General features: G+C 48.8%; 3 protein-coding genes and 1 long non-coding RNA gene across 13 annotated transcripts; 1 reads left to right on the top strand and 3 right to left on the bottom strand.

The window, feature by feature from the left end:
• Positions 1–6229: 6229 nt before the first annotated feature.
• LOC114003431 (zinc finger protein 211-like) lies at positions 6230–7305 on the bottom strand. Its single transcript, XM_027750399.2, has one exon. It carries the CDS (start codon positions 7171–7173, stop codon positions 6346–6348), a length of 828 nt encoding a protein of 275 aa, XP_027606200.2. The 5' UTR covers positions 7174–7305; the 3' UTR covers positions 6230–6345.
• A 542-nt stretch (positions 7306–7847) lies between these two features.
• Positions 7848–12489, bottom strand: LOC120324750. Its single transcript, XR_005566280.1, has 3 exons — positions 12371–12489; positions 9459–9608; positions 7848–7871 (listed from the first exon to the last, which is right to left on the bottom strand). It is a non-coding gene; the product is annotated as an uncharacterized LOC120324750 (long non-coding RNA).
• A 6843-nt stretch (positions 12490–19332) lies between these two features.
• On the bottom strand, positions 19333–22181 carry LOC114003423 (B-cell antigen receptor complex-associated protein alpha chain-like; the record flags this gene model as incomplete). Its single annotated transcript, XM_027750392.2, has 4 exons — positions 19333–19557; positions 19663–19731; positions 20593–20711; positions 21863–22181. Coding segments are annotated over 4 exons (699 nt in total), but the record flags the coding sequence as incomplete, so codon positions are not given.
• Positions 22182–24900: 2719 nt separating this feature from the next.
• On the top strand, positions 24901–63577 carry LOC114003432. Of its 10 annotated transcripts, none has more exons than XR_005566270.1 (9): positions 24901–25074; positions 26021–26210; positions 29222–29401; positions 49764–49927; positions 51057–51168; positions 59407–59717; positions 60742–60894; positions 61551–61670; positions 62846–63577. XR_005566270.1 is itself a non-coding variant. In XM_039388777.1 (7 exons), the coding sequence occupies exon 7, from the start codon at positions 56539–56541 to the stop codon at positions 57925–57927; it is 1389 nt and encodes a 462-aa protein (XP_039244711.1). In that variant the 5' UTR covers positions 24901–25074; positions 26021–26210; positions 29222–29241; positions 29330–29401; positions 49764–49927; positions 51057–51168; positions 55847–56538; the 3' UTR covers positions 57928–59071. The 10 variants fall into 10 exon arrangements, 4 of the variants coding, with proteins under 4 accessions (XP_039244711.1, XP_039244713.1, XP_039244712.1 ...); XR_005566269.1 differs by having other exon boundaries at positions 60742–60909; XR_005566271.1 differs by lacking the exon at positions 59407–59717 and having other exon boundaries at positions 60742–60909.
• Positions 63578–66175: the final 2598 nt, after the last annotated feature.

Here is a 66175-nt window from a genome sequence, read left to right as displayed (position 1 = left end):
CCCATGGGAAGGGGACAGAGGCATGAGGGGGGGAAGTACCCTGCCCTGCCTGGGATCCCTGCTCCTGTGGCACCATGGGGTAGCCAGGGAGCAGGCCAGAGGGGCTGGAGGGCCCTAGAGCTCTCCCAGCACTTACCTTTATATAGAGGGCAAGGTCTGCTTTTGGCATTTCCTTCTCTGCAGGCAGCCAGAAGACACTTGAGAAACACGCACAGAGGAGGCTTTTGGCTTTGCCCTCCAGCGCTGTGTCCACCAAGCTGCAGGGAGAGGGCAGGACACTGGTTGCACACGGGTGCTGGGAGCAGCCCCTCGACAACTCGTGCAGGTGTCATCCGACCTCTGGGCCGGGGGGGTCATGACAGATGGGCAGGTACCTCAATTTCTCCAGAGTCAGCATGGAAAGATGCCGAAGGTCTGTGCACAGGTGGTCCCTTGGCTCTTCTTCCAGCAGCACCTGCAGAGCACAACCAGGATGGCACCTGCTGGCAGCTGCCAGCACCCAGGGCCTCCAGTCCCTGACCCACCCCAGCGCTGTCCGCACAGGCTGCCTGTGCCAGGGGGCTTTGCTCCCCTTGCCACATTGCCTAGAGTGCCCTCACCTTGATGTTCTCTGCCAGCTGGTACATGTCACAGAACAGATCCAGGCCCTGGGTCAGGCCGTGGTTCAAGGCGCTTCGGCACAGCACGGAGATGCTCTGAAGAAATGTGGCCTTGTCTCTCTCCTCCTGCCAGCCAGGGGACAGAGACACAAACACGGATTGTGAGTGGGCGGACACAGCCAGCGGGACCGCAGCACTGGGGGTGCAGTGCCCTGCGGGAGAAGCAGCCCTGCCCTGCCAGCACCCCTCCAGCAACCGGGCAGCACAGCCCCTGCCAGCAGACAGCAGCACAGCCGCCCTCCAGCTGGCCCCAGTTACCTTGTTGGGGCTGGTGACAAAGGCCAGGATGGAATCAACAGCTTCCTGCTCCTCCTTGTAGATGGGCAACCAGCTGGCATCTAAGGGGGGAAAGAGCAGGGAGAGCTGCAGAGGGTCCAGCGAGAGGAGGGGGCAGAGGATATCTGGCCTCCACCCAGCTCTCTGCCCACTGCCTTGGCACGGCCTTCCCTTGCAGCTCCTGGCTGGAGGGTGCCCAGCAGAGGAGCTGCCATGCCTGGGAAAGCCCCAGTGCCCCGGGCTGAGGAAGGCAATGGCAGACAGGCAGGAAAGGCCCAGGCTCCCACAGCAGGGCTGCCTCCTGCCAGCCCAGCTGGCCCTCGCTGCCCACAGCCCAGAGCCCCTCTGCCCTGTCCTTCTGTGGGAGAGGCTGTGCTGGGGCCACGCTCCAGCCCTGAGCAGTCCCAGCTTTCAGGCAACATCATGGCTGACCCCCGGGACCCCCGTGGGTCGGGAAAAATACACAGCTCAGGGGGGGCAACCCCTACAATAAATAACACAAGTGGCCGTTGTTTTTCTGCTTTGCTCGATCCCGGAAGTCGCTGCTGCAGCGGGCTCGTGTCTAAAGCTGCTCTTTCCAAGTCTCACAGTCCTGGTGTTCGCCTACAAAAAATTGATGAATTTAAAAAAAAGAAAAGATGTGGCAATGCTGTTCATGAAGCCTTCAGCAGTCACCAAGAGTTCTGTTCTGCAGAGATTTCAACTACCTCCTAAATTCCACACTCGTGGCTTCAGGCCATGACTTGCCAGAGCAGTCCCAGAGCTGGCCACTGCCCAGAGATGCCCTGGGGCAGCTCCAGTGCCCAAGTGGGACAAGTGCCCCAGGCTGTGTGGGAGCCCTTTGGAGCAGGAGCTGGTGGGTAGGAAGGGCCCATCTGGGGAGGGTCAGGGAATTCCCCCCCTGCAGCCCTGCTGCCCAGGCTGAGGAGGGTCCTCTCCAGCCCAGCAGCACATCGTGTGCCCTTGGGGGCTGCACTGCCAGGGCTGTTCCCAGGAACTGACTGGCCAAGGTGAGGAGTGTCAGAGACTGAAATGGTTCATGACTGTCCTGGGTTAAAAAGGGTTTTCCCCTGGAGTTGGAAAGTGGTTGACCCCAGGAGGTTCTTGGTGTTGACCCAATCAGCAGCCCGACGGAGAGACAGAGCACCAGGTTCAGCAGAGACTTTATTTCTCCGAACCCTTTGAGACCCCTCTTGGATGGAGGGGGTGGATTTCCACTTGAAGGGAGTCCTGAAATGCAGCAGCAACTAGAGAGAGAGAGAGGCTGAGAAGCTCAGAGATGTCCTGGAGCTGGACCAGGACAGCCAGGAGGAATGTGGAGGGGGGAAGAGGCCTTCCTGCCCCCCTTCGCCATGCTGACAGTTTGAGACGGAGCAAAGGAGCTCTGCTAGAACACTTGGGGCAAAAACTGAACTGAAAGCCCTAAACGTTCTGACTCAGGAGGAACTTGAATCCCCTGAGGAAGGGACTGTCAGGGGTGCCCAGTACCCCGTGATATGACTGTGGAGAGGTGAGCCTTGTCCCTGCTTTTGCAGTCCACGGGAGAGAGACCTTGGGCTGGAGCCGAAGGGCCAAGGGGTGAGAGAAGACCCTGTGTTGTAATGGAGAGAGAGATTTTCCAGCTACAACAAATCCGGCTACGACTGCTGCCTTGAAGAGGAGAGACACTGCTGCTCTGAAAGTCGAAAGGATCTTTTCTTCTTCCCTTCTGAACTTTTATTGGAGGGAAAGGAGGGATTTGATCTAATGTAAATATATTGCTTTACCATAGGAGAGATAGTTAGAATTGTGTATATAATGTATTATAGTATTTATTTGTGTAAGTAATAAACTGTAATATAATTCCTTTCCCCCCATACTGAGTTGTGTTTTGTCTGAAAACCGTCTCACACTGAAACAAATTGGGGGGGGGCTTGGACTTGGAAATTGGATTTTTGAGGATCTCAAACTGCCACAATGATTTATGCATTCTGGGATTGCCAGGGGACTTCTGCAGGCTGGGAAGAGGCAGCTGGACCCATCCCCCCTGCCAGTGCTGCTGAAGGTGTCAAGCCCTGAAAAGGCGAGAAGAGACGTGTTTACCAGGCCCCTCACGGGAACTCTGCGCAGGCCCAGCAGACCTTGGAGGCTCAAGGCATGGCCCGGGACACCATCCATGGATATAATAACTCATAACTTCTTGGAGTCTGGGGGCTTCCCTCCCCCACCCCCAGTGGATCAAGGTCACCACTTCAACTGACAGACATTGGAGCTGCAACTCCCAAGTTCCATCTCTGGACCCCGTGGGTGGTGACTATAGACAGCTTTCCACTCTCAGCTTTGCTTTCCTTTACTCTCCCTTACCCTTATCCTGTCTTTCCCTTATGCATTTTCCCTAAAGGTTCTCTTTATGCCATATTGCTGTAGATGAGAGATACAGATGATAACACCCAAAATGGCAACATACCTGTTTACCTTTGAAACAAAATTGTTCTAAAATAAACCCTACATATATATGTTTTCAAACACCAATTATTCAGTATCGTTTCACTCTAATCCACCCCAAGGGATTTATTAATAAGAACCTGGTTACCCCCCCCTTTCTCAGGCGGGTGGTAACAGACCCCTTGTAGCAGGATGTTCTACCTGGAAAAGAATCTCATCAGAGAATGCAAGCAATGCAAGCTCTCTGTGGGGAGTTACTGCTGGTGCCAAGGGGTTGGTTTAGTGTTGAATTGTGCTAAAACCAGCCTGGTTCCCCAGCCTTGCAACACACATCCTGCTTTTGGAAGCAGAGTTTGACAGATCAGCTGCTTACTGGCCTGGGAATATGTGACTGGAGATCCATCACTGGATAAGCATAAAAGCCCAGGGCCAACTTTCCTAGAGCAGATTCTTCCACAGACTTTGTTGAAGTGTGTGGAGCTTCTGCTGTGAAGCAGGGACAGCTCTTGATGGTCACTGCCCAGGGGGGAAAAGAAAGAGAGAGATCTGCCTTGATTTATTTCTATCAGACACGGCCGGGCCCTCCCCGCTTCCTGCCGGGATCGGACACCGCCGGCGGCCCCGGCCCTGCCGGGCTCCATCAGCCTCAGCAATTGCTGCCAAGGAGGGGCCGGGGGCTTCCTCTTGGCCTTCGTCTCCCTGGCGCTGGGGCTCGGCTTCTACCTGCGCCAGAAGGTGAGGGGGGTCCCAGGGGGTCGTGTGTCCCCCCAGAGCGTCTGTGCCCCCCCGGGGACCCCCCACCCCGGTGTCACCCCCTTTTCTCTCCCCACAGAGCTCCTGAGCCGGCGGCGGCCGCAGCCCCTCCCCGGGAACTAGGGCCCAGCCTGGACCCCCCCTGTCCCTGTGAGGATTTTGGGGGGGTCGTGAGTCCCCCTCTCCCCTGCTTTTATTCTGACACCACCCGGCTGCTCCCAGTGATCCCAGTAAAGCTTCCCAGTTCTCCCCAGTCCTGGTTATTGGGGGGCAGTGGGGGAGGGGCTTGGAGGGTCTCCGTGCGGTGGAGCCGAGTTTGGGGGGGGCAGAACCAGCCCCGGGATGGATCAAGAATGGGGACCTCCCTGTGTCCCCCCTGTGTCAACCCGCTCTGGAGGGGCTTTGGGAGGGCACCTGCCCCTCAATAAACCACCCAGCTCACCCCAAAAGGTGCTGGGAACTTCCCCAAAACCTCCCCACAGCCCCTCAAGGAGCCCCAAACATACTCAGAGGTCACCCAGGACCCCACCCAACCCCTTCTCTGGGGGGACTTCTCTGGGCACTGGTGGTGCTGGGAGCCCTCCCAGCTGCGGGCGAGGAGCTCTCGGGTGAGCGGGGGGTGGGAAGGGGGTGGTCAGTGGGAAAAGGGGGGTCAGAGGGGACAGAAGGGGTGGTGGGACCCCAAACTGAGTGGGAGGGGAGTGGGACCCCCCAAAAGTGGAGGGGGAGGGGCACTGAGGTTTGGGGGATAATGGGAAATGGGTGGGAGAGGTCAGAAGAGTGGGAAAGGGGAGGGTGGGACCCCCAAACTGAGCATGAGGGGGCTGGGGAGTGGGGGGATGATGTGGAAGGGGTGGGAAGTGGGGCAAAAAGTGGGGGTTGGGACCCCAAAAGTGATCCTGGTTGGGCTGGGGATAGAGGGGACCACCGAAAAGTGGAAAGAACAGGAAGAAGGGTGGAAAAGGAAGGGTGGTCTGGTGAGTCCAGCAGTCACATGGGGGTCTTTTTGGAAACAGGGTTTTGGGAAAGGGAGTGGTTCCCCTGAGCTCCCAACTTACTGTGGGGTGCTGGGGGCTGCTGGATCCAATCTCAGCTTTGAATCTTGCCAACATTTTATATTTAGAGGAATTACAGAGGTGTGACTGAACCACTTTTGTCCCCCAGGTTTTAAGGATGGCAAATCAGATCTACTGATAGAAATGAATTTATTTAGGGTTATGATGCCGTGGAATGTTGATGCTAAAAAACAACTCAGGAGCAGTTGATCAGGGGTGAGATAAGGAAAGGGTTTAATTCTGCCAAGGCAATAGGTGTTACACGAGGCGCACCTCTGTGCCCGAGATGTTACATTTTATAATACCATCCGTCCAATCCCAAATGTATCCACCCTGTAGCCTTTGCTCTGATCCGCCCCGGGTCCACCCCCTGAGAATAGGGTCTGGGGGCCTTTCCTTCATCATCTTCACCATCTTCAGAGCGCAAAGGGTACATAGTCACCTAGTTCTTGACTCTGTTTTGTTATTCAGGCCCTGATATGGGTGCTCTCTAAACAGCATAGGCCTTGCCTTGACAAGAGACTAAACACTGCTACTGAATTCAGGGGTAGATTTGATATGGGGAGCATAGAATGGGGTAAGAGGGTTAAGGAATGTGTAAAATATTTGTACTACAGGGAAAGGGAGTGAGGGCTGCTGCTTTGAAAATCTACTTCTACTACTTATAAAACTTATAAGGCTTACAAAAATTAGAAAAATAAAAGCTAATAGGGGCTTAAGGCATCAGTTATAAGTGATCAGACAAAAGATCTTCATCAGAATTATTTACTGCACAACAGAAACACTAAAACTACCAAGAGTACAGGACAAGATAGGACAGTGCTCTACACTAAAGCAATTGTTGAAGCAATTCTACTCAAGCTGGCACAAAAGCAATAATTCTTAATTAGAGATGGATGGAACTCCCCCAGACCAATGCTGGTGGGGAGATCTCTGCTCTCAACCTCCAGCAGTGACCTTGGGGGGTCCCCAGCCAAGGCAGGAATCTCCACACAACCCCCAAGAAGGGTTCTGTTGGAAGAACCTGCCCCTGGGAAAGGGGACTGGCCCTTTGTGGTCGAAAGGGATGGACTGACAGTCACTGGACTCCAGGGGTTGCCTCACCATCAGGGGCTTCATTCGGGGTGGAAGCAGCGGCCAAAGCACTTCCCGCAGTCAGGGCACTAATAGGGCTTCCCTTACTGGTGGGTCTGTTGGTGTCTGGTCAAGCCAGACCTCTGGGTGTAGCTCTTCCCACACTCCCCACACTTGTAGGGCCTCTCACCGGTGTGGATGCGTCGGTGGGTGACAAGGTGGGAGTTCTGCCTGAAGCCCTTCCCGCAGTCGGTGCAGCGGAAGGGCCTCTCATCCGTGTGCGTCCGTTCATGCACGAGGAGATCTGAGCTGGTCTGAAACCTCTTCCCACACTCCCCACACTTGTAGGGCCGTTCCATGGTGTGGATGAGCTGGTGGATGCGGAGGTTGGAGCTATGGGTGAAGCTCTTCCCACACTCCCCACACTTGTAGGGCCTCTCTCCAGTGTGGATGTGCCGGTGGGTGACAAGAGTGGAGTTCTGCTTGAAGCCCTTCCCGCAGTCGGTGCAGCGGAAGGGCCTCTCATCAGTGTGTGTCCGCTCATGCAGGAGGAGATGTGAGCTGATTTTAAACCTTTTCCCACATTCTGAGCACTTGTAGGGCCGTTCCCCAGAGTGGATACGCTGGTGGGTGTACAGGGTGGAGCTCTGGCTGAAGCTCTTCCCACACTCCCCACACTTGTAGGGCCTCTCCCTGCTGTGGATGCGCTGGTGGGTGCGGAGGCCGGAGCTCTGGTTGAAGCTCTTCCCACATTCCCCACACGTGTAGGGCAGTTCCCCAGTGTGGATTCGCTGGTGGGTGCGAAGGGTGGAGCTGTGCCTGAAACTCTTCCCACATTCCCCACACGTGTAGGGACGTTCCTCAGTGTGGATGCGCTGGTGGGTGCGGAGGTGGGAGCTGTTCCCGAAGCTCTTCCCACAATCCCCACACATGTAGGGCCGTTCACCAGTGTGGATGCGCTGGTGGGTGTGGAGAGTGGACCTGTCACCGAAGCTCTTCCCACATTCCCCACACGTGTAGGGCCGTTCCCCAGTGTGGATGTGCTGGTGGCTGAGGAGGCTGGAGCTCTGTCTGAAGCTCTTCCCACATTCCAAGCACTTGAAGGGTTTCTCTCTGCTGGGAGGCTGCTCAGGGACCACCAAGTCAGAGCTCTTCCTCAAGCTCCGGCCACCTTCCCGGTACAGGCTGGCTCTTTCCTCCTCAGAGCACCCTGGGATGGCTTTGGAGCCCCTCCTGCGGGGGGATCTCCGGCCCTTTTCCTCCCCGCTGCCTTCCTGCGCCGGGGAGCCCTTCAAAACGGCCTCTCCCACCAGGGTCTCACGGGGGGATTTGTCCTCCGGGCTCTCCGTCCTCACCTCGGGGCCTGGGGCAGGAAGCAAGAAGGACAGGCAGGGGATTTGCCTCCGGCCCACAGGGAAGGCCAAGGACATCCCCCCAACTCCGGCCCCGGCAGGACGGCGGCGCCAGCGGGGTTGTCCTGCAGCCGGGGCCATGCTCGGCTGACAGAGCCAGCACAACACCCGCCCAAAGGGACACTGACTTCCTCCTCACCTGCCTGGGGGGACCAAGGCATCTTCCTCTTCCTCGCAGCCTCCTCCTCCATCCGCCCAAGCTTTGGGAAGGACAAATCCTGATGGGGGGGAAAACAAGGGCTGAGTGCGTTGGCTTGGGGGTTCCTCCTGCCCAAGTCCATCTCTAGAACTCATCAGGCATCCTGTGTCCATAAAAACCTCCAAAACACCAAGATTCAGCCCAGAAAAACCCAAGTCAAGGAGATTCAGGCAAAAAAACCCTCAGAAATAGCAAGATGAACCCCCCTCAAACTCCAAAAAGTTGAAGTTTAGCCAGAAAATTCTCCAAAATATGAAGATTCAGTCCAAAAACATGGTGTTTAATTGGGGGGATGAGAGGAGTGAGGTGATTTCATGAGCACTTGATTGAGTTGCTATATATTAACCAAAAGCTGTATTAATGTAGTGTCACTTAAAACTCGCCAGGGCTGTTCCTCGAGGTTTTCTGGCCCCCTGCCAGTCTGGGGCTGTTTCTCCAAACCACCAAACCAAGTGTGCCAAACGCCCTGGTTGGTCAGTGCCGGCTGGGGGAGCGGGCACTTGGTGAGGGGATGAGAAAACTGCACCCAGGGCTGGGCTGAAAGAGGCTTCAGCACCACTTCTGATGGCCCAGGGGCAGCATCTGGCTTCTCCCAAACAGAGAGATGGCAGGGAGTCAAGGGCACAGGATCCCTTGGGTGCCCAGGATGGATCATACAAACTGCCCTCAGGCTCAGGACGCAGCTGCCAGGACAGATTTCCCTGCAAAGTCTGCAGTGAGTCAAGCTCTGCAGAGGAGATTGTGCCCCATGCATGGGATTGCAGAGGGGTCCTCAGGTCCCCAGCAGGAATCAGCAACCAGGAATAGACACAAAAGGCCCCCCCAAAGAGTTCTGGGGGAGTGTTCTGTAGGAAGGGGACAGTGTCACCCCACCAGGCCAGGGCTGGCAAGTGGGAGGCTGCTCCAGGGCTCTGCAAGAGGCCTCGTGCTCTGCTCGGCCCCACAACTGCCTGGTACCAACACCCCCGGCTGCCCCCGGCCCTGGGCAGCTCTGCTGCCACAGGCTGTGCCCTCACTGTGGCCCTGCAATGGCCCTGCCTGTCCCTCACCCGTGGCCCTGCCCGTGGCCCTGTCCCTTGGCTCTCTCTCTGCCAGCTCAGTGTGGGGCACACGGGCCGGGGGTCCCTCCCAAGCCCCCCGGGCAGCCGGCGTTGGCTGGGGGGATGTGAGGGCTGGGCCTGCTCAGCACAGCCCCGGCCTCGTGCCCAGCGCCTCTTTCCTGACCCACACAAGAGCTTCCCGGCCCCCCAGGGCTCCCCTGCTGCTGCCTCTGCTCCTGGCCCTGCCTTTGCTGCTCCCTTGGCTGGGGCAGCGGCTGCAGGGGGGGATGGCAGCAGCTTCAGCTCCACGGCACTTCCTGGGGGGAGCTCAGCCCGGGGGGACGGGCAGGGACCTGATGGGGATGGACAGGGGCCCAGCAGGGACAGCCAGGGCCTGCAGGGGAAGGCACAGGGACAACCTGGCCCCCCACACTGACACCGCTGTCTCTGCTCCTCCTTGCAGGCTCCGTGGCCAGGCACAGTTTGTGTTCCTGGGTGCCCACCATCTCAGCACTTGGAGACGCTCAAATCAGCACCCGCAGCTCTGCAGCAAAGCCCCAGCTCACCTGGCACACAGGGGATGGACACAGCACCTGCTCGGGGATGGGCATTCACAGCTTCTCCTGGGCACTCACGGGGTTGTCCCTCCTCAGCAGTACCTCTGCCTTGCACTTATTCTCAGCATCACCTCAGGGCCTGGGCTCAAGGACAGGAACCTGCAGGGAGGGGACATCAGGTGCAAGCTGAGGGCTGCCTGCTTGCACTGGCCTCTGGGCTTCTTTCTCCTACAACCAGCCCAGAACTCAGCCTGCTTTTCTAACACCACACATTTACAGACTAACCTTGGAGATAGATATGGACAGACATCTCTATCACCCTGGGGATAGAGCCTCAAGCATGTGCTGCCATAGGAATGGCAATCACAGAATCACAGAATCAGCCACGTTGGAAAAGACCTCCGAGATCATCAAGTCCAACCCTTGATCCAACCCCGCTGTGCTTCCCAGACCATGGCACTGAGGCCACATCCACTCTCACCTTCAACACCTCCAGGGATGCTGACTCAACCCCCTCCCTGCCCAGCCCATTCCAAGGCCTGAGTGCTCTCTTGGGAAAAAATTGCTTCCCAATATCCAACCTAAACCTCCCCTGGCACAGCTCAAGACCCAGCCCTCTTGTCCTACTGCTGCTTCCTGGCAGAACAGCCCCAGCCCCACCTAGCCACAACCTCCTGGCAGGGACTTGCAGACAGTCAGGAGGTCTCCCCTGAGCCTCCTCTTCTCCAGCCTCAACACCCCCAGCTCCCTCAGCCTCTCCTCACACCACTTGGGCTCCACTCCCTTCCCCAGCCTCGCTGCTCTTCTCTGCACCTGCTCCAGCCCCTCCAGGGCCTTCCTCAACTCAGGGGCCCAGAGCTGGACACAGCACTCCAGGGGTGGCCTCACCAGCGCTCAGTCCAGCCCAACAATCACTTCCCTGCTCCTGCTGACACACTCTTCCTCACACAGGACACCAGCCATTGGCCCTCTTGGCCACCTGGCCACACTCTGCCTCCTCTTCAGCTTCCTGTCCATCCACACTCCCAGCTCCCTTTCTGCCTGCCTGCTCTCCAGACACTCTGGCCCCAGCCCTGACGGGGCTTCTTGTGCCCAAAGGGCAGGACCCGGCCCTTGGCCTGCTGGAACCTCATCCCCTTGCAATCAGCCCATGGATCCAGCTGGGCCAGGTCCCTCTGCAGAGCCCTCCTGCCTTCCAGCACATCAACACACCCCCCAGTTTGGTGTCACCTGCACATTTGCTGATGAAATGCCTGGTTCTGCAGGAGCTGCAGATGCTCAAGGGGCAGCAGGACCAACTCAGGGGCCTGGGGGGAGTCTGGGGGGCTTTGGGGTCCGGGAGAGTCCTGGGGGAGCTGGGGAGGGGCTTTGGGGACTGGGGGTACAGACCAGAACAGACCAGTACCTCCTCACTGCTCCCCAGATCTCTCCTGGAGCTGGGCCACGTTGTTGTGGGACACCTGAGCCCCCCCCAGTGCCCTCCCAGTACAGCCCACTGCCCCCAGTACAGCCCACTGTGTTCCTGTCCCACGGTGCCGGGTGATCCCTCTTTGTGGGGGGGTGGAAGGGCTTTGAGGGGGAGCTGCGGGAGATCTGGGGGGATCTGGAGGGGTGGGATGGGGATTTAGGGGGTTTAGGGGGGCTTTGGGTGCCTTTAGGGAAGTTAAAAGAGGTCTTGGGGGCATTGGGAGGTCAAAAGGATTTGTGGGGGGAGAGGATTAAATGGAAAAGGGGGGTTGGGGGATATTTGAGGGGGTTAAATGGGCCTGGGGCGGGAGAGGATGGGCAGCACCACCAGCAGGTGAGTCCTCAGACCCCCCTGGTGTCTCCAAGACCCTCTTGGTGTCTCCAGTTCCCTCCTTAACACCCCAAGACCCCCCCCCCGGTGTCTCCATTTTCTCCAGGGCCTCCCCATGGCCCCAATTTCCCCCTTGACGCCCCCAATTCCACTGTCCCCAAACTCCTCCCCACTGTCCCCAAACCAAACCCATCCCTGATGTCCCCAACCCTCCATCTCACTCCAGGAGCCCCCCCTGGACCTTCTGAGCACAAAAACGTCCCCTCTCCACCCCACACTCACAGAAAGGCCAAGGGCATCTGGGGACACGTTGGGGACAGCTGGGGGGCTTTGCAGGGCACTGGGTGATTACTGGGGGATACTGGGATACACTGCGGGGAACCAGGGGGCACTGGGAGGGACTGGGGGGTTACTGAGGCATTACCAGGACACATGGGGGGAGACTGGCAGATTACTGGGCCATACTCGGGGTTCCTGGGTGCTCACTGGAGGATCACTGGGCCATACTGGGGGGCAGTGGGAGGTCACTTGGACACACTGTTGGTCACTGAGGGGGTTACTGGGCCGTACTGACAGTCACTGGGCTATACTGGGGGCACTGGGATCCCCTTACCCGGATGTGGTACATCATCCCCCCGCACTTTGGGGGGCACCCCCAGGACCCCTCCCCTGAGGGCTGGGAGATCCCGTGAACCCCACTGTTGGGCTTTAGGGGACCCTCGGGACCCCTTCCCTGTGAGGTCTCTGTGCGCTGAGTGTTGGCGGTCTCTGGGGTTCGGGGGGGGGCATTAAGATCCCCTTTCCTTGGGGTCGGTTCGCCGGGCCGGCAAGGGCGCTGTGGTGGGAGAGGTAATGGCGGATCGCGCAGAGCCTCATGGGAGTTAAAGTTTCCTCATGACTACTCCGCCGGCGCGACTGCGCAGTGCAGCGAGGTCGTTAGTAAAGCCCCCCCCCCCTGCCCCCCCCGCGCTGGTTCCAGGCCTGCGCTCTGACCCTCGGGAACCCCCGAACCCCTTGGCTAAATCCTCCCGAGCCCTCCAGCCTTTCCACCCGCAGCCGCGCTCCCCGCAGCCCCCGAGGGGATCCCCAGAGGCCCGCTCTCCCGCAGGCCCCGCCAGCTCACACAGTGTAGCGCAGGCCTCGCCGCCGCCATCTTCTCCCGGAAGCCAACATGGCGCTCTGCGCGCGCAACGCCGTTACAAACCTCTGCCGCAGCCAATCAGCGCGCGGTCACGACCCCACACGCCAAGCGCCACGCCCCCGTATTGCGCGAGGCACCACGGGAGTTGTAGTCTTGGATGTCATTGCGGCCATTTGCATTTGACCGGAGTGAGGACAGGACGTTTTTGGTTTTTTGTTTTTCTGCTTACTTTTTTTTTCTCTGTTTTCTTTCTCTTTTTGTTGCTTTTTTCTTTCTTCTTTCTTTTTCCACTTTCTTCTTTTATCTTTCTCTTTCTTTTATCTTATTTTGTTTTTTCTTTTTTCTTCTTTTCTCATTTTTTCCTGTTTTTTCTTCCTTTTCTTCTCCTTTTTCTCCTTTTTCTCTTTTTCTTCCTTCTTCTCTTTTTATTTTTTTTTCATTTTTTTTCTTATCCTTTTTTTTTACATTGTTTTCTATCAGTTGTATTTTCAAGGAAGATTTAAACACATATCGAAACAATCTCCAGGTACATATCTTACCACAACAGATAATCTGGCATTGTTCCAGGTTCATGAGGATTCCCAAAATCACAAACACTGAGACACCAAGGGTGGAAGCAAAGCAACTTTATCCTGTCCCTTGCCATAGCGTTCAATCCACACTGAGCTCTGGATTTCTGGAAAACCGCTGGGCAGGAGCAGGAGATGGAGCTGGTGCTTGGCGGGAGGGGCAGGCAGGCCATGTACCTTCCGTTAGAGGCACTTCAATTATCCAGGAGATCCAACGGTTCCAGGGCCGTGTGTCCATTCTTCAGCCATCCAGCCCCGGCGTGGCCCCGGCACGGCCGCAGCCAAAAGCAGCCCCATTTCCCAAAAGCGTCGTGAGGAAGGACGGGGGTGGAAAACCCCCACCAGAGAAAAATGAGCACCATTAAAGGCAGGAGAGAGACCCCTCCCCCAGAGGGAGATTCCCACGAGTCAAGGTAGAAGACAGAGCCCTCAGCAGAGGCCCTAAAGCTCCATCAGTGGGGATATCAATAGGCTGAGCAGCAGAGCAGATACAAACAGCAGGGAATACATCCTCCTTCTCCCTGAAGATGTCCTCTGTGGGGGGAGATGGCAGGCCCATGGAACCCCTGGGCCCCCTGGAAGTAGAAGAGCTTGAGGTGTTAAAGGGAGTAAGACCATTCCCTTGAGAAAAGTAAGAGATAACTGCACATTCTCATGGAAACAGCCCTGAATGCTGGACAGTGCAAGGTCGAGCTGTTTAACAAACTGCATTCCTGGATGTTTTGTAGGAAAATGTTTGTAGTGTGTGTGTATGGGAAAGTGGGACTTGGCACTACATAAAAGACTGCCTGCTGCGCTGAGCAGGCAGACATCTCTTTGTCTCACTACCCTCATGTGTCTTGTGTGTCGATTCTTCCCCCTTCGGACCGAGGCCTTTCGACAGGTACCAAGCGACAGTCCTCCAACAAGTCTAAAAGATGCATTTTCAAGGTGTCCAAATTGAAATAGAATATTGCCATCATTGTCCCTTTGTCCCTACATCAGGCTCTGTTACTCTCCACGGCTGCATCAAAGGAAATGTTCATTGCTCATCCCTATTGCTCAGCCATAACCTTCTGTCCTGCTGCATTCAAGATCTGTTGTAAAATCTTCCAGTAAAGTCTGTGTTCTTGGGAAATTCCCTGCCCTGTTGTTCCTGCAGGGCTCCGCAGATTCCTGTGCTGGGGGCTCCGCTGTCCCGTTCCCACGGGATGAATGCCCGCACTTCCCACCTCTGTTGGTGGCGGGCACTGGGAGAGTGTCCCAGAGAGGAGGTCACACGTCGGGGCCACCAAAGATGGGCACTGAAGGAGAAAATGAGGCTGCACACACAGAGTTCCATTGCGGGACTTGTCTGCCCATCTTTCCGGCGTCCCCCTTTCATTGGGGTTCCTTTGGAAACAGCGCCTGGGGTTTGTCTTTTAATCCACTGGAATTCCCAGCACAGCCCCAAAGCAGTGCCCTGATCCCACACATTCCCCACTTGTGGGGGGTCCCACTCCCGTCCCACTCAGTTTGGGGTCCCACCACCCCTTCTGTCCCCTCTGACCCCCCCTTTCCCACCGACCGCCCCCTTCCCACCACCCGCTCACCCGAGAGCTCCTTGCCCGCAGCCAGGAGGGCTCCCAGCACCAGCAGTGCCCAGAGAAGTCCCCCAGAAAAGGGGTTGGGTGGGGTCCTGGGTGGACTCTGAGTGAGATTAGGGGGTGCTTGGGGTGCTGTGGGCATCCCAGTATGATCCCAGTATGATCCTAGTATGATTGCAGTTTCTCCCTGCATGGTCCCAGTTCCTCCCAGTTGCCTCCAGCATAGACCCTGTTAATCCAAGTATGATCCCAGTCCTCCCCCAGCATGGTCGCAGTCAATCCCAGTTACCCCACTGCACATCCAGTCACTCCCAGTTGCCCCCTTTATAGTCCAAGTTGCTCACAGTATGATCCCAGGATGACCCCAGCACAGGCCCACCTGTTCCCAGTATGATCCCAGTTGCCCCAGTGTGATTCCAGTTGCTCCCCTTCACCCCTACTATGACTCCAGTAGCTCCCAGTATGATCCCTGTCACTCTCAGTCTCTCCCAGTATGTCCCAGTTGACCTCAGCATGCTCCCAGTCACTCCCAGTATGCTCCCAGTCAGTCCCAGTATGATCCTAGTCACTCTTGGTCTCTCCCACTACATCCCACTTGCCCCCACTCACTCCCGATTGCTCCCAGTAGCTTCCAGCATGATCCCAGTTGCTCACAGCCACTCCCAGTCACCCCCAGTGGGGTCCTAGTCGCTCCCAGTATGATCCCAGTCACCTCCAGCGTGATCTCAGTTGCTCCCAGTATGTCCCAGTTCACAGAATCACAGAATTAATTAGGTTGGAAAAGACCTCTGAGATCATCAAGTCCAACCTATGACCCAACACCACCATGTCAACCAGATCGTGGCACCAAGGGCCACATCCAGTTGTTTCCTAAACACCTCCAAGGACAGTGACTCGACCCCCTCCCTGGGCAGTCCATTCCCACGTCTAATCACGCTTTCAGTGAAGAAATTCTTCCTCGTGTCCACCCTAAACCTCCCCTGGCACAGCTTAAGACTGTGTCCTGTTGTCCTGTCACTTGTTGCCTGGGAGAAGAGGCCGATCCCCACAGGCTACAACCTCCTTTAAGGTGGTTGTAGAGAGTGACAAGGTCTCCCCTGAGCCTCCTTTTCTGCAGCTTAAACCCCCCCAGCTCCCTCAGCCGCTCCTCACAGGACATGCTCTGCAGATCCTTCACCAGCTCTGTTGCCCTTCTCTGGACCTGCTGCAGCACCTCAATGTCCTTCCTAAACTGAGGGGTCCAGAACTGGACACAGAACTTGACGTGTGGCCTCCCCAGTGCTGAGTCCAGGGGGACAGTCACTGCTGTGAGAACGCTTCTGTTCCACGTTTTCACGGCGTTTGTGACAGATCAGACCAAGTGACCTTACGGGGATGGTTCTACCCCTGGCACAGGCGGTGCAAGCCCAGCAGTTGGTTACATGGGACGTGCTGAGGGAGAAAAGCAGCTGAAGGAAAAGGCCTCGGCCTTCATCACCCTCACTTAGGGGGGCCCGGGGGTCACCAGACCCCCCCCAAACACCCCCGGTCTCCCCCTGCCCCCCCCTGCACCAAAACCCCCCAAACCCCCTCCTAAATCTGACCAAAAGCCATAAAAGAGCTCTGGGGGGAGAGGAGGGGAGGGGGAAGGAGGGGGACAGGGGGAAAATTTTGGGGTGCAAAGGGGGGGAGGAGGCCAAAGTGTTGCATGATGGGAAAAAGGGGGGGTGCCTCAGGGGTGGGAGGGGGGTTTTTAGGGGGTGGTGGGTGGTCGCCCCTTCCCCCCCCCAGGCTGTGGTGGGTTCGTGTTGTAAAGGGGGGGCTGAGGGAGGATTGGGGGGGCATTTTGGAGTCTCTCACCCCCCGCTTGCCCCCCCCCGCGGGCCCCCCTCTCGTGTCGTGGTTGGTTCTGTGCCGTGGTGTCCGTGCAGTAAATTTGAGGTGTGTCCCCCTGCCTGCAATGGTGTGTGAGACCCTCCCGGACCCCCCGAAACTGAGACATCCCCAAAATGGGGAGTTGGGACCCGAAATGGGGGAGGGGACCCCCCAAAATGGGAGGGGAGACCCAGAAATAGGGGGGGAAGAAATGGGAGGGGAAATAAAGTGAAAGAGGGGGACCCCAAAATGGGGTGGAAATCCCTCAAAATGGGGGAGGGCTCCTGAAATGGGAGGGGGACCTCAATATGGGGGGGAGACCCCAAAATGCAGAGGGGAACCCCAAAATGAGGGGAGGACCCCAATATGGGGGGGGACTCCAAAAAGGTGGGAGACCCCAAAATGGGGTGGAAAGCCCCTAAAATGGGGAGGGACACCCAAAAAGGTGGGAGACCCCAAAATGAGGGACCCCAAAATGCGGCCAGAGACCCCAAAAATTGGGGGGAGACCCCAAAAATGGGGCCTGAGACCCCCAAAATGGGTGAGGGAGACCCCAAACTGGGGGTACAGGGGAGAAATGGGGGACAGGGACCCCCCTCAAAAAAAGGGGAGGGGTCATAAACTGGGGCTGTCACCCCAAAAAGGTGTGAGGGGAAGAGCCCAAAAAAGGGGGACCCTTAAATGGGGGACCCCAAAATAAAAGGGGAGGGGCCAGAGCCTGGCCAGGAGGGGACCCCAAAATAAGGGGAGGGACCCCCAAAATGGGGGGGAGGGGATGCCTTTTGCCCCATAGAGATCCCTCAGCCCCACAAGGATGGTTCTGGGCCCTATAGGGACCCCTCAGCCCCATAGGGACAGTCCTGGGCCCTATAGGGACTCCTTGGCCCTATAGGGACGGTCCTGGGCCCTATAGGGATCCATTGGCCTCGCAAAGACACTTCCAGGTGCTATAGGGACCCCTCAGCCCCATAGGGACAGTCCCGGGCCCTATAGGGACCCCTTGGCCCTATAGAGACCTCTTGGCCCCATAGGGACCTATAGGGCTTCTGGGCCCTGTAGGGATCCATTGTCCTTGCAGGGACAGTCCTGGGCCCCATAGGGACCCTTCAGCCCCATAGGGACAGTCCTGGGCCCTATAGGGACCCTTGGCCCCAGGCGTCCCCTGAAAATATTCCAGCGCTCCCCCCCCCCCCGGCAGTGCAGGCAGGGGGGCAGCACAGGTAGGGGGGGCAGTGCAGGCAGGAGGGGAAAAGGCTGGAACAAAGGGGGTTTTGGGTGCCCCCCCTGGACACCCATTAACCCCCCCAGATCCCCACTGACCCCCCAGGACCTCCATTTTCCCCTCAGGTTCTCCCCCAGGACCCCCTTGGCCCCCCAGGACCCGCCAATTCCCCCTCAGATCCCACCCCCCCATTGCCCCCGTGAGACACTCCCGGCACCCTGAGGAACCTCCAGTTCCCCCCCATTTCCTCCTCAGATTCCCCCCATTCCTCCTCAGTTCCCCCTCAAATCCCCCCATTTCCCCCCTCACGCGCCATCGGGGTTCCAATTTCCCACGCTCGGCGCTGATTGGCCGAGGGGCCGGTGAGACCGGCGCTGATTGGCTGAGGGAGAAAAGGCGGGAAAAGGAGCACGCAGGGCGGGGGGGGGGAAGGGGGAAGAGAGGCTGAGGGAGCGTGAGGGGAAAATGGGGGATAATGGGGGAAATTAGGTAAAATGGGGGACAATGGGGGAAATGGGGTAAAATGGGGGATAATGGGAAGGAAATGGGGGGAATGGGGATAATGGGAGGAAAATGGGGGGAAATGGGGGATAATAGCGGGGAAATGGGGGGAAATGGGACAGTGAGGGGGAAACAGAGGGATATGGGGGGAAATGGGAAAAAATGGAAGGAAAACGTGGGGAAATGGGAAGAAAGTGGGGGGAGAATGAGGGGAAATGGGAGGAATGGGGGAGAAAGGGCAAAAATGAGAGATAATGGGGAGAATGGGGTAAATGAGGGAAAATGGGGAATGGAGGAGAGGGAGGGGGAAATGGGAGAGAATGGGGGGAATTGTGGGAAATAGGGGTTAGTGGAGGATAATGGGGGGAAAATGGGAAAAAATGGGGGATAATGGGGTAGAAATGGAGGATAATGAGGGATAAGGAGGGGAAATGGGGTAAAATGAGGTGAAATAGGGGAGAAGGGGAGGGAAATGGGGGAGAGTGAGGGGAAAATGGGGAAAATAAGGGGAAATGGGGGGAAAATGTGAAGGAAATGCGGGAAAATAGGGGATAATGGGGAGCAAATTCAGGAAAATGAGGGGAAATAGAAGGAAAACGGGGGAAATAAGGGGTAATGAGGGAAAATGGGACATTATGGGGGATAGTGAGGGGAAAATGGGAGATAAGGAGGAAGAAATGTGAGATAACGGGGATAATGGGGTAAAATGGTGGATAATAGGGAAAAAATGTCAGATAATGAGGGAAAATGGGGAATAATAGGGGAGAAATGTGGGATAATGGGGAAATGGGGAACAATGGGGGGAAATATGGGATAATGGAGGGAAAAGGAGGGATAATGGTTGAAAAGGGGGGGAAATGGAGGGAAAGGGGTGTTTGAGAGGAAAAGGGGGGATAATGGAGGGAAAGTGAGGGAAAATGGGAGAGTGAGGGGAAAATAGAGGATAATGGTGGGAAATGGGGAATAATGGGAAAAAATTGGGGAAATGAAGGGAAAATGGGGGATAATGAGGGAAAATGGGGGATAATGAGGGAAAATGAGGGGAAAGGGGGGAAATAGGGGATGAAGAAGGAAAATGGGGGATAATAGGGGAAAAACAGGGGTCACTCCAAGACCCCACTTCCCCGATCAGACCCTGAGGCATCTCTGCTCTCACCTGCCTCCCCCTGCTGATTAATTAACCACTCGTTAATTACTAATGAGTAATTAACCCCCCAAAACCCACAGAACCCCTCCGGGAGCACAGCAGCTTTATTTTGGGGGGGATCAGCATGGCCTTGTGTCACCAGAGCAGAGCACTGGGGGGGGCCAAGCAGAGCCAGGGGGTCCCAAACCCCTTCCCAGGGGGTCCCACCCCCCTTTTTCGGGGGGTCCCTCAGGGCTTTTCCAGCTGGGAGTCACCGGGGAGGGTCCCCGGGAAATGTCCTCGTACATCGAACACTCGTCCAGGTTCAGCCCCTGAAAGCGGGGAAAGGGGAGGATTTCGATCGGTTTGGGGGGGTTTAGGGAGTGATAGACCCCCCCAGCACGATTTTGAGGTGAAGGGACCCCCCAGGACGTCACCTCGTAGAGGTTTTCCTCCTCGCATGTGGTTTTTTCGGGGTGCAGCAGCTGCTCGTTGGCCCAGCACTTCTGTGGGGGGGGGAACAGGGCATGGGGGGGGGTTGGGGTGGCTGGGGGGGTTGGGGGACCAGGGGGATTTAGGGGTGGCCGGAGGGGTTTTCAGGGCACCAGGGGGTTTTGGGGTGGCTAGAGGAGGGTTTTAGGGGCACTAGGGGGAATTTAGGGGTGGCCAAGGGGGGGAAAGGGAGCACAGGGGGGTTTTGGGGTGGCCAGGGGGGTTTTGGGGGCACCAGGGGGGTTTTGGGGTGGCGGGGGGGTTGGGGGCCAGGGGGGTTAGGGGTGCCGGGGGGGGGGGGGGTTGGGTATCTCTGGGGAGGACTGGGAGGATTTGGGGGTGGCAGGAAGAGATTGGGGGGAACTGGGGGGGATTTTGGGGGAACTGGGGGGGGCATGGGTGGGTTGAGGGGGTTTTGGGGCATCCAGGGGGGAATTGGGGGTACCAGGGGGGTTGGGGGTGTCGGGGGAAAGTGGGGTTACCCGGGGGGGAATTAAGGGGACCTGAGGGGCAACTGGTGTCCCCAGGGTCTCAATTAATGTCCCCAGTGTCCCAATTGGTGTCCCCAGTGTCCCATTTAGGGGTCCCAATGCCCCAGCTGGTGTCCCCAATGTCCCAGTTGGTGTCCCCAGCATCTCAGCTGGGGGTCCCAGTGTCCCAGTTGGTGTCCCCAGCATCCCAGTTGAGGGTCCCAGTGTCCCAGTTGGTGTCCCCAATGTCCCAATTGGTGTCCCCAGTGTCCTATTTAGGGGTCCCAAAGTCCCAGTTGGTGTCGCCAGTGTCCCAACTGGGGGTCCCAGTGTCCAATTGGGGGTCCCAGTGTCCCAGCTGGTGTCCCCCTGTCCCAGTTGTCCCAGTTTGTCCCAGTGTCCCACCCTGAGCAGCAGCAGCAGCCCCGGCCCAGCTGAGCAGAGCAGCAGCAGCACCCCCTGCGCCGTCAGGATCCGGTTCTTGGTGCTCTCCCTCAGCGCCAGGAACGGGGCGGGAACCGGCTCTGCGTGAATGGGGACTGGGTAACTGGGAGGGACTGGGGTATACTAGGAGGGACTGGGTTACACTGGAGGGCACTGGGTTATACAGGGAGGGACTGGGTTATACTGGGAGGGAGTGGAGGGCACTGGCGAGGACTGGATTATACTGGAAGGGACTGGGTTACACTGGGAGGGACTGGGTTATACTGGGAAGGACTGGAGGGCACTGGGTTATACTGGGAAGGAGTGGAGGGCACTGGTGGCGACTGGGTTACACTGGGAGGGACTGGGTTACACTGGGAGGGACTGGGTTATACTGGGAGGGCACTGGGTTATACTGGGAGGGAGTGGAGGGCACTGGTGGCGACTGGGTTACACTGGGAGGGACTGGGTTACACTGGGAGGGACTGGGTTACACTGGGAGGGACTGGGTTATACTGGGAGGGCACTGGGTTATACTGGAGGACACTGGGTTATACTGGGAGGGACTGGGTTATACTGGGAGGGAGTGGAGGGCACTGGCGAGGACTGGGAGGGAGTGGAGGGCACTGGTGGCGACTGGGTTATACTGGGAGGGACTGGAGTATACTGGGAGGGACTGGTATACACTGGGAGGGCACTGGGTTATGCTGGAGGACACTGGGTTATACTGGGAGGGACTGGGCTATACTGGGAGGGTACTGGGTTATACTGGCAGGGAGTGGAGGGCACTGGGTTATACTGGGAGGGACTGAGTTATACTGGGAGGGAGTGGAGGGCACTAGGTTATACTGGGAGGGCACTGGGTTATACTGGGAGGGAGTGGAGGGCACTGGGTTATACTGGGAGGGACTGGAGGGCACTGGGTTATGCTGGGAGGGCACTGGGAGGGACTCAAGAGGGATACTGGGAGTGACTGGGACAGACTGGAGTGGGACTGGGGGGCACTGGGAGGGGCTCAAAGGGGATACTGGGAGTAACTGGGATGGACCGAGGGCACTGCAGGGCACTGGGACAGACTGGGGGGGCTCGTGGTAGCACTGGGGTATACTGGGAGGGGACTGGGATGGACTGGGTTATACTGGGAGAGGCTCAAGGGGGACACTGGGAGGAACTGGGAAATACTGGGCCAGTCTGGAGGGCACCGGGGGTGTCACAGAAGACCCCCCGAGACCCCCCCGCGCCCCCCACTCACCGCGGACCCTGACGAAGGTGCCGCAGCTCTGGGCCGTCTCCCCCCCGGACTCCACGCGGCAGAAGAAGAGCCCGGAGTCGTTGTGGGACAGTTTGGGGAAGGTCAGGGTGGAGCTTCCCCCCCCTTTCCGCACCACCCGGTCCATCCGGCGGCCCCCCCGGGTGGCCACCACCTCCTGGGGCCAGGGGCAGCTCCGGGGGACCTCCCCGAGCCCGGGGGGACACGCCTGGAGCCAGGTCAGGGCGGTGTCGGGGGGGCCTCGGAAGTGGCACTCGAGGGTCAGGGGGGTCCCCACGCGCCCCTCGCGGGAGGGGGGCCCCCCTCACACCCGGAGCCACCCCCGGGGCGGGGCCGGGGAGCAGGAGGGGCTCGGGGGGCTCCCGGTGGTCACGATCACGGGGGTCGGCGTCTCGGAGGGCTCCGGGGGGGGAGGCGGGGAGGGGGTCGGGCACGGGGCGCAGCCTTCGGGGGGGGTCTGGGAGCACTGGGAGCCTGCGGGGACAGAGGGGGGTTATGGGGGGTCCCCCGGAGCTCCCCAACCCCCACGGAGGGCGACTGACCCCGGGGGGGTCACTGGGGGTCCCTGTCCCTGCTGGAGGGGGGTCTTTGGAAGTTCCCAGAACAGTGAGGGGTCATTGGGGGTCCCCCCGGGGTCTTTGGGGGTCCCCTAGACCCATCGGAAGGTCATTGGGGTCCCCCCAGCCCCTCTCAGTTCTCCCCCTTCCCCCTCCCAGTTTCGGTTCCCTGTCCCAGTTTGGGGACAGGAAATACTGGAGGGGGGGGAGAGAAAACCCGATGCTGAGACCCCCAAGACCCAAACCCTGAGACCCCCAGACCCAAACCCTGAGACCCCTGAGCCCCCCAGACTCAAACCCTGAGACCTCTCAGACCCCCAGACCCAAACCCCAAGCCCCCCTGATCCAAACAGAGACCCCAGACCCAAACTGAGACCCCCAGACCCGAACTCTGAGACCCCTGAGACCCCCACACCCAAAGCCTGAGACCCCCTGACCCAAACTGAGACCCCAGAGACCCCCCAGACCAAAACTGAGACCCCCAGACTCAAACTGATACCCCCAGACCCAAATCCTACCTGCGAGGAGCAGGATGAGGATGAGCAGGGGTCTCGTGACCCCCCAGTTTGGGGGAGCCCTCCGATTTTGGGGAGCCCCCTTCATCCCCCCACCGTCCCTGCCGAGGCCCCAAAAACAGGAGACGCGGCCCAGTGACCCCGGGAGGCCACGCCCACCCAAAATTTCCCCGGAGGAAGGGCTGGGGGCCACGCCCACCCATCCCCCGGGCCCCGCTGCCCCAAAATCCCTCCCGGCCTTCTGAGGGGGGGAATTTCAGGGGTCTCGGGGTCCTCCCAGGTCCTCCCCGCCCTTCTTCCCTCCTGCCCCAGGCCCCGAGCTGAGGACAGAGAGCCCGGAGGACAAATCCCCCCTTGACAAATCCCTCTCCCTGGTGGGAGAGGCCGTTTTGAAGGGCTCCCCGGCGCAGGAAGGCAGCGGGGAGGAAAAGGGTCGGAGATCCCCCCGCAGGAGGGGCTCCAAAGCCATCCCAGGGTGCTCTGAGGAGGAAAGACCCAGCCTGTGCCGGGAAGGCGGCCGGAGATTCAACAATTGCTTTAGTCTAGAGCACTGTCCTGTCTTATCCTGTACTACTGGTAGTTTTAGTGTGTATATTGTGCAGTAAATAATTCTGATGAAGGTCCTTTGTCTAATCGTTTGTCTCCCTAAATAACTAATTTCTAGTTAGATTTGATTTGCCATCATTAAAACCTGGAGGAAAAAAGTGGTTCAGTCACACCTCTGTAATTCCTCTAAACTGAAACTGTTGGCATAATACAAGGCCGAGATTGGATCCAGCAGCCCCCAGCACCCCACAGGAAGTTGGGAGCTCAGGGGGGCCACCCCCCTTTCCCAGCTTTCCTGTGCCCAAAGACCCTCATGGGACTGTCGAACCTGCCATACCACCCCCCCTTTTCCACCCTTCTCCCTGTTCCTCCCACTTTCCCATTGTCCCCTCAATCCCCAATTTCCCCCATGAACAGTTTTGGGGTCCTAACCTCCACTTTTTGCCCCCTCTCCTGTGGGCGCTGAAGGAGAAAATGAGGCTGCACACACAGAGTTCCATTACGGGACTTGTCCGCCCACCTTTATGTCATCCCCCTGGAGCTTTTATTTCTCTTTCTTATATCTAAATACACACATCTAAACATCCAAATATTCGCACAGGGTGTAGATATACCAAATATATATATATATATGTTACGATGCAGCTCTAATCTGTACAGGAACACACGTAGCTGTATTTGCTCAGAGTTTCACCCATGATGTTAAGGAATGGATTTGAGTGCTCGCTTTGTTAGCAATGGCTTTTTTTTTTTTTTTAGCTAAGTAGAAAAGGAGGCTTTAAATTTTTAAATAGTTAATTACACAATTATGTTTTTATATATCATATTATATGTACATAATCAAATTCCAGCCCGCCCGCCCCCTCCCCTTTTCCCCAAAAGCTACTCGCACGGTAATGAAAAGCTGAGTTACCCGGAGGCTCTGGCAGGCTGGGCTTGGCGTTATTATGGTTTGTTTTCCCCCGGCGCCGAGCAGTTCCAAAGGTCAGGGAAGCGGCGGCCGGGACAGCGCGCCGGGAGCCGAGCCCGGCTGCCGCCCCGGCCAAACTCCGCCACCGGCGGCGGCGGCGCCGCAAACGTCAATCCCCTACCTTTGCGGGCAATCCTTCCCCGGGAGCTGCCAAGGGACCCGCCGAGGTTGGGGCCGGGCGGGAAGGCGAGCAGGGAGGGACAGGGAGGGAGGGAGCGCGGGCAGCCCCCCCCAGCCCGTCCGGCGGCGCGGGCACGGCCCGGGCTCTGCCCCGGCGGCCGCCGCCGCCTCAGGCCGCTACCCCGCCCCCACCCTCTGCCCCCGGCGCCCGATTGGCCGCCGCCCCACCAATGGGCGGCCCCGCCGGGCCGGGGGATGCAAATGTCCCGCCCTGCTGCATATTCATAAGCTCGGGGCGGGGCTTTAAGCCCTCGATCGGCGCACGCGCGAACTGTCGGTCCCCGCCCGCGCCGAGTGCGCGGGGTCGGCCCCGGAACCTTTGCTGTTCCCCGCGGGGCGCACGGAGGTTTTTGTCGCCGGGCGCGCATGGGCTCGGCAGAACTCTGCCCGCCGGAGCCGCTCTCTCCGCACCGCGAGGAAGAGCAGGTACCGCTCCCCGCCCCCAGCCCAGCGCCGCACGCCGCCTGCCCCAAACCGTGCCGGGCGCCTCAGCCGTGGGAGGGAGCCCGCGCCGCGCTGGGGCCACGCCGGGAGCGGCCCCGGCGCGGTGTGACCGCCCTGCCCGGGGGGGTGGCGGGTGGCACTTGGCGGGGTCCCTCCGCTCCTGCTTTTCCCTGCGGACACTCTTGAAGGAGCCGCAGTTCTTGGCTGGCACCTCTCAGGTACCTGGCGGAGTGACCCAGGACAGCGGTGATTTACGCCCCACTGACCCCCAGGAGCTTAATTCACCTCTTTACAGGGGTGCTTAGTGACAGGAATGCACATCTGCTTGGGAGCCCCCTGCAAAGTGTCCACCCAAAAACATTCTGAACCGTCAAACACAGCTACTCACCAGACAGTGCTGTTTGAAACTTAGGACTTTTAAACAGTGATTTTGAATGGAATATGTATTTGTGTGTCTTTTTAATGTAAGCACGTTTTATTTCTTGGTTTCAAGTATAGATAATTTTTAAGTATGGATATGGATGTTCTTTAGCCCTAATTTCTTCATTTGGATCTTTTCCTGAAAAACAGATCCTTTGATCTGGTATAAACTACAAATAAACTGGGAAGAGTTTTTCTGAGATTTTTCTCAAATAGCAGGCTTAGGGAAAGAAGGCCCTCAGATACTTTGGGGGAGCTATGAAGAGCTGAGCGGGAAGGCTCAGTAAAAGAACAAAACCATCACAATGCAAAACTATGGAAAGATGAAGGAGCTTCGGGAAGCCCTTCACGTCTGCAAAGGGTTTAGTCTTTTTTAACAGCTTACAGGAAATGGTGGCTCTGAGCCTCCTCCCCTTCCAATTCAACTTTTGGTACAGTTGTTTGCAATGTCTGAAGTGTTGAAGGACATGGTGAACCAGCTCTAGGAGTTTGTTTTCTGCCTCTTTAGGTCGTTCCTGTGTTGTGCAGAGACCTTGCTTGTTGGAGTGCTGGTGTCTGTTCCTGGCAGCAATGACAAGGCCGAGTGCAGGAACAAGGAGGTGCTCTGGTACAAACCACTTGTCTGAAGTAAACAATGTCTTTTAGGACTGTCCTGGTATCTGAGGCACCTGCTGTTTAGATCTGCAGCAGATTTGCTGGTAAGGCTACAGTAGGACCCGTGAGCAGGATGGAGAGAAAAACACAATTGGGTACCCACTGAGGCAGGCTGGGCAGGACTGGCATGGAATGATGTGACAGGGTTATCACTGTGTCACTGTCTGTCAGGCTGAACCTCTGTGTCTGCATTTTCCAGCCCACTGAAAGCTGAGGTGAAGCAGTGAGAAGTGGCAAAGCTGCAAATTGCAAGTCAGCCCCAGCAAGACCTGCATTTTAAAAATGTCCTTCTAACATTTTCCTTGCCAGCAGCAGTAAGTGGTTTGGCCTGGAAGAGGGATAAAACCACCTTTTGTCTGTGTAAAATTTAGGTTAGGAAACTTGCAAGTACTCTTTGGCTTTTTTTTAGAAGCAATGAAAAATGTTGAGCTGCTGTGTTGTCTGTCTCATTGTAAATGTGCAAGTTCATTTTTGAGCTGAATCAAATGGTGATGTAATTACATACTTCTCCTAATTATATACTTCTTACTTATAATTGCCAAGAAATCAATCTGCTATAACTAGAATTTAATGTTACAACTAACTGTATAATTACTGTATAGTAATGTTGTTATCCAGGCAACTTGGAATAGTGTTATCGTTTTAATTTATGTTCTATTACTCAAAACGGTATTTTTAAAATATAGTATATTAGCCATTGGAAGAAAGATTAATAATGGAATAAAAATATCAGCAGAGGAAACACATGTTTTCCTTCCAGGTTCAGGTGGATGAAAATAAAAATATTAACATGTTAAAACTGTACTGTAGGTAGAAAAAGTTTAATTTTCTCATGAATTTGGAATCTAAATTGCTACTAGGCAACACACTTTTATGCTTAAAGTTTGAATCTATCCTGTGTGCCAATCTGTCAACACTAATTTTTAAACTTTCCCACTCATTGGAGGGGAAATGTTTAAAAAATGCATCTTTTTTCCACAGCCAGCTGAGTCCTTAAGTGTTTCATGTCACTAGAACCTTAAGACTGTATATGTCACATATACAGTTGGCCATTACTAATGACTTTATTGTTAATAAAATAATGGGTGCATATGGCAGTCACAGGTTGTTGTGTGATGGTCACAAGTACTCAGTCGCAGACACTGGAGAAACTGTGATGGATGACAGGAGAAATGTGCTTTGTTGGGTTGTATCTGCTCCCAAATCACACCCAGGGACAGTTCCACAAAGGTGCAGAAGGAGGGTTTGATGTACAAGGAATGTGGATGCATTTTTGTGGTGCTGGTTGAGCAGCCTGGGTCCATCAGAGTGATGTCAGACAAAATAACTTTGCTCCTGCAGGATTCTGTGTGTGGAATGTGTGAAACGTGGTTGTTCTTCTGGTAGGATAAGAAGTTTTACCTTCATTGCTGTATCTAAAACGGGGTCTGGGGCTTGTGTAAACTTCAGTGAAATCCAAAGTGAATCCATCAGGCTCCATGAAACCATCCCACCTTCACCCTGCTGGAGTCTGTCCGGGTGCTCTGGTGCTGTGGCACGGTGTCATCCAGGGAGAATTTGAGCAATAAGGGACTGGGCTACAAGGCAGGTTTCTAAAGAGTTTTACAAAACTGCTCCCCCTCAAAAAACCTCAGAAAATAAGTTTGTCATGTGTTACCAGAAGAATCACTGAAAACACCCTTTGTGCCACTCTGTGAACACCGAAATAATGGAATGGCATGGACTTGTACTGTGAGTAAATCAGAGATTGTTTGTAGGAATCCCCAAATTAGAAGCAAATCCAGATCACTCATCTGTGGTAAAATGTCCTGTGAGCAGGACTGAAATGTGCTGCACACACACGTGTTAGAGCACATCATGGGAATATGGGAGATTGGAAAACTGATTTCAGATTTAATAGCATTTGAGTTTTAACAGTTCATTTAAAACTTGAAATAAAAATATGTAAATCCAAGGAGTTTCCCTTAAAAAATTACTTAAAACGTTGATTTTCTAGGGTTTTTGTAATTCCATCTTATCTAGGTTTTGTAGAGGACTCAGATGTGAATATTCAATCTGCTGCTTGTGACAATGCCTGACTTCACTTACAGTATTTTTAATAGTTATATTTTGTTTAATGTCCTTCTCATACCTGTGATCTTAGACTTGTGTGATTCTGCTGTTGTTTGTAACAGAGAATTTCCTTTGACTTCACTGTGAGAGCTCTCCACAGAATGATGAACAGTAGTAATAATATTAATCATTTATAGAGGGCTTTATATGTTCAAAATACAAGATAGTCTTTAAATGAGCTCAGCTTTGCTCTCAGATATGTGAGTGAACTCTTCATTGGTTTGAAAAAAATTGTTACCTGACATACAATTTTTTTTATTTTCTAGTCGTAGTAGGTATTTTGGAAAGGGTTTGTTTATTTTTGTGGGGCAGAATATTGTCTTATTTCAAGTTTGAGATCTTAAAAGGTTTGCAAAGGACATGGTGGTTGCTGTGGTGTCCTCTGATGATTTCAACTGATCAACTGAATGCTTGAAATCCTTTTATCTGTGAGGGGACTGCAGGCCATGCTGGAAAGCAGGTGTTACTGCAGGTGACTTTTTCTGCTCTATGCAATGAGTTAGCTTATAAACTCCTAAGGTGAATATTTTTCTGGTGAATTCAGAAATTTTTACCAGTGTATCATAGGCATAAGAATTAACACTAACGTTTGGAATTTGCAGTTATCCCACAACTTTTCTAGAAGATCAGTAATTTCTGAGAGCTGGCTCCTGTTTGCAGTATAGAGCAGTCAGCTCTGCCACTGCAGGGTTGCTCCATGTGTTGGTTGGTTTATTTTCCGAGATTTACAAGTACCATAAACTGTTGCCAAAAGCAGGAGGAATGATGAATACCTTTTCTCCCCAAAAGCCAAAATTTCACGTGTGTATGTGTGTGTTATTGGTATAAATAGCAAGTCTTCTTTTGAGTAGGAATAAGACTTAGTTCCTAAAGACAGTGAATTGTAGCAGACACAAGGTCTAACATTTGTTCTTCTCCCCCCTCTCTTGTTTTTTCCTAACAGATAACACTCATTATTCTGTGGTAAATGATACTCAGATGTTCTGCAGCAGCAAGGAATTCAATATATGGGTACCCATTAAAGACCTGATTCCATTTTCTAACTCCACAGTGCAAGTGAATGGATCCAACAGCCAGGGCAGCTTGATAAGTGATGCTGTAACAATTGTCAGGCCTCCAGGAGGTGAGTAGGAAAAAGTACTTTTTCTGTTCATGTAACAGTTCCACAAACACTCTGTTGAACAAAATGTTATTTATTGTCTCAGCTGAAGTTCAGAAGAATATGTTTGCCTTAGTAGTTCTCACTACCAAAATTGTTCCTTTTGGCTTCTAATTTGTCACACTGTTAACTTTACGAACTAGAGAATAAAAACAGTTGTGTAGTTAACATATTGTGAAGGTGAGAGGTGTATTATGTACTTCATTTTTTTCCTGTGAATGGTGGTGTATGGTGTATTCTATCAGGGACAGCTGATCTAGTCCAAGAATATAGAGAGACTCAGCTGCATTTTGGAACCTGTTTTAGAATAGAAGTTGGAAGTGCTGACAAGGAGCACTTAGAGAACTATCGACTTAGAGAACTTTTTTAATAATAGTGATAGAAACCATTGGCAATATATTGAACCAGAACCCACCAAGTTCTTTAGTTGTAAGAAAGTCAGTTCCAATGTGCTGATTTACAGTGACTGAGGCTCTAAACCCCTCTGGCTGTTCTCTTCATAACAATTGGAAATAAGGGAATTGAGCAAATACACCCTAAACACTGTGAGTGTTTTGTTCTGTGGTTTTGTTTTGGTTGGTTGTTGGGTTTTTTTTTGTCAAGAAAGCTTTTACATTTCTAGCTGGTGTAGGTGTGTCCCTTTTGCATTCCCTTTTCATGCCCATCCTGGAGAATCAGCTTTGGTTGCATAAATGCCAATGGAAACAATTAATTTAAGCCAGTTTTGAATTCTAATATGAGAACCCAACAACTCTTGATCTTGAGAGATGTGTAGGTGTAGCTGTTAAGTAAGAATAGTGTAGAGTGACATCCATACCATTTTAAAGGAAAAGAAAAACAAAAACAAAGAAAAGAGCAATCTCATAAACCTCACAGCTCAAAATACAGTTAAACTTGAAACAGTTTGCTTGCAAACAGATGGATTAGGTTTGGGTCCAAACCAGCAGAAAGACTTCAGGAAAGTGAGTAAATCCAATACAGAGTTTGTGTGACAGATTACTGAGAAATAAGGAAAAGGTCCATTTCCAACACATTTTAGACTTTTCCAATTTTATTGTCAAGTTGCACCTAATATTAACAAATATACTTTGTTATATATATATATAATAAAACTGCATCTGAGTTTCACTGCTCCTTTAAGACTGAGCAGTAAGACAATGTTATTTCTAATTCCAGTGCCACATTTTAATTTTGCACAGCAAAATTTGGTAGTGAAAATGTTACCAAATGACAGAGTAAAGGATCTTTAAAGATAAGCAAGGCTGTGCACAGGTTTATGACAGCCATTCAGATGGACTTTCTTTCATCATTAGATTGTTGTTGATTACAATTAGAAAACTTACAACTTTGAAATTATCTTTTTTATGACCTTGTGGTAGTTTAAAAGCAATACCTCATTGGATAAATAGGTTTTAGTTCATGCTTCCTTTCAGTTAATGCTCTGAAAACGTGTTATCCTGATTTACACATAAAATCCTGCTGAAAAGCACGTGGCATTCACTGGGATATGTGTGTTTAAGTAGAATGAAATTAGCAGTGAGAGTTATTAAAGAAATCTTCCATACTCTTGTCCATGGACTGTGATCTGTAGTGAAAGGAACACTGAAGCCAAGAGGACTCCTTAGAGGAATGAATATTCAGCAAACACAGCAAACTGATGTTAGGTCAGAATTAATTAGGAAAAAAGATCAAACCTGGATATACGAGATTTTTCCCTGTGAGACAGATTTGGTTTTCCATTTTGCTTAGTATTGCATTGAGAGTCACATCATAAAACTTGTTTTGAAAGATTTCCTTTATGTCAAATTTCAGTCCCTTGGATACATCAGTTGTTATTCTCTCTTCTCTTTCTCCTCCTTCTTTTTCTCTCTCTCTTTTCTCTCTCTCTTTTCTCTCTCTCTTTTCTCTCTCTCTTTTCTCTCTCTCTCTCTCTCTCCTCTCTCATATCCTCTCCTTCTCCTTTTTCTCTTCTTTGCTTCTTTCCTTTTTTTCCACCAGGATTCTTTTCCAACTGGATTCTTTTTGTTCTATGTCTTCTGTTTCTTCTTCATTTTTCTTCTCTTAGATTCTGTTATGTCACTTCATGTGAATTTAAAAATGAAAAAAAAATTAAAAAAAAAAATAAAAAAAATTAAAAACTCATTGTAAAAAAAATAACATTTAAAAATATTCCAAATTCTCAAACATTTGCATGATATCTATCTAACTTCAGAATAATATAATCTCTGATTTTGATGGAGAGCAGGAAATGTTTTAAACAAAGTTCTTAAATGCAAAATTGCCACCATTTCTTTTCTAGAGGCAGTTTAAGGAGACAGCAGGATAGAGCAAAGAGGAGGAAAAAACTCTCCTACATCTCTCATCACTGACCCACCTAATTAACTAGTGTCAGTGGCAAGCTGTGCATTGTCCATTCCAGTTCCTTTTGTCCAGAAAGATGATTTCATGGGGATACAAGGGTAGGATTGCAAAAGTGCTTGTGTGGAAAATTGGGAGTTGTTCTGATGACACAGTAATTCTTCTCTAAGCTCTGCAGTATTGAACTGATTGTCATTTTCACTAGTGCTACTTCTTTTCTTCCCCTCTCCCAGGCTGTTCAGCACATCTTTCAGTGAGCTCACACTGTGCCTGTTCTTGGTTTTGGGTGGGTGTTCTGGATGGCAAGAGATGAGAGAAGTCTCCTTCCTGAACAGTTGTGTCTTCAGACTCTGGCAATGGGAGGCACAGAGGTGCCCTCTTTGCTGCTCCCTTTCCTAAACTGCAGCCAACTGGGGCTCAGCCTGACCCCACACATCATAAAGGGCCACCTCAAGGTTGCTTTAAATTGGGGCTTAATGTGAGTCCCTGCTCATCAAACTGTGGAGTTTTCCCAGCAGGCAGTGACACTCCAACTGTGTCCTTCTCTTCCGATTCCCTCCTTCCCTTTGCCTCCACCCCCTGTGCTTTTGGGGCTGGGCCCCCAGCTCCAGCTGGGCCCTTTCCATGCTGCAGACATGTGGCACCTGCATTGATCAGCTTTGGGGTTGCTTTCTGTCTTCTGGAGCTGCAGGAGACAGTTGGGACACCAAGATCCAAACAGCAGTTGGAGTTGCCTGGGAGAACATGGATGGTTTTGCCTGCTTAGGGAGAGCCAGGTGAGAAAGGGAAAACTGCACAACAGCTTGGAAGAGCTGACTGATCATCTGTGAACAGGGAATTCACCTCATTGTAGAGGTCTCACTCCAGGTCTTTCCAAAACCTCAGCCTTAGCATGAGATCCAGGCTGTGCTTAAGATCTCTTGGAAGAACTCTGTGGTAGAGGAGATTTCCTGCTGCAAAACTGCAGCTTACTTATACTTCTAAAAAAAAGAAGAATATATAAAATTGGGGAAAATGGGTCATGTGAAATCTAGCTGTAGATTATTATTTAAAATTACTACCTACAATCACATTAACCTATTTGAGACCAATTTCAATTTTACCCAAAAAAGGACACAATTTAGATGAAGTGTGCCATTTTTATAGAATCTCAAGGGTATTCATGCTTGGAGGTTTTTTTGTTTTGGTTTTTCTTTTCATTCTGTGTAAATCAACTGGACTTTTCAGTACTGTAATTGAAGTCAACATTATTTATGTGACAAGTTAGGTTCTTCTGTTGAAGGAATTATTTCCAATCCCAATTGGGATTGTTCAGTCTGGAGAAGAGAAGGCTTTGGGGTGACCTAATTGCGGCCTTCCAGTGCCTGAAGGGAACCAACAAGAAAGATGGAGAGAGACTCCATCTGGGAGTGGAGTGACAGGAGAAGGGGCAGTGGCTCACATGGTCATATGGTTTGAAGCTGGCTCCCTGTCAAGTCTCCAAACCTCACCACAAGAACTCCCCCCGCCTCCTGAACCAAGGGAAAAGAAAAAAACCCAAGAGAACCAAAACTAGAGAGAGAGACAGCTAAAGCAATATATATAAATATATTAACACTTATATTACAGTTATATACAATTGAAATATATGTACAATTTCAAAGGGAAAAGGGAAAGCGGAGGGGGAAAGAAAAAAGGAACAAAACCAAAATAGAATATATACAATCAATAACCCAAGATCTAGCAACTAAAAGAATTAGCAAAAGAATATCTTAATACTCTCCTTGGGACAACAGAAAGTCGCGCTGGAACAACTGCCGGCAACCTCCGCCTCCCAAGGTCAGCAAGGCCTTACCAGGCCTCACTCCCCAACATGACAGACTCAACAGCAGGGAAACCTGCACCTCCAAAGCCACCAGAAGGAAAGAGGGGCAAAGGCCTCTCCTCCTTTCTTCTTATACCCCGGCTTATGTAAAAATCATAGGGAATACCGGGTAAATCTGGGCACTTCCTTGGTTACAAACTGGTCACCAAGGAAGGCCCAGACTAAAATACCACAGTGCTGAACACAGCGTTGATAATCACAGAATCACAGAACAGGATGAGTTGGAAGGGACCCACAAGGATCATCCAGTCCAACCCTTAGCCCTGAACAGGACCATCCCCAAGGGTCACACCGTGAGCCTGAGAGGATCATGCAAACACTTCTTGAGCTCTGTCAGCCTTGGTGCTGTGCCCACTGCCCTGGGGAGCCTGTTCAGTGCCCAATCACCCTCTGGGGGAAGAATCTTTTTCTAAGATCCAACCTAACCCTGCCCTGACACAACTTCAGGCCATTCCCTCAGTCCTGTCCCTGGTCCCCCCAGAGCAGAGCTCAGGGCCTGCCCCTCCTCTGCCCCTCCCCAGGAAGTTGGAATTGCACTGAGGTCTCCCCTCAGTCTCCTCCAACTGAACACACCAAGTGCCCTCAGTGTCCTCACACAGCTTCCCCCCAAGGCCCTTCCCCATCTCCCTTGCCCTCCTTTGGACACTCTCTAATGGCTCAATCTCTCCCTTCCGTTGTGTCTCCCCAAACTGCCCCAGTGGTGCAGGTGAGGCCCCCCCAGGGCAGAGCAGAGCGGGACAATCCCCTCCCTGGCCCGGCCGGCCATGCTGGACCTGATGCCCCCAGGACAGGCTTGGTCCTCCTGGTTGCCAGGGCACTGCTGACTCAGGGCCAACTGGCCACCCACCAGCACTCCCAGGGCCCTTTCCCGGCACTGCTTTCCAGCCTCTCCTTCCCAGTCTGTCCGTCCATGCGGGGTTGCCCCATCCCAGGGCAGAATCCGGCACTTCCCCCTGTTGAAGTTCTCAGGGCTCCTAAAGAGCCGTGAGGGCCCGGGATGTCACAGGGCTCCATGGTGACCTCCCAGGTGTTGTCCTGAGGAATCTCCTGGAATCAAAGGGCCATTGTGACACTGCAGGGCCTTATGGACCATTGTGACACTGCCAAACCTCACAGAATCAAGAGCCCATTGACACAATGCAGGTTCTCAATGAACCAAAGGTAACATGGAAAGCACAGAAACTTGTGGCATCGAGGGGTCATTGTGACACTGTGGAAACTCAGGGAATAAAGGTGCCATTGTGACACTGCAGGGCCTCATGGAACCTTGTCTGCTGGGAAACACAAAGGGATTTGTGGGAGTGTTTCCCTGACAACCAGGACAATTTTGGAGAGGCACCTTTCCACACCCAGCTATTGATGTGTCCACCCATCTCTGCCTGGGTGTGGGTGTGGTGGGAATGTTGTTATTGTGAATCTATAATTCAGTCACTGTTAAAATTGTAGCAAATGCTCTTGAACCACTTGATAATTGGTCAATGATTAAGTGCTACTAATGTCTTTTGCTCCCTTGTCTTTGGATCCAAATTCTTCATGCCCTGACCCTCTTGCATCCCAAGGCTCTGTGTAAATCATTCCCTTTCATCAAAAAATATATATTTTTTGTGATGTCCACTTTAAAATCTTCCTGCTTAGCTAAACTACAAAACAACTCCAATTAGCTGTAGTAGTCTTGAAGACTTTAAGACAATTAAATAAAAATAAATATTTTGTTTTTCAGTGTTTTAATGGGTCCCACGGTGTGTTTGGTGCTGCATCAGCTGTGAGTCCAAGATGGGCCATGTCAGAACTGGTGAGGTTGGGGAGTGAGGAGCAAGGTTAATCATACAGGGTCAGTCTGAATCTCCTAAAGGGGACACTCAGCATTGATGCTGAGAACACTTGGAGAACACCTCTATCACCTCTCCTCTGAACTAAAAAGTATCCACAATTGAATTAAAACAAAAAAATTACAAACTCTGAAGACTTGTTTTGAAATTGCCTTGAAAACAATTAAAGGAAGACAAAGAGATCCTGAGGGATTTCTGCATTTTAATGAGCCCCACGGTGTGTTTGCAGCCCAGTCCATCATCCTGAGGTACTGAGAGAAGATTGAAGCAGCTGCTCAAGAAGTCAGAAGCCAAACTCCAAGTGCCTTGAAGCATTGCTGGGCCCCACTGAGGGCAGGCACTGCCAAAGCCTCCCCAGGGACTCCTTGGAGCAGCTCCTTGGAGGCCAGGAGTGCAGGCAGACAAAGGCTCTGGGCAGGCCCCTGCAATGCTGAGCAAAGCCTGCCTTGGTTTTGTGGAGCACAAAGGCCAAGGCCTGAGCCCCAGGCCCTGGCCCAGCAGATCCTGTCCCTCCCGGCTGGCTCAGGGCTGTTTGGGGGGCACTGGGATGGGAGGGGGAGGAACAACAAAGGCCCAAAACTGGGCAACCCCTGCCAGGCTCCTGAGGGAGGGGCGAGGCAGAACCCAAGGGCAGAACCTGCCAGGAAAGTTGGTTGTGGTGGCCTGAGTGGCAGAGGCAGCTGCCAGAGGCAAGGGGACAAAGGCCTGGGTGCCTTTGGGCCTTACAGCCCTGCCAGAGCCCTTGGCCATCTCTCCTGCAGGCTGTCCTGCCCTGGCCCTGCTGCTGCTCTGGCCTTGCAGGCTGCACACACCCCTCCTGCTTTCCCACCCCCTCCCAGCAGCATTTCTAGACCCTCCCTGATGTCTCTGCACCAGTTCTGGCTGTTGCCATGTGCACTTGGCCTTCTGAACTTGGATCCTGAGCCCCTGTGCCACAGGACATCCCTCCCAGAGCCCAGGCCCTTCTCCTGGGGGTCACTGCAGAGCTGAGCAGATCCAGGTCACCTCCCATTTCTCTGCCAACCCCCTGGGCCTGCTCGGGGCCCTGCAGGTCCTTGCCCTGCTCCCAAGGGCTGTGGGGGTGCTGAATGGTCAGGGCTTGGGGTTTAGAGCTCAGAGTCGGGACTGGGGAGAAGCTTAGAGAGGTTTGTTTTTCTGCTGGCAGTGTCTGGTTCATGATTTAAGGGAAGAGCTTTTTGGGCTGGGTCAGGATTAAAACTTGGGTTTTCGTATCAACAATGCAGGTTTGGGATTGGGGTGGGCATTAGAGTATAAAAAGGAGTTTGGAGTTCTGGGTTTGGGCTTTGCCTTTGAGGTCAGGTTGAGGTTGGGATTAGACCAGTGGATTCCTCTCAGTGAGAGGAGCAGCCGTTATAGGTAGTGTTGGGACTTGAGGTTACAAACAGGGTAAAGGTCTTTCAGGAATGTTTGCACAGTCAGTGTTTCAGCACCCTCAGTATTACCTGAACCTGGTTTTACCTCATCAAAATCTTTCCTCTCTGTTGGTCAAGCCCCTCTTTCCTTCCCCAAATATCCAATCCTTTTTGACCCAGTTCCTCCTAATCCTCCCCAAACTTCCATCTGGGTGGGGTCAGCTTTGTGATGACACTGTGCAACCTCATGGAATCAAGGGGCCACTGTGGCACTGCAGGGCCTCATGGAAAGAAAGGAACACAGGGATGCTGTGAAATCTTGTGGAACCAGGGGACCATTTAACATCTGGGGCCTTATGGAACAAAAAGAACCCTGAAACCAGAAAATCCACTGATGTTTCATAGATGATGTCGCCATCTGCACAGCCATTGCAAGATCCTTTTGCACCATGAGCTGAAGTTGCTCCACAGCTGGAATGGAGACCTCACAACCAGTTTAGTCCAGATGGGAGAGCCAGGGGTGAGCACAGCAGAGAGGGAAACACAGAGCTGCAAACGGAATTTCTTCTTGGTTTTATTGCCTTGACTGAAGTAGTGGATCAAAGAGCCTTGCTGCAGACAGTGTCTGCAGGGGGACTGTGTTGGAGAGGTTGCACAAGATCCTTACAGTGTTGGAGGTATTCCCCATCTGCCACAGCCATCAAGGGGCTTGGCCTGCAGTGAGATTAACAGCTTCTATCTCCTCAGTGTGTAGTAAATAATAATGAAGTCACAGGCTTGTGATAGGACATCCCTTTTGGAGAAGGAAAAAGGGTTCAGAATCTCCAGATTCCTGGTCTGATGCACTCTGTAAGGTAGGAAAGCACAAAACAGGCCCAATGGTGTCAAGAGGTCAGATGTCTGTAGTATGAAACCTTGTGTATTTATCCTTTGGAACATATACGTGCAAAGTGAAAGATCAACTGTTTCTTAATTTCTTGCCAGAAGAAGTAATTAAATCTTAGAGAAGTGGGAGGGTTCCTTGGGTCACTGGGCTCTGGTGTGAGATGCGATTAGATAAGAAGCACAAAATCCCCAGTCTCTTGTGCCAGGGCTGAAATAATTTCCTCTGGGAATGACATTCACATTACAAACAAACCCTGTTCTTATAAATCACCCAGTTAAGAGCAGTAGAGTCAGATGCAAACTCTGAGTCATATAAGAACTCTGAAGGACATGTCCCCACATGGCTTTTGCTAATGGAGGTTGAGGAACAGGTGTTTTCTCTAGGGACCTCTGGAGAGATCTCTTAGGGCAGGCAACAGTCCCTCTTGAACCCTATTCCCCCCAGAAAAATGGCTGTACTGCAATGGGCAAATCTTAATCCCTGGTCAGAGTTGGTGAATCCAGAAGTCTTGTTCGAGGGAAAGTCCTGTGTATTAGCCACCAGACCTAGAAGCGTATCTGGCAAAGGTTTTTCCTAAAATGTTTTTTGCCCTTGGGATTTTGTTATTCTCTGGGTAATACCTGGATTTAAACTCCTCAGAATGCACATGAGCTGCTCTGAGATACCAAGGAATATGTCAGGTAGGTCATTGTCTTTCAAATATGCAGTTGTGCTCTTCCCTTTAGAGCAATAACTCAACTGTTTGTGTCTGCCTCAGTAGTCTTGCTTTGCAGTTCCATCAGTTTAGTTTTGAGACAGAAATGTCCAAACCCATGGAATCTGCATTCTATAGGTGGAAACATAAATGTGAACAAATTGCTTGGCTTCTAGAAAGAAGGTGACTGAGTAGGCAGTGGAGTATTTGTCAGGCACACACACTAGAAGCAGGTTGTAGCACTTAGTAACTATCTTGGTGGCAACTTTCTCAGGCTCTCCTCTGGAGCCAAGAGGGGTCTGTGCTTTAACAGAGGGTAAACTGGAATATGGGAGGGGCAGGTTGCTCCCGATCACATTGCGTGACCACCTAGGAGCTAGGATGTACCCTTTGGTGGTCTTGGCTTTTAGGCTTGCGGGCTTCTCACATGTTGGATGTTTGCTTATGGATGTATGTTTTATATTTTGAGTGTATGAATTTTCCAGGCTGCCAAGCCATGACTGTCCAATAAATGTTCCCAAGGGAAATTGTAGCTTTATTTTTCCACCCTCTGTACTGGTGGAAGGGAACAAAACCAAAAACATGTGGCCAGGGCTGTTGTTGCCAAGCCTGGAGTACAGCAGAGCTGTTGCTGCAGTTCATCTTCAAAGACGTGTTCATTGTTTGATAAAAGACAGATGGGGAAAGGTTGACAGCCTACAGTTGCTTTTGCTCTACTTGAGCATCTCCTCTTGCAAAAGGAAAATCCCATCCTTCTACTGCAGGCAGCTTGGCCACTGGCAGGGCAAGGATGTGCAAACAAACAGTAAATTTAGCTGGCAGAAGGTGAATTAATCCTTGTTGTGCTGAGGCTGGAAGGATTACACCCTTGTTTTCTCAGACCTGTGAATCTTTTGGTGAGATCCAGTCTCCTATGGATTCCAGGTGATGGGATTCTAAGAACAAATAAACCTGAAGTTGGGGCATCAGTCATTAGGAGCTGCCTCCTCCTGTGCCCCATCCTATCTGACACTGTATAAGCCTCTGTTTCGGAGGACTGAAATAATTTGCTCAATGCTTAACGAGAGTCTCTTACTCCCACAGACTGCTTGTGCTTTCAGTTTTGGTTCCAAATGTGTGAGCCTGATTTGCCCAGACAATGAAAAATGACCTCTAGGCTGCTTTTGTTTGGCAGCAATACACTTGGGTTTAAATCAGTCCTGTGTTAGTTATCTGAGATTCAGCTTTATTGTGGCTGCATGGATCACGTCTGGTCAGGAGACAGTGGTAAAGCAAAGAGAACGACAGGTGCACTTAATTAAACCTTGTCTATGCAGTTCAGAATACAATAAATAGGGGAAGGAGGGTGAGGCTGGTTGCAAATGTTCCTCAGCAGTGACTTTTTCAAGATGTGCTCAAATTAGACTGTTGGCTGTCGGCTGTCGTAGGCTACAAGAGGAAGCAGAGAGATTAAATTTTCCTCTTGGCAGAGCGAGCAGACTCCTGGAAGTCACATGGTGAGCAGGAACAAGGCTGGGTGTGGAAAGAATCATAGAACTGGGCGGGCAGAGGTGCAGCCTCCAGGTTGATGAGGGGTGAGTTGGGAGAGCCAAGACACAGCTTCTGCATCAAACTCACAGCTGGTGCTGGGCAGGAGGGAAGAGCTCCTGTCCCTATACTCGGATGATGTGGCAACAACCCAGCCCATAAATCTCCACTGTGGTCCTGAATTCGAAAGCAAACTTGCAGGTTAGCTGAGTGCTCATGTTGCAGCAAAAAGCAAACACTGAGAAGAAAAATAATCTGAGTGAGGGGAGAGGAAGAGAAGATTCAGTGGGATTTTCTAGAGCTCCTTGCCCCAGGGGTCAGAGCTGCTGTGAGTTGGGCTGTAACCCCCAGAGGTGCCTGGTACCCCGTTATCAGCAGTCCCATGTCACCTGTTGCCTGTCACAGTGTCGGTTCGGCCCCAGCCTTGGACTGTGGATTGTGATTTCCATCTCTAGGGCAAGGTGCAGGGCCTGATGCCCGTGAGCTTGGCTGCTGTGCTGATGGGTAGGCTGTCTGTCTGTCTGTGAGTCCATCTGAATGCACTGTGAAGGAGCAGGATGGCTGCTTGGGACTCCAGTGCACTCCTTGTGGACTTGCTGGCTGTGGGGCAAATCTGCAAGCAGGTGTAGCTTATCCCAAAGGGCATTAGGCCCCCTCTAAATATACCTGTGTTTTAGGACAAGATGGTCAGGGAAATATCAAATTTCTTTAAGGTGTTTTTGAAGGAAGCTGTGTGTCTCCATTGACAGGCTGCTCAGAGGATCTAGTTTTAAAAATCTACAAATGATTAACTAATGCAAGACACGGTGTATGATTTTAGTTGTTATAATGAAGTCAGGGCTGCCAGTCAAAGTATTTAATACAAAATCAGTTTTTCACCTGAGCAGGTGTTTTACAGCCCACTGTATATCTCAATATGCCACTGGGGCTTTTAAGATGTCAAACCAAGGCTTTCTTAGGGGGAGGAGAAGGAAAATAATCCATTAACACTTAAAATGTATAAATTTACGTCACCACTAAGGTAGGTATGTGAGGATCATATACCAAGATGTTACCTTAAAGGAAACCTTAGACAAGGGGTAGACATTTATCTGTCAGTCAGAAACCCTGGGTACCATATCTGCCATGCAGTGGGGATCCCTGGCCAGAGGGAGCTGGAGGAAGAGGCCATGTGCTTGGCCTATCAATGGGATGCTACTGGCTGCCCTAAAATATTTGTAATTTTCCAACATCCACTTGCAGAAGGCGCAGTTTCCTCCAACTGCCTTTGGGACATACTCTGCTGATTATTGACTTGAAGGGAGGAGAAATGGGGTAGAAGCTAGAAAAGCCTGAGCCAAAGCACTCAGTTAGAGAGAAGGTGGTAGCCTGGACTAAAGCTCAGGGTAGGCAGGGAGGAAGTAGATATAAGAATGTACCAAGGAGTGATGTTAATTCAACTTTGGATGTGTGATTATTACATGGGGTCTTAACCATGTAATAGGTCTTTAATGCCCTGAGCCTCAAACGTGAGTGTAATGGTAACCAAATGTCCTGACATTGGAGCATTTCTCTAATACAGAAGCTGCAGCCCTGAACTGAGCAACCAAATTTCTCCTATGGTGATATGGAAACTGTAGGGAACTGCATCTGGTGAATCTTGTAGATCTCTGTCTGAGAAAAGTTCTACCTTTCCTTGTGTGAGCAGCTGTCTGGTGCTTTGTGGATGTTTAACCAGTGAACTGCTTGGCAATAAAGGTCACTGTTGTCACTGCGTTCATTGTCATAAAAACTTATGGTTCTCCTTATCATATCACAGCCATACATTATGTCATGCACTATTGTTATTTATTGACATAAATAACAGATTAGCCAGGGAGTCCCTCACGAACATGAAAGTGGTGGTATTGCAGGTGAGATTTGGAAACCAAAACCTGTGTAACTTTATGTGCTTTGTCTTATGGTCTCAGACAGCTGATGTTTCAGGAAAAAAAAGATTTCCTTATGTCATGTTTAGTAATGGAGAAACAAAGATTTGTTAAGGTCACCACGGTGTTTTTTTCAAGGAGTAATCAAAGAAAATGGGCATCACATTCTGGATTTAAATTGCAGTTTTTCTTTTATGATAGTTGTCTGCTATTATTAAAGGAAAAAGTGTAACAGCTAGTTTTGATATTAAGCAAGAATAGTTCTGAGAACTTGTTTTAGTTTCCTTTCACAGAAGGCTTTGGATCCTGTTTTGATTTTGACCTGACTGGTGAATTACTTGGCAATAAAGATCATTTTATGACAATACAATGGTTGTCATAAGCCGTTATAGTTATAATGTTTATCTTTCAACCATAAATTACTTCGTAGTCTATTTTCTTGGTGTACCAGATTAGCAGGGGAATACCTCACAAATGTGAAAACAGATCTGTTGTAGATAAGTGAGGCTTTGAAACCAAAACCAGTGACAAAACATACTGAGAACAAAGGTATAATGGGACATCGACTGTTAATGCTGAGACTACCCTATTGCTTTCAATTTCCTGGAACATGAAATAAGACATATAAAAAAAAAGGTAACAGTTGCTTGAAGCAGAAAGGAATAGAAGCCCAAACCACTTCTTATAGTCATGCATATACTGAAAAAAACCTCTAGGTTCTTCTGTGATCTCAGATTTGATTTTCATCTCATGTCTTCTGGTTCATTTCTCACGTTGAGTTTCTGGTTAATGTTATTATTCTGGGTATTTCTGTATTCAATGAAAGGGGTTTTGTGCTATCAGGGTGGATCAAAGTAAGATTCCTTGGCTATAGGAGAAAGTCCATGTTGGAGGTTTTCGCTCTTGAAAGTCAAAATGAAGCCTCGTTCAGGAGTAGAGTTTCTAGGACTATTGCAATATAAACAAAATTTAGTTGATGAATAAGTAAATTCCTCAAGCATATTTCTTGGTAAGTAGAAGAAGGGGGAAAATCCTTGCTGAAGGCATAAATAGCTCATATTTTTTTCTATTTAACACATACTTAATTTACCATCAAAGGATGTAGTGCAAGCTCTCTCTGTACAAGGTAAAATAAACTTCTGAAAGGAGTTTTTAGGTACTAAAGTTCTTTGTCTGTTCCTGGAAATTCTAGATTAGGCAGCAGATGTTTCCTCTGGACTTCTGCTTTATGCTTGCAGAAAGCAGGCATTTGAGGAATTGAGTATCACTCACAGGGAACACTGAAAATGGAAAAATCACCTGAATACAGTGCCAGGGGAACTCAATGCTGGGGGGCTGAGGAAGAGGCTAATCTGAAACAGCTCATGTGGCTGGGTATGACCAAATTCTCTGCTTGGAAACTAACTCTTCCTGTGAAAAATGATTAAGACAAAAGAAAAATCAAAGTTTTGGGTCAGATTCTCAGAATATTGATATCTTTTGTGCTGACAGCTTGCACTAGGACTGTAATACAGCTTCTATTTAGCTGGGCTGAATTTGAGTGAAGGGTTTAGTCCTGTTAGCAATTCCTCAAACCAAGCAATCCTCTGGAGCTCCAAATACCACAACGTACATTTTTGCTGCTACATTCCTTAGCTACAGCTTGTTTTCTTGTGATAATTTGGATCAGATGTTAAAACATGTTAAACCAGTCCTGGCTGAGCAACTCAGCCCAGCCAGCAGCAGCCAGTGAGACCTTTGCTGCCAGGGGTCACTTTCAGAATCTGTGAATTAGCATTCAGGGCCATTTGCGATTGGCACACAGTTGGGTTTTTTTGATCATAAGTTCACTGTGAAGTCACTGTTAAAGACTGTGCCCAAGAGCCGGGGGGAAGACTGTAAGGAAAAAATTGCAGACCTGCACTGGGACCTACTGTGAGAGTGGCTGCATTTACCTCATGCTTTATCCCTGGAACTGATGTCAGTCTTTAACTTCTCCTCCAGAGATGTGGAAGCCTTGTTTACATGCTGGAGGTGACCCTTCCAGGCCAGGGCAGGAAGGTCACAAGCTAAGGGAAACAAGGAGTTTTGCTGTGGGTTTTTTTGTTGGCTTGTTTGGGTTTAGTGGTGGTGGTGTGGTTTGGGTTTCTTTTTAAAGAAATGTCTCAAGTTTAATGTCCTGGGCCTGGAACAGGAAAGTGTAATGGTAGACAAATGTCCCTACATTGGAGCATTTTCTAACACAGAAGCTACTGCCTTGGACTAGAACTGTAAGAGCAAACCAAAACAGCCAAATTCACTGGAGGGGCACTGTAGTTTTACAGCACTGTGATTAAATTCAAAATGAGCACTTCTGTATGATATCTGCTAAATAAACCCCTGAAATTGTGTCTGCCCAGGCTCAGCCTCCATCTCTTCCACGACAAGGGACCAGGTGCTGCAGTGCTTAGGATAGACCAAGCACTTTAATCCTTCCAGGAGCACTGGTTTCTTCTTGGAGCAGAGTTTGCAAACGTTTGGACCTTTCGGTCTGTGGGTCATGTGATGAAAATAGTGTTATAGGTAAATAAACCAAACCAAAATATAGCAGCAAAATTTATTATAAGATTTATATAAAGTGCAAATAAGCAAATCAGCACACTGGGCGGCCTGGAGAGACCCCTGCTCTTCTAACGGCCCGCAAGCTCAACAGAGACAAACAGTAACTTTTATACTTTTTTCAACTCCCCTCCCATAGTCACTTGTTATCTCTTCATTGGGCTTAGTTCGCGAGCTTCATTCTGGTTGGTTCTGTTGTAGGCCCATTTTAATTGCCAGGGACTTTCCATCAGTAGTTTTAATTAGCCCTAATGTCCTTGGAGCTGGGTATGGGAATGGTATCCAGATGTTCTCTTTGGCTCTTCTTTTTCATCTTTGTCCTTGACTCCCTGATCCTTGTTCTCTTCTTCCTTTTCTAATGAGTACACTTAGACAATATTTTTAGAAAAACAGGATATAGTATACATGCTCAGCAAAGCAGAATACTTCATCTTGCCAACTAGGGAACTGCCAGTTGCAGGATAATCAACTTATAATAGTAACACAGCAGTTAACTATTCCGCAGCTTACAACTCCCCAGTCCCAACAAAGCATTAGCTATAATATATGAAAAGTACAATATATATTTTGACGAGTAAATTTTACCATTTCTTATTTATTACAATAGGGACAAAGTGTAGTGAAAAAGTATCTTGGTGAAAGGATGGACTGTGTACTTGGAGGAAACATTGCTATTTTTACATCCAGATAAAGTTTATGGTAGCCCAAGCCTGGGAGTGCTGCTTGTGACTGGCTGCGGGACACCTTGCACAGGGTAACTGTGAACTGCAGGGCAATGCTGAGGGAGGAGAAAAACTTGTTATGGGTGCCAAGGACAATTGTCAAGTCAAGGAAAAGAGCTTATGGCTGTGTGGATCTACCTGGGCTTATAGGGAAGAAGGGAAAGGAGAGGGTCAGCCACTCTCCAGGTCACTTTCCCGGCTGTAACCTTGTACTGCTTTGCTGATGGTTAAAATCAACTTGGATAGCTTGACTTGCCTCCTTGCCACCCTAAAAAACCCCACCCAAAACAGAGATAAGAAAGCAGCAGATTTTACCCTCATCTGTCCCCTGTGCTTATGGGCACCGAAATTTTCCTCCCCCTGTCCTGTGGTGCCGGAGTCAGCTGAGTTTATCATGGAATTGCTCCTTAGGGGTTCCTTTGGTTTACCTCTGCCCTCCCTCTGGTCCCAGTGGCTTGTGGCAAGTTATGTGATGGACGCAACTTCAGTCAAACAGCAGAAGTGCTGCTACTGCCCTGGTGTGTGTTCTAGCAGGGTATCCTTCAGCACTGATCCCTGCCAGGGAACAAACCAAGCTCAGCACCTCAGATTCTCCTGCTCTGGGACCCCCTGCAGTGCCAAAGAGTGCCAGACTTAGGAGCAGATCTCAAATCCAGTCTTTTATATTGCTGTTGCAATGCCCAGAGGGACAAGGTTTCTGCCCAGGTTTAACCACAAGTAGGTTCCTGGAAAGTTTTTTATGAGGTGTGGTATGAGGTGTGGTTTTTTTCCCTGCTTTCCAACTGCAGAATCCCACACAGCAGTTTGGACTTGCCTTGTTGCATTGCTCAGTGATACTGCTGACCTCAGCCCAGAAGTAAAAGTGAAAATCCATTATGAAATCTAGTTGCATTATAAAGAAGGAGGAGCCTGTAGTGTGCCTGTTTCTCTGGGATCCAAGTGGCTTCTGCATGTCCTGTTCAGGGTTCTGGAAGAGGAGCTAAATGATTGAGAGTTGGAAAGAACTGCTCAGGCACGCAGAGAAGGGAATGGAAGAGGCACAAAAGCTTCCTCAGACAAAGCAGCTTTTGAGATACTCACACTCTCTTCTTCTTTAAGAGGTCCTGTCTTACAGTCAGTCTATTCTCTTACAAATTCCTGCTTCCTGGTTTTTAAGTAGACATTTAGAAGTGGGCACTAAAATGACTGTGGCAGGAGGGAAGTGTTTAGTGTGCTGCACATTTTCTCCATAAGGAAGAATGTGTGTTACTGGTGCTCGTGATGTTTCTTACTAAATAACTCCACTTCTGTAGCCCTGGCTGGCAACTTTCATGCAGCTCTGCACTGAATTCACACTGATTGTGTGAGTGTAGAAATCCAACAGCTTCATCAAGCAACAAAAACCCCAGCCTGGTGGCTCTGGGTTCAGAATGAAACAAAACAGAACCAAAACACAGAGCATTAGTAAATAAGGACAGAGGTTTTGAAATAAAAGAAGTTAAATCAGTGGAAAAGTTCATTCATTCTACTCTTCCTAATGTGCTGCAAGCATAAAAAAATTAGTAATGTTTTCTAATGGTTACTGTGGAATTTCTTTTCAGAGCAGTTGGTGGAAAGCCAAAGTGTGCTTTACATTCAGGATTTTTGCAGAGATTTCTCAGCTCAGCCACAATGTCCTGCTGTTTGCTTTTTCTGCACTGCCTTGTTGGAGCTGTAGAAACAAACTGCAGTCATAGGCTCATTGAGGAAAGAACTGTTTCATCCCTTCCCATGATTTCATTTTGTTGGTTTTTTTCCTGTAAAGGCTTGTTGAGAGTGGTATTCAGGAGATCAAAGAGTGAAACTGGTACAGAAAGTGATAGAAAAATTATCTCTTCTGTAAATACTGCTCCTTTTCTGTGAAAGAACTTAGAGTAGAAAATAAAATCTGTAGGATCTTCTGAAGTTCTTTGGGGCTTATTCTGTTGCAGCCTTACTTCCTTCAGTAGTATTATTTTCCTCAAACTGATCAAAACAAACATTCTCCGTGGGATCTTTAGAGTACCAAATAAATCTTTTAGAAAATGTATTGCATTGTTTACAGCTGGAGAACAGCACTGGATTTTGTGGGTCCATGACTGTGCTTAATGGTTGGCTGGAGAGGGAAGCACGTCCAAACCCTGGGGCAGCACCCCCGCTCTGCCAGCCCCCGTGGCTGGGATTGGGGTGACCCCTCAACACAGCTCTGCTCTGGTCACCTTGGGCAGAAGTCAGAAAGCCTGAAAACACAGACTGGAAGGGCAGTGAGCTATTTAACTTGTGCTGGAGTAGGAACAAGCACAACAAATGGGTGAGAGTGTTTCAGGTCTCTTAACTGTTCAGGTCAGTTAACTCTTAACTTTGAGAGAGGACACTGCTGGAAGTGATGCTAGCATTAATGAGTGACTTTCTTTCTTGGCAAATACTGGGGCCTCAGGCTAATGGGTCAGGTCTGACCTGGGGAAGAGCTGGTCAGCTGGGTGTGAGTGGCTGCTGTTAACTGAAGGAAGCCTAGATCCTCCTGCTTGTTGCTTTACTCATCTACTGCTTGTAGGTGATTTCTTTTAGGGTCTGGCTTTACTCTGTTACAGCTCTGCAAACAACTTCAGTAGCTCTGAAAAGGGAAAGTTAGTATTACTTGGAAAAGAAAAGGAAGCAGGCCAAAAAATGGATGAAAAATATTTTCTATTCAAAGAGCATGTTTCATTTTAGATTTGAGTGATTTATTGTTGAAGTAAGTTTAAAACTGATGGCAGGAGGTGGCTTTTGGGAGAGTGGGAAGTAGGGAGGAATTTCACCAGAGAGTAGAGGAAGGGAGACATCTCTTGAGCAGAACAAGGGAAGAGGCAAAAAGTCCTCTAAAGAGAAGACAAAATGACTGAGGATAGAAGATACAGACCTCAGGCTGACAACTACTTGGGAAAAAACAAACCTTAACCTCTGGGCAAATAATTCTGCCAGATGTGCTGCAGCTGTTCTGTGAGGTGGACATCCTCTGGGGTATAAATACTCTGGAGGGACTTAAAAGACATGTAGATGTGGCACTTAGGGACATGATCTAGTGGTGGATTTGGCAGTGCTGGGATAAGAATTGGACTCGATGATCTTAAGGGTCTTTTCCAACTTAATGATTCTGTGATTTTAAGGTTGATGACAGTCCCTTGGCGCTCTGCTGTCCCTTAAGGGAGGAGGGTACAGGCATTGTTACCTGGTGCTTTGCACAGCAGGAGACAGGATAAAGTAACGTGTGAGATGGTACTGAATGACCTACTTTTGGAAAAGAAGAAAAGATAGGATCCATTTTTGGATGTATAGGAAGAGGATGAGAAAAGATTGTTGTTAATCCTTGGTGGGGCAAGAGGAAATCCTCTGTAGAGGGGAGCAGGAGCTGTGTGTGTAAAGTGGAATCACTGGTCCCCCGCGTGGTGTGCAGTGGAAGTGGACGGATCTCGCCTCGGAAGGTGCGTGTGGCGCAGTGCCAGGACGGCGGCTCGGTCCAGCATTTCCTGGGTTTACATCCTATGTGTGGATGTCAGTAGCCTGAGGCACTGCAGAGGTGTCCCGGGTTTTATTCCAGGGGAATTTTTGCAGCTGGTTCCTGTGCCTGTTGGCAGCTGGAATGGGCTTGCCTTGAGGGTTTTGTTTCTCCTGTATCATCTGGTTTTGGGGTGGAACTCTCAGCAGCTCTAGATTAGTACAGACCATGAGAGACAAGCATTTATTAAGTTCTGATGAAGAATTACTGCATAATTAGGAATTAATGCATAATTAATTTGGAAATTTCCAAAAGGTACTTCTCAGGTGGTGACAGCAAAAGAGTTGTTTAATGAAAGCTTCTAATGAAAAGCTCCCAAGAGCAAAGCAGGTTCTGTTTTCCAGAGCCAGGATGATAAAGAAGGTTTTAAATTTTTTCAATTTTCTTTTTTCTTATTTGGAAAGTGAAACTTGTATTTTTCTAAAACATATTTCACGAAGTCATGACACTTTCATTGAAATGATTGAGAATGAACTTCTGACTAAAGAACTTTTTGGAAAGAAATACCAAGTTTTCGTTTGTTTGTTCATTTGATTTGAACTGATATTTCCCGTCAGACTTCTAAACTAAAAACAGAGTTCAATTTGACAATAAATATTTCATCTTACATCAAGTGAAACACTCATTCAACACAAGATATCTTTCTTATCTAATTTTTTGGTGTGTTTTGGAAGCGACAGCGAGGCAGGTTTTTATTTGTTGCATGTACTGCTGAGGGATGTGTACAGGGCACTGCTTTGAGGAGCCTGGAGGACCTGGACATGGAGCCTCCTGCCCAACAGGCTCAGGAGGGATTGCTCTTTCCCTGCAGAAGGACCAGTCTCCTACTGCTGTGATTGAACCAGAGGTGGAAAGGGGTGTGAGTCTGGCGCTTGCAAAAATCATTGTAGTGACAGCTGAGCAGCACGAGTGTTCCTTTGCCTTCCATTCCTTCCATTCCAGATGTCTTGGCCAGGAGCAGCCTTACAGCACTTGGTCTGGCAGCTGATTTCTTTTTGTCTGGAGAAAGATAATAAGAGATAATGGATGCTGAACACTGCATTTAATGTCCCAACAGGAAGAAGACTAAGGGAGGAGCCTGGTGAGCCTGACCTGGGACCACAGAGGATCTCAGAGAACATCCAGCACCGCTGGAACTGAGCACCCAGGGCAGTGAGATGGACTCTCCCCACCTCATGGGGTTGTGTTTCCTGCTACTGGCTGTTGCAGCTCCCTGTCCAAGTGAGTCTCCTTGTATGACCTCAGTGCCTTTCCCTGCACATCAGTAGCTAAAAAGCTTTTAGCTGTTATTAGAAAGCTCAGTTGTGCCCAGTTAAAGCTAAAACCACAAAAGCTCTACGGTGAGAAAAGAAATTAAGGTGAAGGTGGGTTTGTTTGACCTGTCCCAATGCCATGTTTTGGGAGGGATGACTCTTTGGGTCTGTCTGATGTCAGATGAGGCAAGTCCTCTCCTGAAGGACTGGCTTTTCCCCGGGAGAGTCTGGATGAGTAAACCTGCACACTGCACCCAGTGTGTCCAGTCTGGCACCTGTGAACTTCACTGGTCTTGGGATCTGGCACTCTGCTGGAGGGACACCTGATAGGATTGTGCCAAGGCCTTGGGAAGGAAAGGAAACAAGAGATGATTCATCTGAGCTCAACGAGAGAAAAGCCTTTCAACTAATTTCCCAAACTGCCAACTTCCTAGTTTAAAACAGTTGTAGCAGTGGGAAAATTATATCCTATTTCTGCCCGCATATTATCTGGTGGACTTGCCCCAGTGCTGTGTAAAATTTGCCCCTTGGCAGACAATATCTCTGAAGCCATGACCGGACCTGTTCACCCAAACTCATCCTGTTGCAAAGCAATTTAAATTTTAGTAGTAGAATGGCTAAGGCTTAGTAGGAGAGTAGGCCTAGAAAAGCAACACTCCAAAGAAGTAAGTTAGCAACCTTGTTTGTGTGCTGAAAAAGGTGGAAACCATAATCAAAGGATCTAGTCAAGCATGTATATAATGATTTGTTACCTAGGATATAGTAATTTGTTACCTAAGATGAAGTAAGGGTCTGTTAAACAGTTTCTAAGGGTAAGACAACTTAAGCAGATTTATGATTAGAGTAGATGATTATTAATTGTTATCGGTATGGAGCATGAGCTTGTTTGTAACTGCACCTGGTTTGCTGTGGAAACTGTAACTGTTTTGCCGTGGAAACTGCACGTAAACTTGTTTGTGTATAAAAGCTGAACTGAAAATGAGGGTCTTCGGAATCCTGACTTGGGACGCTAGTCCTCAGGTTCCCGGGGCCCCGAATAAAGCACCGCATAAACCGGCACTCTGTTGGTTTGTGTTTCTTTTGGTTACGGGCAACAGTTTTCTGGCGACCCAGACTGGGGACTCCGGGGGTAGCTGGGGCGGCTCACGCGCTGATCTACTCCACACCGGCAACCAGGTGATTTCTGCACCCGCCGGACAACCCATCCAGGTAAGCCCGGAGGTGCTTTATTCCTTTAGGTTTGTTGGTTGGGAGCCTGCCTATAAGACGGGACTGTGAGTTACCCGCTGGGTTGGGCTAAAGGTACCTTGGTTGGGAAGCCTAGGCGCTGGTCGTAAGACATAGCGAAAGCCGCGCTGTACCAGCACTCGCCACTCAGAGGGAGAATTGGCGAGTTGGTTTTGGTTTTGGAATATGTAATTGGTTTATATCGTTGTGTTATTGCGCTGGTCGTAAAACGTATTGGTTTATATTGTTGTGCTATTGTGAATTTGATTTTGAATTCAGACTGTGGTGTGTGTGTGTATGTGTGTGTGTGTGTGTGAGTCAGTATGATGCCGTTTAAAACCTTTAAGGCACTATCTTGTGCAGAAAATGATATCCCTAGCGATTCTCCGCTTGGTTGCTTGTTAAAACATTGGAAGGAAAGAAATTTCGGACAAGAGTTAAGAAAGAAACAATTGATTGATTATTGTAATAATGTGTGGCCTCAGTATGAGACAGAAGGAATGCAGTGGCCTAGGAATGGTTCATTGACTCCGGAAATTATAACCCCCTTGATGCAATATTTACGGGAGAATGAAATATGGGATGAAATACCGTATCTAGACTTGTTTTATTATTTAAAACGTAAGACTGAATGGCAAAAAGAATGTGGTATGTTGATTTTGAAAGAATTAGATGATAAATGCATAGGATGTCAAGAACGGAAAATACGGTTTTCAGAACCAGAAGAGGATGTGTCTTTGTTAGTCTCCCCCAGCATAACTCCAAGTGCGCCCCCGAGAGATAGTCTCCCTTCACGTGTGAGGGCACAATCACCCACCATGCCCCCGCTAGAATCGTCCTCGGATGAGGAAGAAAAGAGAAAAGAGAGAATGTGATTTTGATAGAACTCCTTTAGCTGAACAAACACGGAGAGCACGAAGAGAACGAGGGAGGAGTAGAGAAAGACGGCGGGGGGGGGGAAAGTTGAGGGAAGTTTTGCTTTCACCCCCGAGATTAATGGCCCCTTCGCAGGAAGCAGTTGGAGCGGACGGGGGAAAGGTCATGATGAAAGTTTCTTTTTTTTACCTAATGATATATTAATTTGGAAACAGTCAGCTGGGTCATACAGAGAAAATCCGGAGCAGGTGACTTGTATTATAAAAATGGTTAGAAAAACTCAAAATCCAGACTGGAATGATTTACAGGTATTGTTAGATACAATTCTGGACTCAACTGAAAAAGAAATGGTATTAAGAGTGATGGTGGAAAGAGCGAAAGAAAGAATGCGAACTCTGCCCCGGGCGGCGGGGGGAACAGTGGATGATTTTGTGCCACAGGAGGATCCCGAGTGGGATCCAAATGTGTCTGGAGATTGTAGAAAGTTGAGAATTTACCGAGAATTGTTGGTGGAGGGAGTGCAAAGTGAGATACCAGGGACGCTGGACTGGTCAGGGCTGTGCTTAGTGGGACGGAATGGGGAGAATCTCTTTCAGCCTTTTTAGAGAAATTAAAAGAGGAACCTCTGAATGAAGTTAAAAGTAGCAAAAAAGAGGAACCTCAGAGAGAGATTACAAATAGCCCTCTGAAAAGAAGATTAGTAAAAGGTGACTTTGAGGCTAGGACGCTGAGGATTCCCCCTGAAAGTCCCTTGGGGAACCTCTTAGAGAACCGGAGTTGTTATTCCAGCACTTATAGAAGATCAAAGGAGAAAATGATTAAGTATTGTATTGAAGTGTGGGGAGGTAGAAGAATAGGAAATAATACTTACTGGCCCATATATGGTACTTTTAAGAATTGGGTCTGTGAACTTTTAACTTGGTATGTTAGCAATAAAAACCCTTTTGCCCAGAGGAGAGTTTTTATGCCGATATATGGTTAGAAGCCAGTGAAGATATTTACTTGTTTTCTTTAAGAGAAAGAAGGAGCACAACCCGTTAGAGTGTGACAATACCCAATTAGTTTAGAAGCCAGGAAAGGAATAGCTCCTATGATCACACAGTTTTTAATTTTAGGGATATTAAAAGAATGTGAGTCAGAGTTTAATACTCCCATTTTTCCGATAAAAAGCAAAATGGTAAGTATAGGTTAGTGCAAGACTTTAGAGCAGTAAACATCATCACAAAAGATATCCACCCGGTTGTAGCTAACCCTTACACCTTGTTAACATCTGTTTCTGAGAGATTTCAGTGGTTTACAGTGATAGATCTAAAGGATGCCTTCTTCTGCATACCACTGGCACGGGAAAGTTGGAAAATCTTTGCCTTTGAATGGGAGAACCCAGAGACTGGACGGAAGCGACAGCTTACTTGGACTCGATTACCACAAGGATTCAAATGCTCACCCACGATATTTGGTAATCAGTTAGCAAAGGAACTTGAAGAATGGAAGACCACTCAGGTAAAAGAATCTCTTTTTTTCATATATAATACTTCAATATGTTGATGACATCTTTTTGAGAAATACAGAGCAGAGACTCTGCCGTCAATTAACCATTGAACTGTTAATCATGCTGGGGCAAACAGGCTATCGAGTCTCAAAAGAAAAAGCACAACTAGTAAAACAGAAAGTTATTTATCTGGGATGTGAAATCTCCCAAGGAACCCGGCGCTTAGGAACAAATAGGGTTCAAGCAATATGTGCTATCCCTATGCCCCGAAATAATCAGGAACTGAGATCTTTTTTTAGGAATGGTCGGATGGTGCAGACTGTGGATCCCCAACTTTGGACTAACTGCCAGACCTTTATATGAAGAAGTAAAGGAGCCCAAGCTGACCTGGGGGACGAAGCAAGAGAAAGCGTTCCAGGAATTGAAAAGAGCCCTCCAGGAAGCACCTGCCCTGGGACTGCCGGACCCAACCAAGGAGTTTCAGCTCTATGTCTGCGAGAGACAACGAATGGCTTTAGGAGTCCTCACTCAGCGTCTAGGATCCTGGAAAAGACCGGTTGGATATTTCTCCAAACGGCTAGACGCAGTAAGTGGGGGATGGCCAGGGTGTCTCAGAGTTGTGGCAGCGACGGTTACTTTAATACAAGAAGCACGAAAATTGACTCTGGGAAAACACATGGTAGTGTACGTACCCCACATGGTCATAGCAGTTTTAGAACAAAAAGGGGGGCATTGGCTCTCATCTAGCCGCATGTTACAGTATCAAGCTTTGTTGAGAGAACAAGATGATTTTGAACTGAAAATCACTAACCATCTCAACCCAGCAGAATTCCTTAGGTCTACACAGGAAGAAGGTATCCTGGAGCATGACTGTGTAAAGACCATTGAACAAGTCTACGCGAGCAGAAGAGACTTGAAGGATGAGCCATTGACAGATCCTGACTGGGAATTGTTCACTGACGGTCTAGCTTTGTGGAGAATGGCATCAGGTATGCTGGGTATGCAGTAGTCACTGAACAAGAAGTGATAGAAGCAAATGCACTACCCCCAGGTACGTCTGCACAAAAGGCCGAAATATGGGTATTGGTGAGAGCTTTGATATTAAGCCAAGGAAAGAGAGTTAATATATGGACTGACTCCAAATATGCTTTTGGGGTAGTTCATGTTCACGGAGCACTCTGGAAAGAGAGAGGACTTCTTACTTCTCAAGGGACAACGATTAAACATCGGGAAGAAATTTTACAATTGCTAGAGGCAATACACAAGCCCTCAACAGTGGCAATAATGCATGTTAAAGGACATCAGAGAGATCCCGGACGAGAATTTCGAGGTAATCGACAGGCTGACCAAGCGGCTAAGCAGGCCGCAAGAGAAGTATGGACTCAGATGGTTCTTTTGCCTGTTCGAAATAATCCAGCAATACCATATATGGAAGAAAAACCACATTATTCACAGGAAGATGAGAAATTAGCTCAAATGACAAATGCAAGGAAAAATGTTAAAAGGTGGTATATTTCCCCCATAGGACAAGTGATTTTACCTGTCAGAATAATGAAAGCAGTGCTTGAAACAGAACACAATAAGTGCCACTGGGGTGCAAAAGCATTGGTAAAATTTTTGAAAAATGAGGTTCTCTCAAACCAGATGTTAACACTGGCAAAAAGGGTAAATGCAATGTGTCCTATGTGCATAAAGAATAACCCAGTAGTCAGGAAGTAGGTGTAGATGGGAAAATTACAGATAGGTCAGTTACCGGGAGATTACTGGCAAGTAGATTTTTCTGAGTTGCCTAAGGCCCAATCCTATAAGTATTTGTTAGTATATGTCTGCACCTTTTCAGGATGGCCTGAGGTTTTTTCCTGTAGGACTAATCAAGCAAAGGAAGTGGTAAAAACTCTCTTGAGAGAAATCATCCCAAGATTTGGAGTTCCCCTAGGGCTGTCCTCTGATCGAGGACCGCACTTTATAGCAGGGATAGTACAAGATGTGTCTGTTGTATTAGGGATAACATGGAATCTCCATACACCATGGAGACCACAGTCTAGTGGACAAGTTGAAAGGATGAATCAGACATTGAAAGGTCAATTGAAGAAAATCTGTCAGGAAGCAAAGATTCCGTGGCCCCAAGCATTATCCATTGCCCTGTTGAGAATTAAGATCAAACCAAGGGAGAAGATAGGAGTAAGTCCATATGAAATATTATATGGCAAACCTTATCATGCAGCTACCTACCAAGGGGATCCTCATATAGTAGGTGATCAAGCAGTGTTTAATTATGTGTATTCTTTAAATAAGACTCTCACAGCCCTCAGAGGAGCGTTGCAGTGGAATCGACCTTTGCCCCTGGAGAATCCAGTGCATGACATTTCTCCGGGAGATCATGTCTACGTGAGAAACTGGTCGGTGGAGCCGCTGAAAGAAACATGGGACGGTCCTCGCCAGGTGATAATGACGACCTACACCGCAGTAAAAGTCGAAGGAATCGACAGCTGGATCCATTATACTCGGGTCAAGAAGGTTCCAGTCTTGTGGTCGGTAGAACCTCTCTCACCCACAAGGATGGTATTTCGAGCCAACAATTGAGAATCGTGGTGTTCCTGGGGTTGATAAGTTTGGCAGAGACCTTTGTGAAAATTGAAACCCCTGACCCTTACCTGCTAGTCCCCGAAGTTACTGATGTAAATTTAACCTGTTTGTTTTCTGATGACCAGGGAGCTGAATTAAGGGATGTTAACGTCAAGTGGAGATGGAGAGATCAAGATCAAACCATGACAGAAGGAGTGACAACAGTTTGGGATGCTACACAACAAAAAGGTTACACCGTTCTGCAGGTACCCAAAATGTCTAAAGCCATGGAAGGGACATATATGTGTGCAGTTTGGATTTGAGAAAGTTTTGATTATGGACATATAGAAATACGGACAGTAAACACGACTCAGAAAACGGTGACCACAGTGCGAGTTATACCCACCAGGAAACAATCAGACATGTGGGATGGTCCTCCTTTAAAAATCAATTGTACCTTCCAATTTGATGATTGTCAAAAATCAATTAAAGTAAAGTGGTGGAAACTGAATCTGGCAAATCAATCTTGGGAATCACAAAGTCAAGGAGTTAGCTGGTGGTCAAATAGTAAGGGAGGTAAAGGGTGGCTGAATATTTCTAATCCCAGAGTAGGAAAGACAGAAGGTACATTTCTTTGTGTGGTCTCATGTGGAGAAGAAAAAGATTATGGGATAAGAACAGTAGTAGCCGTACCACATCAAGGAGTAAGACTCAGACCAGAACACAGTGTTTACCCAGCTCAGGAAGGAAGAGATCTGATTCTAAGTTGCAAAATTCCAGAAGGACAGTATTCTGAATATGGGTGGCGGTTTAAGGGACAGAACTTGAAAGTTGGGAAGAGACATCAGATTGGAAAGAGAGCAGACGCAATAGTTTTGAAAATCAAAGAAATACAAAGAGGAGAAGATGAGGGCCAATATACTTGCTGGATAAGTAAAGATGACTGGTGGGATACTGGAATTACTGCCGTCTACATAAGGGCTGAAAGAATAACCCGGCAAGTAAGTAACCCGCAAATTCCAGATAGAGAAGTAGAACAAGAAAACCTAGTCGTAGGCCTAATTCGTGATTTTGGGAGAGTACAGAATGTCACAAAAATTACTGCATGTCTCCCTATGCCTCATGCTGTAGGAGACCCAATCCCATGGGGAATAATTCCAGTACAAGAAATTCCTAAATTGTTTAAGAATACTACGTGGAATTGCAGATTTGTGACCAAAACATGGAATGAAATGATAGATGCATGTCTACTCAAAAACGAAATGACTAAGAAACAATGTGAACAAGTACCTGGATTTTTCCGATGGGTAGTAGTTGGAACATGGGTAACAAGCGAAAACATTGACAAATTAAAAGGATCTTGTTTAGTTACAGATTCAGTAATATACCCATGTTCTAAAGTCCCGGCTCAAATAAAACGAGAAAAACAAGAACAAGTATGTCAAAATATTACTAGCTCTACAACCATGGATGAATGGCAAACAATTTGGGGACCCAGCTTATTAGAGACTTATAGTTATATTGGAAAAGTACAGTGGTGTATTCACTGGAAAGGGAAAAAGAATCAAACTTATTCTACAAGCAATAGAGGAAATCATAATTGGAGGACAGAAACACGTGCAAAAGAGAATTGGAATTGTACTCGAGTATATACATGTGATACCCCAGACGATGAAATAGGCTTAATGCCAGTCAAAACACTTTTGCAGTTAGGATGTGAATGTCGAGGGTATAACCATATGATTAAGGGATCTGTGAAAAATATTGATTGCCGTACCACCACAGTTAAGAGCCCAGGAATTTTAGTGTGAGTCATGGGACATGGCCAGTGGACCACCCACATGCCAATAGATAGTCCAGTTGTACCTGTCACACTAGGGATACCTACTCTCTGTCCATTCTGGAAGCGGGATAAGTTAACATCAGTAGAAATACAACCACGAGGGAAAAGAGAAATTAGTAAAGACATTGATGACCTGGGGTTGGGAGATTGGCATGAACCATCAGCAGGAGTTAAATTTAGATGGGCATTAGAGTCTCTGTTTGCACCAATCTCAACATACCGGAACAGAGAAATGTTGTTTAAATTAATGGGACAAACTGAAAGGCTAGCAGCAGTCACCAAGAAGGGATTTAAAGATCTAAATTTACAATTACAAGCCACCTCTAGAATGACCATACAAAACCGCATGGCATTAGACCTAATATTACTTAAGGAACATGGAGTTTGCGGCTACCTGCATGCTAAGGACGAGCATTGTTGTGTGCACATCCCAAATGTCACTCAGGAAGTAGAAAAAGATATTAGTCAATTAGAACAAATTGACGAGAATGTTCATGAACTGCAAAAAGAAGCAGAACACAATTGGATAGGACAATTATTCAGCTCCCTAGGTCTTCATGTGTCAGGATGGATATCTTCTGTTATCCAGTATGGAATATTGATTGTAGTGATTATTGTGATAGCTATAATTGTTTACAAGTGTCTTTTAGGAATGATTGTAAAAGAAGGTCAACATATGGGACGCATCATGAAAGCTATAACAAGAAAAGAAGTAATCTCATCGCAAGATGGACCACCTCCTGCCTGTCAGGAAACTGCAACCTGAAGATTGCTGTATTTGAGCATCCTTGCAAGCAAAGCCTGAAGAATGCTCAAAAGGGGGGACATGTTGCAAAGCAATTTAAATTTTAGTAGTAGAATGGCTAAGGCTTAGTAGGAGAGTAGGCCTAGAAAAGCAACACTCCAAAGAAGTAAGTTAGCAACCTTGTTTGTGTGCTGAAAAAGGTGGAAACCATAATCAAAGGATCTAGTCAAGCATGTATATAATGATTTGTTACCTAGGATATAGTAATTTGTTACCTAAGATGAAGTAAGGGTCTGTTAAACAGTTTCTAAGGGTAAGACAACTTAAGCAGATTTATGATTAGAGTAGATGATTATTAATTGTTATCAGTATGGAGCATGAGCTTGTTTGTAACTGCACCTAGTTTGCTGTGAGCTTGTTTGTAACTGCACCTGGTTTGCTGTGGAAACTCTAACTGTTTTGCCGTGGAAACTGCACGTAAACTTGTTTGTGTATAAAAGCTGAACTGAAAATGAGGGTCTTCGGAATCCTGACTTGGGATGTTAGTCCTCAGGTTCCCGGGGCCCCGAATAAAGCACCGCATAAACCGGCACTCTGTTGGTTTGTGTTTCTTTTGGTTACGGGCAAAAATCCCATTGTGTAACACTAAAATTATGGGTAGTAACCTGGTAGAAAATACTTTTTCTTTGTTTTCTCCTTTAGATATTGCCATGGCCAGTGGTCACCCAGCTGAGAGGACACATGACTCTTCCTCTGGCAAAACAAATGTGACAGTCGATGACCGTAAAGACTGTGCAGTGAGCTTATATGAAACAGGCAGTTGTGAAAGATTTGTAAAAATTGCTGAAATAGAAAATGAGGTGTTTTCAAATGGAAAATTGACTTGGTGACCCAGGAAAAACACATCCTTATGTTCTTTCAGCAAGCAAATACTTTTCCTGAAGGAATTTCTGACATTATCTGCCTTAAAACGGTGGGAGCGAGATACTTGTGTGGCATCCTGAATTCTGCAGGTATGCTCTGCTGGGAGCCTGGTTATCAACAGATGGGAAACATATTTCTGGTTATGAAAGTGAACTGTTATACACTTGTGCAAACAGTGATATTCATGAGTAAACTAACTTGACCAAATGAGGTTCTTCTGCTAAAAAAAGTCAAATAATTCAGAAAAATAAATAAAATTCTCTTGAGTCTAACACTGCTTAAAACTACACTAGTAGAGTTTCACATAAACACATATTATTCTGATTTATACAGGCTTTTTTTTCTCCTTTTCTTTTTTTTTTAACATGAATTCTCATGGTCAAATTCTGTGTCACTTTGTAATATATGAATCCCACCTGCTTCTGTCAGTACAAATTGACTTTTACTCTCCTGTTTTATGCTCACCAATATATCTACATGCTGTTACTACTGTGAAAAGTTTGGGTGACACTAAAACCTCCCTAGTGAAAACTGGAAGTTGCTGTAGCCATGGGTGCCTGTGTCCCTTGAGAGGGTAACAGGTGGAGGTGCTGAGCCTGGGATGTGTAGACAGGACGGAGTTCTCAAGATTCTCTTGGAAGAGGACTAAATTATATAACGGCCCAGTGGGATGCAGGGTCAGTGGGAGATGCACTCTGGGGTCTCTGAGATCTACATAGCTGCTGGTCTTGCTTGTTCCCCCTCTGTGGTTCCTGTGGGTAAAAGGGAGCTGCAAAATAGTGTCCTAATTGTTATTAAAATGGTTTTTAATTGCATCAAGGTAATGTTAAACTTTTGGTATTCTTAATTACATGTGAGACTTTCTTTGCCTTCTCGTAACGTGTTTGGTTCACAGAACAGTTCATCAGCTTTAGTGAGGAGGAAATCTAAATGTCACTAGTTGATTTGAACAGCTGGGGAATGAAACATCTCCAACTCATAGCAGTCACGGCAATCTCCACCTTTCTGTGCTACATGATCCGCTTGCTTAACCTATGAACCTCTTCAACCTTTTGAACCCTTGATTGAAGATCTTGATCCGTATTTATAATTAAAACTTCTTTTATTTTTCAGCTTTCTCAGCAAATGGGAGAGGTAGCATCAGTCCTGAGGAGAATAAAATTTGCTGTGAAGCAGAAACAAATGTCTGAGAGTCCAATCCTACGCTGAAGTGCCACATTGAAATGTCAGATGCAGAAACTGGAAAACCAACAACTGGCATCCTTGGTGAGGAAATTCCAGGTTAATCTCTCCACAAGTTTGTTTTCCCTTTGCTTTGAAAGTGTTTCGCCAATAGAGCTTGATGTGAACAGAGTTTTACATGGCGCAATAGATACAGGGATGCTGAGGGAAGGTGGTACATGATGAGCATGTAGCCAGTTCCCAAGAATTCCCTTTACCAGTCAGGGATAAGTGAGTTTTGCCTCTATATTAAGTCACATAAAGTTATTTTTATATTCAAATTTCTTTCACGGTGGAAATCCCTGTTGTCTTCCTTAGGTAATGGACAAACAGGTCTTTAAAAACCAGTCAAAGTGGATTTCCTTAATGGCCTTTGAAGCCATCATTAAGGATGGCTCTCACATCTCTTGGTTTGGGGTTTTTTGGAAGAGGAAAACATTCATTGGTATCTGTTGTGGTGGGGAGTCAAGAATTAGCTTTGAATGTTGATGAAGTCAACATTGTTACAGGTATCTTCATTAAGGTATACTGAGCCAGAGCCTATTTGTTCTCTCATCCATAGGTTCCCTCTCTCTTTATCAGCTGTTGTGGGGGACTTTGCTCATGCTCAGTTCCTCAGGGTGGTGCTTATGAGGCAGGCTCATACCTTGGCATATCTGCTTGATTCACTGGGCTTCTCTTTATTTTCTTCTACTCTCCAGGTAATCCTGAATTTCCCACCAGGAATGAGGGCATGATCTCCCTCACATTCCTGCTGTGCGTTGTGGTTTGGGCAGGAATGGTCTCTGTGTATTCCTATTGCTGGCATTGGATTAGTCAAGGTACTGTCTGACAAATTGTTGGTTTCCTGTGGGTTCCACACCCAGTAGTGGGACAAGCATACAGGGTGTTCTTCCTGGATTTCATCTCCCTTATGTTGTCTAGATGGGTTTGTTATGAAAAATAAGCACAGAATAAATTTCCTCACTGCTTCCTCCTGAAGCAAGGAGGAAGCAATGGCAGGGCTCCCAGACTGTGCAGGTCCCCCTGCAGAGACATGTCCCAGCCCAGGAGACTGATGGACATCCAGGTGTGGGCTGACAGGTCCTTTAGGAGAATGGTTCCCACTTACAGCTATGCCCACTAAAGAGCCACCTTTAATTTAAGAGAAAATATTTTCCTAAATGTGACCAAGAGGGAAGTTTGTGTTGCAAACTAATATGGGTGGAAATAGCTGGGATAGGCTCTGTGGCATAAACAGAGAATCATGTGAGTAAAATCTGGAAACATCAGCCTTCCTCTGTATTACCCTCTCTTCTTCCCTCCTCTGTCCCAACACAGAAACCACTGTGTTCTTCAAGTGAGATAATATTAAACCACCTCTTACTCCAGAAATAGTTGGGCTCCAATACAGACTAGGACTTGGGATGCAACTGTGCTGTCATATGGCAAAGCATCCCACCTACCATTCCTGGTGGGGATTTGTGGAGAAACACAAGGTCTGTGGGTCTGTCTGAGATGGGTAGCAGTGAGTTGATCAGTAATTGCAGTAAAACATAAATTGGGAAAAAACAATTTCCAAGTCTGTTAGTTTTAGTTCCTCTAAAGAAATCCTTGCTAATGCTGGTACTTTTTCCGTGTTGTTTTCCTAAGACTGTCATAGCATTCCATCAGATTTTTTACTGTTAAATTGTCTCTAGAATGTTAAAGGTTGGACTCGATGATCTTGGAGGTCTTTTCCAACCTAAACAATTCTATGATTCTATTCTAAGATTTCCCTTTTGGGAGTTTCATTAGGGTCAGGGATGAAATCACAGTGCCACTACAGTGGCACTGTAGTGACACATCTAGTGAAGGACTAGATGTGTTTTCAGCTTTCAGAGCAAGAGGTGGTCCAGTAGCAGATGGGACAGGGGAGGTGCCTGGAGGACTTCCCACTGCAGATGGATTACAATTCTCACTGAAATCAACCTGTGCCCTTTTTGGCCTCACAGATATTTTTCTTTCAATTCTACAGCTCTTAGGGAACACAGACAAGCTTCAGAAGAAAAAAACCTCAACCATGTTTGAAGACCATCTACAAATAAGAAGACCTCTATACCAGCAGCATCTTCCTCTGTCCTGATGTACAACAACCAGCTGAAGCAACAGAGGCTGATTTCCATGAGACCTCATGGTCCCATATTCACAAATGGTCTTTTTTTCACAAATGCACCTTCACCACATCCACATGTTCACCGAGGACTGTGATTGCCACAGTTGTCCAGCTCCAGGCCTTCATGAGCAGCACGAGCAGCACCCTGGATCTCCCATCCTCTGGCGGTGCTTGGCTGAGGACAGCAGCTATCACAAGGTGTGTGGCTGACTCAGCAGCACAGCCTTAAACCTGCTGAATTGTCTCCAGCTGTGTGCTCTGCTTTCTGGAGATGTCTATAGGATTTGTCCTCAGCAAGTGCTTTGTGTTTTGCAATATGCATAGATAGGCAAATATTTTTATTCACCGAATTATGGAATGGTTTGGGTTGGAAGATCATCTGACGAAATAAAAAAAAGGACTAACAGTACTAAGATACCTAACTCACCAAATACCATAAAGATCATCTGATGAAATAAAAAAAGGACTAACAATACTAAGATGCCTAACTCACCAAATGCCATAGTTTTGTAGCTGCAACTTCTTTTGACTGATTTTAGTTCTCAATTTGTGTTACTATACTAGTGACAATAAAACAACTCCTTAAGAACTGGCTATTCCTTGGTAACCCTGTATTGATGATAATGTTATTTGGTCTGTTAATCTCCTTGACAAAGCATCACTATTCCCATTATTCCCAAACTCACAATCCAGTATTATTGTCGTGATTCATTTCTTAAATATGGCAAAAGCAAAGATAGGGAGTAAGAGATGTCTCCTGGCATCTGCTTTTCTATCCAGCAGTGAGCCTTTGTGCAGCTAATTGAAGGCTCATTTCACAACCTGCTTGAACTCTCTTTCCTTTGCAATAATTGGTGAAATTTCTGAACTTTCAAGCATTCAAGAAATTCTTTGTGAACACCCCCTTCCCCTCTGTATTCCCATGGAGAGCAGTGCCCACAAGAAGAGCTTTCCATCCTCTTGGGGAGGGAGCAGGAGCTACATGTGAGCTGTAGCTGGTTCCTCTTTGCTGGTGGTTTTCAGCTCTCGTGCACTGCAGACACACAGAAAGGGTTGTTAAATGTGAAGCCAGGGGCACGTGCTGTTGCTTGGGAATTTATTCCCGTTGTCACTGCCAAGATGCAGATCAAAGTTGCTGGCTTGTTTGCAGGGCTGGTATAATAATTGAAGGTTTACCTGAAGTAACGGAGCATCTCTCATCTCCTTGCTCCTTACAAAGCCAAGGCTTTTGCAGCCACCAATCTAAGCCTGTGGGAACAGTGACAGACTGAACTGATTGTACCCAGCACCCACATTTCCACTGAGGCCACACCTGAAGGACGACTGCCTGACTTGGGCACTGTGAAGGGTAAATTTGAGTGAGTGTCTCTGATCTCAGTTGTCTTCAAAGGGAAGGTGGGTGCTTATCATAGACAACTTTCTACTCCTGCCCTCAGGGCTGGGAGTTGCTCAGTAGCAGGAAACCAGGGGCGGTTTTAGTGTGAAGTCAACATCAAGATACGCCTCTCTGTCACGTTCATTGTAATAGAAAAGCAAAAGCAGCATCTTGCTGGCTTCTTTTAGTAGAGAGCTGATGTAGCTGAAAGGCAACAGGTCAACTTGGGGCATCAACCCTTTCCTCAGGTCTTTAACTCATCAGTCAGATTGTAGAGAGAAACTGAAGAGACCTTTGAAAATGCTGTGCATGTCGTGTCTCCCAGCTGCATCTCTCTGTCTGCTGCTCCTCCCGTGCTTCCCTGCCCAGACCGGTACATACGATGTAGATGCTCCTCCAGTTCGGTGTTTTCTTTCCTCTCTCTCACTTCATTGTGTTCAATCTCCCTCCCACTTTAGTCTATTTTCTCAAACAACTTCCTGCCGGATTCACTATTAGTGAAATAAGGGGGAACTTTGGGAAAAAAAAAATCTCTGAGATTACAAAAGGAACTTTTAGGAAAAAAATGAAAAATTGTTACGATCTGAACTTTTCTACAAAGCAATTACTCTCTGTAGAAAGAGTGGAAGTTGTTTTGCCAGTAATTTCAGATCAACTGTATCTATATTTTTAAGGATGACAGGGGAGCCCACTACTGACAGAAATGAATATTTATATTTACTAGGGGCATTTTTATTGAAGGTGGAATAAAGCCTTATCAGAAATATCCACTGCTGAATGTTTCTGTGGTCATTAAAACTACAAGCTGGAGGCACACTTATGGAAAACAGTGTGAATCTCTGAGGGGAACAAGCTGAGGAAAAAAAAGTCTCCAAACAGTCACTCCTTTTTTTCCCCATCAGCAGTGACAATGGAAAGGATAGTGACTTGAGAAAAACATATTATCCATAAATCCATGTGTCTGAAAGGAAGATGCATTAAAACTGGTGAGAATATTCTTTAGTTAGTGGTTATCTAGGAGTCAATGCTGATTTCTGCAAATATAATTTAACTCTTGAACTTCTACCTCGATCTTTGGAGAATATGAGTGATGGGCTCTGTCTGTTTGTTGTTAACTTCGTGAGGTCTTAGGTGGCAGAAAAGTTTAAACTGGGTCAGTTTGGAAGTACTGATTTTTAGGTTGATGGGTTTTCCTTTCCTGATGGTAAAGGCTGAGTACTCTGCACTTCTCCAGCCTTATCCATCACCCCATTTCTCTGCTGCTTTGGAAGCTAATTGCTTGTGACTCCTGGGTTGCCCTAATTCCTTCTCCAAGTGTTGTAGGAGGAATATGCCCATGTCTGGTCGGGTGGAGTGACTTGCTCTGTCTATATTTCAACAATCCAGACTTTCTGTGTTTGAATTCTGTGTTGGTTCCCTTATTAAAGTAAATTGCCCTAAGTATGTAGGGATCCTTAATTTACTTCTCAACATTGAACAATTCAACCTTTTCTAAACTGTGTTTGTCCTAGACATGCAGTACTCTTTATTTAATTTTTCTTCCCTTGTTTCTGGTGTAATTTCTTTTTGGTGTTTCCCATTTGATCCCTCTGTTTCTTGCTATTCATTACACAAATATTTACTGTTCAGTTTCTTTTGATCCTGAGGTAATTAGAGAACTCAAAGGTGTCTCACTATACATTTTGGTACCTTTGTTTCTTCCTATAGATTGGAGTTACACCTTCTGCAGTCCTCTTCCCGAGAGGCTCTATTATCCAGTTTCCTGGTGTTGCTAAATGCTCCTTTCTTTAAAAAAGAAAAAAAAAAGGTGTATTTTT

The sequence above is a fragment of the Pipra filicauda genome, unplaced genomic scaffold (assembly GCF_003945595.2).
Source record: "Pipra filicauda isolate LSUMZ 115617 unplaced genomic scaffold, ASM394559v2 scaffold687_size377397_pilon, whole genome shotgun sequence".
Lineage (NCBI taxonomy): Eukaryota > Metazoa > Chordata > Aves > Passeriformes > Pipridae > Pipra > Pipra filicauda.
The sequence above is the reverse complement of the archived record's forward strand: the minus strand, read 5'-3'. Positions and strand labels throughout refer to the sequence as shown.

Bases quoted from the DNA above. Each gene is read 5' to 3' on its own strand.
- LOC114003432 (XM_039388779.1), top strand. From the start codon at position 56,539: ATGTGGGATGGTCCTCCTTTAAAAATCAATTGTACCTTCCAATTTGAT.
- LOC114003431 (XM_027750399.2), bottom strand. From the start codon at position 7,173: ATGTGTGGGGATTGTGGGAAGAGCTTCGGGAACAGCTCCCACCTCCGC.